This window comes from Rattus norvegicus, assembly GCF_036323735.1.
Source record: "Rattus norvegicus strain BN/NHsdMcwi chromosome Y unlocalized genomic scaffold, GRCr8 chrY_unlocalized_8, whole genome shotgun sequence".
NCBI lineage: Eukaryota > Metazoa > Chordata > Mammalia > Rodentia > Muridae > Rattus > Rattus norvegicus.
The window spans coordinates 867,355-939,443 of record NW_026947411.1 but is presented as its reverse complement, the minus strand read 5'-3'; the positions used below and the strand labels follow the sequence as shown (position 1 = coordinate 939,443).

Below are 72,089 nucleotides of genomic sequence, written 5' to 3'. Positions count from 1 at the left end.
AGTGCCCTTACTAGGTATGTCTCCGGTAACACAGTGGAAACCTGTATGTACTACATCACTCTAACGTAGAGACTTCTCTCTGTTTCACTAGTGGTTACATGCTCTGAATGGAGAAAGTTAGACAGGGGCTTGGCATGGGTAGAGAAGATGTAGGAACATGGAGTGTAGGAGATTCTTCAAGACAATATTTTATTCCCAGGATCATTCCTGTGACAATGAGTTCAATTTTCTGGGTTTTCTTTATTTCCCGAAGGCCAGTATTTTCTCAACTACCTTTAATTGAATGAATATTGTATTTCAATTTCTTACTGTAAATTCCTTGATAGGGGACTATGTAAATGTTCCTCAATGTGTAACCAAAAATTCTGTTTCCAATTAAAATTTCTGAAATGATTTTGGTCACAAAGGGGGCCCAGCCATAGAGTGAGTACAACAGTATAAATACTGTGTGCCTATTTCAAATGATGAATTCCCAAATCCTTATTTTATCAAAAAATTACCAGACATCAGGAAAGCAAAGGACAACATGGACTATTGAATTTGGTTCTCTACTCCCATTTGATGCCAGTACTACCCTATCTATCTTACAGTGTTACCATGGCCAGACTTGAGTGTTTAGGATGTTTTACCATGATTCTTTCTTAAGGCCTAATGTAATCTTCCAGATGATGGGCAGGGTTGAAGAATGGCTTGAGGACCAGTTAAATGTCTACTTCAATAGGTTCATAAAAACAGCAGGGGTTGGGGATTTAGCTTAGCAGTAGAGTGTTTGCCTAGCGAACGCAAGGTCCTGGGTTCTGTCCCCAGCTCTGAAGAAAAGAAAAAAAAAAGCAGGAGGGAGTCTATTTGCATTGTCATTTGTGAATTCTACATTCTTGACATAGTTTGGGAGAGTCCATGATAACAGTCCACTTAACAACATAAGTGTAGAAGCCACCAAAATTATTTATGTACATCAGCCACCAAAACTAGATAAGATTGATAATGCTAATAAGTGCATTCTTCCAGGAACTGGATATAGATATTTACCTAGAGACACAGATACAGCATGTCTAATACGGAAGTGAATGCTAGTAGCAAACCAGTGAACTGAAAACGGCCCTCTTGTTGGTAAATTTTAAAAAAGGATTAGAAGAGCTAAAGGTGCTTTCAACCCCATAAGAACAACAATGACAATAAACCAGAGCCTTCTCATACCAGACCAATAAACAAAGAACGTACATGGACTGATCTATGTCTCCAAATGGATATGTGGCAGAGAATTACCTTTTTGGGCAATAATGGTGATGATGCCCTTGGTCCTCCCTAATTTGTCTCACAGTACAAGGGAATGTCAATGGACAGAAAGACTGGTTATAGAAGTAAGAAAAAAGAACAGGTAGGGATCATAAAGGAAGAAACTGGGAAAGGAAATAATATTTTAAATGTAAATAGAGAAAACATCCAGTTAAAAAAAGCAATAAAATTTTCTTAAAAATATGAATGACATAAAAGAAAAGAAAGATGCCAAGTAATCACACATATTGTCTAGGAAAACTGAAGTGGTAGTCTGAGTAATGCTAGTGGAAAGACTGAGATGATCATGTCTCAACTAGAAGCACTTCTGTCTCCCAAATATCAGTGTCAGACACAAAGTGCACAATAGATATCCAAAGCATGGAGTTTACTCAGAGATAAGCGCACAGTACTTGTTTTTTCCTTCTTCCTTAGTTCCTTTTTTTCTTGACAAAGTATAAAGGTCATGACTTTTCAGTAAAACAAATATGCCTTTCAAACACTTGGCTTTTTTAATAAAGAAATGAATGATATAAACCCACTGTCTTCCAGGAACCATAAGAAGAGAAAAGTCCAGTGTGTAGGAAGTTCTTCTAGACAATATTTTTATTCACAGGTCATTCCTGTACACTATATCTAGTTTCCAGTGTTTGCATGCCCAGACTTGAGGGTAGGATGATTTACCATGATTCTTTCTTAAGGCCAAACATAAGATACTGGACGAGGGGCAGGGAGAAAAATGTCTCGAGGACCAGTTAAACATCTACTTCAAAAGGTTCATAAAAACAGGAGAGAGTCTATTTGAAATTGTCATTTGTGAATTCTACATTCTTGACATAGTTGGGCAGATTCCATGTTAACTTTCCACGTAAACACTTAGGTGTAGGAGCCACCAAATGTATATATGTATACATCAGCCAACAAAGCTAGATAAAATTGATGAAGGTAAGAAGTGCATTCTGCCAGGAACTGGATATAAATATTTACTGAGAGACACAGATACAGCATGTCGAATACAGAAGTGAATGCTGGTAGCAAACCAGTGAACTGAAAACGGACCTCTTGTTGGTAAATTTTCAAAAAGGATTAGAAGTGCTGAGGGTGCTTTAAACCACATAAGAACTATGCCAGTGAACCAGAGCGTTTGGTTACTAGACCAATATACAAGGAAAGTACATGGACTGACCTATGGCTCCAAATGCATATGTTGCTGAGGATGGCCTTTTTGGGCAACAATGGAAATGAAGCCCTTGGTCCTCCCTAATTTGTCTCCCAGTTCAATGGAATGTCAACAGAAAGAAAGACTGGTTAAAGAAGTAGGAAAAGGGAACAATTAGGGATCTGAAGGGCAAGAAACTTGGAAAAAAATAATATTTTAAAGGTAAATATAGAAACATCCAGTTATTAAAAGCAATAAAATTTGCTAAAAAGAGAAACATATAAAAGAGAAGAAAGCTGCCAAGTAATCACACATTATGATTCAGAAATCTGAAGTGGTATTCAGAGTAATATTAGTGGAGAGACTGAGATGATGAAGTCTCAACTACAAGAACTTCTCTCTCTGTGATATCAGTGTCAGGCACAAACTGTACTATTGATATCCAAAGCATGGAGTAGATTACTCGGAGCTAGGGACTCAATACTTCTTTTTCACTTCTTCCTTAGGACCTTTTCTTCTTGACAAAAAGAGTAAAGGTCATAACCTCTCAAGGAAACATATATGCCCTTCACAACACTTGGATTTGGAATAAAAAAATGAATGATATAATCCCACTGACTAGGGAAACCATAACCACAGGGAAGTACAGATGTTTCTGATAGGATCCCAGTTCTGATTCTCATATGTGAAAGGCTCAGATCAAGGCTATCTCTTCAGTGATCCCACTCAACACCTACCAAGGACTCACTAAGGTTTCCCAAAAACCACATGTTTCTTCCTTGTTTTATATGCCAAGACAGAAGGACAGCTTCCTTCTCTTCATTTCCAATCTCTTCATCGTCTTTGTTATCTCTCCCCAATTTGCTCTGAATTTGAGGCCAATTAGTAAACCCTACAGGTACTGAAGGACTTCTGAGAGGCAGTTTCAGTCAAAACAGCAGTTGTGACATCACAGAAGAGGGTCTAATGGTGATGTCGGTGAGAAATGCCATGGCCTACCTGCTGAACAGTTATCCTTACACTGATATGATTCCAGGGTGCCCTTTCTAGTTCTATCTCCTGTGGCACAGTGGAAACCTTTATTTACTCCATCTCTCAACAGTTAGAGACTTCATTTGCTTCATTAGTGGTTACATGGTGTGAATGGAGAAACTTAGTCAGGGGCATAGCATGGGTAGAAAACATCTAGGAACATAAAATGGAGGAGATTCTTCTGGATAATAATTTTATTACCAGGTTCATCCCTGTGACATATATTTCAATTTCCTAGGTTTTCTCTGTTTCCCAAAGACCTGTATTTACCCTACAGATCTTTAATTGAGTGAATATTGTATTTCATTTTCTAATTGAACATTCCATGAGAGGGGACTTTATATATATTCCTGAATATCATATCAAAAATCTGTTTTCATTTCTATATTTTTCAGTGATTTTGTCAACAAAGTGGGTCCAGTAGTAGAATGAATATAACAGTGAAAATATTGTGTACCTACTTCAAATGATAAACTCCAAAATGCTTATTTTATCCAAAAATTAGCAGATATCAATAAAACAAAGGGCAACATAGAGTATAGAATGTGGTTCTCTTTCCATTTAAGTATCAGTTCTCTCATATCTACCTACCTGTGTTCCCAGTGTCAGTCTTGGGGGTTTTGGATGTTTTAGCATGATTATTTCTTCAGGCCATACATAATACTTATGGCAGTGAGAGGAATGACTTGAGGTCCAGTTAAACCTCAACTTCAATAGGTTCCTAAGAACAGGAGTAAGATTATTTGGCATTGTCATTTGTGGATTCAACATTCTTGAGCTAGTAGCACAGAATCCATACTAAAATTCTACCTAACATCATTGGTGTAGGAGAATATATATATCACCAAAACTAGATATGATTAATGAAGCTATGTAGTGCATGCTGCCAGGTACCAGATATATATCTTTCCTGAGAGACACACCTAGAACATATCAAATACAGAAGTGAATGCTAGTGGCAAACGAGTTTACTGAAAACTGATCTGTTGTTGGTAGATTTTTGAGAAGGGATTACAAATGCTCTGTAAGTGAGTGTTCTGAGGGTACCTGGAAGAGAATGTGGGACAAAGGACGCAAAGAAGGATGCCAAAACAAGAGTCTGAACAAGGTGTCAATTTTATTTTTCTCCAAGGCTGAATTTATACCATAACAGGGGTAACAGAGGGAGGGAGGAAACTAAGAAACATTTACGCAGGGCAAGATCACAGGATTCGTTTGGTCACAGAACTGATGTTGAAAGGATGTCAGAGAGTTCACAGGTGTGTCGTATTATTAATCATCAGGACAACATTATCATATTATTATTTTTCTTGACCACCAAATTTGTATTAGTCTTCTACGGCTGCCTGGGGATTTTCCATGAACCTAGTCAACCATAACCTTACTTATATTTAAAAGTAAAAGTGACCAATGGCCATGTATGTCCTGGAATGAACCCCTTGGAAACTGCGTCTGTCTTAGGTTGGGGTGTTATTTATCACATGGCCAAGAGAATCTTGTAACCAGGGCCCATCATGGGATAAGGCAGCATCTAATGTCGGCCCTCCTGTCTTAGGCCGCTTATTCATGAACATATCACTCTATTATCCATCATTGACTGTCCAGCTCAGCATGCAGTGGTGACAATTTTTTGGTTTTTCAGCAAACGCATCAGGACAGTAGGTAAAAAAGAATGTTGGCCCCATTTGACTGAAGGACAAAAATGTCCTTGCCTGAACTGAGATGCAGATTTGTGTTTGAGTTTGACCCTCATCAAAGCATCATCGAGAGTTAGCCTATGATGATATAAGTGAATAGGTTTTGTTGCTATATTGTCTCCCTGTTATTTAACAAGGCTGGTTAAATGATTAAATGTCCAAGGTCCAAAATATATAAGTAAAAGACAAAGAGATAAACAGGTATCCCATGCATGGCAAATAAGAAATAAGCAAACCACACGTCATTAAATACAGCATCAATAACTGAGAAATAAATAATGTGTTGATACATAGAAGGAAAAATAACATTCTGATTGACATTTTTATATATTTCAAAATAAATCATGTTTTGAATAAATCATAAATTTGTGTTCCTGCAACAATCATAATTGCATTATCCAAAAAGTCAAATCCTATGAAAGTTATTGCATTGTTGAAGAATACATATTTTAGTTGTGCTAGAGTGGGTGGTAGGATACTGATTCTTCTTGGGCGATGGCAGTGGACTTGAATCAGTGCAGATCTTTGAGGAAGCAGGTCCTCTCAGTGGAGTGCAGGCTGAAGATGAAGTCATGTGTACCTTGCGGCATGTTCAGTGCCTCCCTGGGCTCCTTCTTTGGATCAGTGCCCAAAAGCGAAGCAGTAAGAATGCACTGTCACTTTTAACAATTTTATAGTAAATATAATCTCCATATCAGCACCTGATTGAAGCATTGTAAGACCCCAACTATATCCATCTGTCCAATCCTGGTTCAGACCGTGGAGTTAAAGTTAATATTTAGGGGGGTTCACCATCCCCTTGCTTTAGAATTAGGACCTTCAGAATGTGAATCTCGGACATGCATTAAGCAGGTTGGGATATACTTTAAGTCAAAGTACACAGTGTCTTAGGTCATAAAATTCTTAAGAAGAGCTGCAAGGGGCCTGGCAAGAAAGCTATGGAGTGGCCTGATGAGAGCAGGTGTAACAACCTTATCAGGTGACAAATAGCATTCAGTCACACAGCTAAATGAGCCAGCTTTCTTGGGGCGAAAAGGCCAGCCCATAATTGAGCAGAAGCCTTGTGCCTGTGAAACAAAAATGAGAGCAGAGGGGCAGCTGGTCTGTTACTGGCTGTCCTTCTGGACTCAGCTCAGCTCCTTAGAGTCAGCTCAGTGGCTCTGCCTCTCAAGAGACCCAGCCTCTGAAGGACACTAGGCTTCCAGTAAGAATTAATAACAAAAGGATGGGGAGATGGTTAGGATCTGAGTAGTAAATGCCAAGTGGTTGACAAAATCATTTTATGGTTCATCTGCTTTAGGGGGGAATTTTCTTCCAGCATGTCAGACATGCCTGATGACCTTCCCCCAAAAGACCAGGAGAAAGTAGCATTTGAGTATTGAAGAGGGTTTGCCCAAGGTGTTGTTATCCGACTGAAGCCTCAGGTATCAGAGAGTAAGCTATAGTTAGAGGCAATTGGTTTTAAGGACACTTTCTGCTGCCATTCCTGAGGCAGGGTCACAATTGAATTGGGTTTCCTGCCTCTCACAACCAATAAATATATGACTAACAGTGGAGTACTGATCTTTAATAGAAGTATAGCCCTCCCAGTACTGCAGGAGTAGCCCTTCACTAAGCCATCTCACTTAGTTAGAGGGCCATGGGAAAAAAAACATTGACCATGACCTTGGCCACAGCCTCCAATTAGTGTAAGATGAAGAGCCGGTGCCAACACTTTCTCCTCATGTCATCCTAGAGTAAAGCCTGTTTTGTCTGGCAAAACAAAGTTCCGCGCAGTCTGGTGCAGAGTCTTTCTTAAACTATTTTAGGGACTACCCTGACTCCTAACCTGGGGCATTTTGACCATGGGACAAGAACTGACTGCTGCAGTGATAGGATCAGAGGCAGTGTTTTTGTTAATGATGACTAACAAGTAAGGGACTTAATGATGAAGATCAACTCCTCACTTGCAATAGGGCCAGCAGATAAGGCAGGCTCCCTGGCAGAAAGCAATTTCTCTCAAGCAAATTATTTCCAAGTTAAGCACCAAGAGGACCAAGTAAAACTTTTTGAGAAACACAGCAAACAGTTCCATGATTTCAAACACTATCATCAGCCCAAGCCCAAAAATTAAACAAAAGCCAAAAAAGGACACTCAACAATACCAAAGAAAACAAAATAGAAAAACAGGACCAAGAAAAATCATTCTATAAGTGAATTCCACAGATGCCTGTTACCTTCAGTACCTGGCCCAAAATGAAGCTTAACCTTAGCTGCTTCTGGGAAGAGGAAGACCATCTGATCCCACCTCCCAATGGGATTCTAGAGTGTCCCCTAGATTCCTTTTTCCTCCTAGAGCATCCTCTAGGCCCTATGGCTTGTGAAAACTAGCAAGTCACCCTGTCACAACCGTAAGCCCCTTACAGGACCAATAGTGACAACCGAGTGGACTCTAAACCTTTTCCAGTGGGGACTCAAACCCTGCAGACATCAGAGGCAGACAACACAAGTCAACATGAAACAAAGACGAGACATGACATGGAGATAAAACAGAAAGTAACACAGAACAGAAAAGACTGACTTGTTTGAGATTACGTGTGATCTCTTCACCAATTGTGGTTTGGAGGGAGTACAGTTCCCTGTGATGCACCAAAACCCCATAGTGAACCACTTCTGGAGTGCAACCACGGAGCATAGATTGACAAAGTGACCGGAGCAGTAGCATGAGTGTATAAGGTTTCTAATCCACATATGTGGGGTTGCTCATCCACACAAGGAGAGGCAACCTTGTACCCAAAATGCACATAAATTTTATTCCCTCCAGATTGTAGACTTCAGTAAAAGTGTTAGCTCATTCATTAAACTATCACAAACTCTATACTATCTTTTGAATCAATTGCTCCTTCCTGGGGGAACTATGGACAATATTTTTACAAAATCTAAGATTTTTTTTTTAAATTTTTAACCATATTCATTGTGTCCTGAGTGACTCCCTGAGTCATGTCACAAAAGATTACTGTAGAATGCTTGTGCCATCTCTCAGCAGAAGCTCTGGGAGGTGGTGGTGGGTGGGAGCAAAAACTCCAAGGGGGAGCAAAGGCTTTCAAAAACAAAGAAGACAGACCAGCCTATTTACAGGGAATGACTTTCTCCTCTAGGACACCTTCAAAGAGCCTCTCCTTGGGTGCCATTTGTAAGTGAGAGGTCTGAGGGTGCCTGGAATAGAACTGGGTACCAGGGTAACAACGTAGGTTGTTAAGATAAGACTCTGATCAAGGTGACAATTTTATTTTCCTCCAAGGCTGAATTTATACCATAACAGTGGTAACATAGGGTGGGGAGAAGTAAGAAACATTTTCTCAGTCCAAAGATACAATATTGGTGTCGTCATGGAATCAGCTGATGTTGACATAATATCAGAAATGTAAAAGGTTTGTCATATTATTAGTCAGCAGGACAACTTTAAAATGTTATTATTTTTCTTGACCACCAGATTTGTATTAGTATTATAAAGCTGGCTGGGGATTTTCCATGAAAATAATCCTACTTAATTTTAACCATAATAATAACATCAACAATGGAGGGCGTCAAGGGCATTGCTCCAAAAGAACTGAAGGGGCTTTCATCTTCACAAGAAAAGCAATGCCAAAGAACCAGAGATTTCTGGTACTAAGCCAATATTCTGTGCATCGAAAGAACTATGGCTCCAACTGCATATGTAACATAGGATGGCCCTGTTGGGCACTAATGGAAGGAGAAGCCACTGGTCCTTCCCAGGTCTGACTCCCAGTTTAAGGGAATGTCAAGGTGAAGTAAGGGAGGTTATAGAAGTAGAGTAGGGGGATCAGTTAGGGTTCTTATTGACAGGAAACTTTGAAAGAAGATAACATTTGAAATGTAAACATAGAAATATCCAGTTAAGAAAGCAATAAAATTTGGTAAAAAATAAAAAAAAAATGGAAGAAATAAAAGAAAAGAAACTGCTAGCTAATCTCAACTATTTACTCAGAAATCTCAAGGGTCACAGTCAGGGAATGGTAGTTAGAGTAATACTTGTGAAAGACTGAGATGATGAAATCTCAACTAGAAGTACTTCTCTCTCCCAGATGTCAGTGTCAGACTCAAACTGCCCTATAGGGATCATAATCCTGGAGGAGTTTACTCTGAGCTGAAGACAAGATACTTGCCCATCCCTTCTTCCTTAGGACATTTTTCTTCTTGACAAAAAGAATAAAGGCCATGGGCTCTCAGGAAACAACTGTGTCCTTTCCAACACTTTGCTTTTGGAATAATGAAATGAATGATATAAACTCTCTGATTTCCAGGAGCCATAAGAACAGGGAAGTCCAGATGCTTCTGAGAGGCTCCCAGCTCCTGATTCCCATATTTGGAAGACTCAGATCAAGGCTGTCTCTTCAAGGAACCCACTAAAAACCTACCCAGGACTAATTTAGCTCTCCAATGAACCACGTATTTCTTCCTTTTTTTACACCAAGATAGAAGGGCATCTTCCTTCTCTCCATCTCTGACCTCTTCATCCTCCTTTTCTCCCTCAAAAATGGCTGTTCACTCTGAATTAAAGGCCAATTAGTAAGCCTTAGAGGTACTGAAGGAATATCTGAGAGGCAGATGCAGTTACAACAACACTTGTGACCTCACAGAAGGAGCTAGGGCTCTCCAGGATACAAGAGATTTTACAGCCAGGGCCTAATGATGATGACTGAGAAATGCCATGGCCTACCTGCTGAACAGCCTTCCTTACATTGACCAGATTTGAGAGGGCCTTATCCAGGAGTGTCTCTTGTGACACAGTGGTAACCTTCACATACTCCATCTCTCTAAATCTAGAGACTTCTCTTTGCTTCATTAGTGGTTACATGCTCTGAATGGACAAAGATGGTCAGGGGCTCGGCATGGGTAGAAAGATTTAGAAACATGGAGTATATGAGATTCTTCTAGATAATATTTTTCTTCCCAGGTTCATTGCTGTGACATATAGTTCAATTTTCGAGGTTTTCTCTGTTTCCCAACAGGCAATATTTTCCTTCTAGACCATTAATTTATTGAATATTGTATTACACAAATGTGGTCATGTTCTTGTTTTCTTCTCTAGCTTAGTGCTGAAATAAGGTGATACCCAATAATGTATTAGAACAAATATTTTATAGTACACCTAAAGAAAAGAAATTATTCTCAAGGCCAACGTAACTTCAAAAGTAAGCAATTTGAATTTACAGAGAAATGGCTAAGTATTGTATTATTTATCTTTAAGAGTACTCTTATAATAGTCTTAAAAAATAGAAATCTAAACATCTGCATAAAAATGTCATATCTGCTTTTAATGATCAGAATGCACATCTGTGGCAATCTATTAAATCAATCAGGAAGCTGAGGGTAAAACTCAATCAGAAATCAGTTATCAACAGTCCAGCCTTTGTGACAGTCACACCATTAGCCTATCCCGCCATTGTTCTTGATCCCTGACCTTAAAAGGTCCCAGTCTTTCCAAACATCAAATTGTTACATAAATTGTGTTTTACATCAGAGTCAGTAGGGACAACATCTTAACCAGCTTCACAAACTATTTACTTTTCCAAATGCGTTTTAAGGTTGGTGGTCGTCGCTGACCATTCTACATTTCCTTGGGCAATGATGGAAGCACTGATCTGCCCCAGAGGCAATTCCTAAAAGACCTTGACCACTGTTATTGCAAATTCCAATGGCGCTGCCCTCTGAGTGGTGGGAAACTACATGAGGATTTTCATGCACTTCTTAGATTAAGAGAGATATGAGTGCAATAACCGACCGACACTCTGCATGAAGTCCTCCTTGGTTCCTGCCTCACCAAGGTCCAACGAGACTGTGCTGAAGAGTGTGCCATACCCCAGGAGTTCTAAAGCTCTGTGTCATTCCTCCTTCACAGGCCTTGGCCATACTCCATGTCAGAACAAAATTTGAACCATGCTTTCACCCTGGATAGAATTTCAAGTACTATACAGAGTAGGGAGTGTGGGCATCCTTACATGGTCCTTGACTTTAATGGAATTGCTTTACATTTCTTTCCATTAAGGTTGATGTTGGGTACCGGCTTGCTGTCCGTTGCCTCTATTATGTTTCTGCATAGAACTGGTATCCCTGATCGCTCTCATTTTTTAACATGAAGGGGGGTTAGAATATTTTTGCAAGCTTTTTCAGCATCTAATGAGATTATTATGTGATTTTTTTTCTTTCAGTTTCATTATATCCTGGATTATATTGATGCATTTTCAGAAATTGAACCATCACTGCCTCCCACTAGATATTAATAATTACACAGCATAACCTACAGAAGGGATCTCATATTCACATGAATACTCTAACATCTACCAAAAAACAAAACAAAAAACAAAAAACATGCAAACAAAAAACATGCAAACAAAAAAACCATGCACCCTACAGAACATATCTAATACTCACATACACACTCAAACATCCCAATCAAGAAAACAAAAATAAAAAGGATGCAAGCAAAAAAACCCTGCTTCCACAACATCAAAATTGCATGAAATAAATATCACTTCTCATTAACACCTTTAAGCATTAATGGCCTCTACTCAACAGTAAAAGGACACAGGCTAACACAATAGATTTAAAAACAGGACCATCCTTCTGTTGCACTCAAGAAACACAATCCAACAACCGAGATAGACTCAACCTCAGACTAAGTAGTTGGAAAAAGTTTTCCAAGCAAATGGACATAAGAAAAAAGATGATGTAACCATTCTAACATGCAGCAAATCAGACTTTCAACCAAAAGTTATCAAAAGAGATGTGGAAGGACACTTCATATGCATCAGAGGAATAATCCACCAAAATGGCATCTCGATTTTAGACATCTATATGCCAAAGAAAAAGCAGCAATATTGGTGAGAGAAATATTGCTGAAACTTAAATATCACATCGAACCTCACATATTAATAGTGGGGAACATCAATGTCCCACTCTCACCAAGGGCAGGCCTTTGAAACAGAAATTTAAAAAAATAAATAATATAACTAACACGGGGTTCAATTAAACTGACCTCACTGATATCTACAGAATAGTTCACACGAACACAAAAGTACACACTCTCTTTTCAGTACCTCATGGAACTTTATCCTAAACTGACCTAAACTCTCCCTCGCTAAACAACCCATAACAGATACAGAAAGACTGTGCTAACCATTGGATCTTCTCAGATCACCATGGATTAAAACTGGACTTCAACAATAAGAAAAAATGTATAAACTCATTGAAATTCAATAGCTCGCAACTGAAGAATCCCCAGGTCAGAGAAGACATGAAAAACAAAAAGGGTTCCTAGAATTTAATGAAAATGAAGGCACAGCTTCTCCAAACTTAAGGGACATAAAAGCAGTGCTAAGAGGAACATGCATATGCAGCACAGGGCACTTTCATAAAGAAACCAGAGATTTGACACAAGCAACTTCTCAGCACACACTAAATCTCTAAAATAAAAGTAGCAAATACATATTAAAGAAGGAGACAGCAAGAAATGATCAGACTCGGGGTGAAAGTGATCCATCAGAAACAAAGTGAATACAAAGATCAAAAAAAATTAGAGCTTGTTCCTTGGGAACATCGACCCGGCAGACAAATCCTCAGACAGATAATGTAATAGGTGGAGAGACAGCATCCAAATAACAAAATCAGAAATGAACAGGGAGCTGTATCAATGGACACTGATGAATGTCACAGAATCATTAGGTCTCACTTCAAAAACCCTCTGTAATTAGAAGCTCTGAATGAAGTAGATGATTGTGTAGACTGATTACCCTGACCACAGGTAAATTCAGGTAAGATAAACTATGCAAATAGCTCTACAACACCTAAAGAGACACAAACATTAAGTTCCCCCCCCCCCCCAAGCAAGAGCCCCAGGTCCCGATTGCTTGAGTGCAGACTCCTACAAGATTTTCAAAGAATTCTCAACCTACTCCAAAAAAACAGAAAAAGGAGGAAAATGCCAAACTGATTCCATGACACCACTGTCGCCCTGACACCTAAATCGACTCAACAAAGATAGAATTTCAGACGAATTGCCCTTATGAACATTGGTGGAAAAAATACTAGGGAAAATGCTCGAAAATAATATGCAAGGGCATATCAAAACCGCCATTTACTGCGATCATGTAGGCTTTCTCCTGAGGCTTCAGGAGTGGATCAATCTATGAAAACCCATCAAAGTGATCTACCATATAAGCAAACCAAACTGAAAAAAAATATTCTGCCCTTAGCATTACCCATTAATGTGTGAGGTCCACTTGGAGTTAACTTAGTGGAAGTTACAGATCATTCAATATATATATATATATATATATATATATATATATATGTGTGTGTGTGTGTGTGTGTATGTGTGTGTATGTACATATATAAAATATTCTAATAAGTTAATATTAAATTATTATATACTAACATTATAATAATATAATTAATATTAATATACTATATTAACATATTAAATTGTTATGTATCAACATTATGATAATATAAAATAAATATTAATATATTATATTAATATATCAAATTATTATATATAAATATCATAATAAAATATAAATAACATTAATATATTAGGTTAGTATATTATATTATTATATGGTAATAATACTATGCCTCTCTTATCCTCTTCTGCCTCTCTACCCAACCCCATCCTCAACCCTCTAGTATCAACTTTCCCCTCTTGCCCCCGTTATAGGCTCTAGCATTTACGGAACAATTAAAATGTACAGAAGGTTCATATGTGATCTCCTTATTCCATGACAGAGGTCTAGTCAGGGGCAACATCCTTTTAGGAAGCAGATAAAAATCAGGATACAAATAACATTTGCTGTGGGAAGATCAAATCCGAATAATGTCTTTGCAAATCTGTCCAGTGGATTCTGAGAAAATGAGTGATATTCTTTCTAAAGACCCAGCTATACTACTCCTGGCCTTATATCTGAAAAGACATCTGTCATACCGCAAGGTCATGTGCTCCATAAGATTTCTAACCGCTTTCTTCATAATGAGCAGAAAATAGAAATAACCCAGAAGCACCTCAACCAAAGAATGGCTACGGAAAATGTGGTTCAATTACACTATGGAATACTATGAATCTTTGAAAATAAGGACATTGTGAAGATGTGGTCAAATACATGGAATTAGAAAGTATTGTTCTGAATGAGGTAACTGAGACCCAAAATAACATGTACATGCTCACTTAAAAGAGGGTATTAGCCATAAAGAACAGAATTCACACACTACAATCTATGGAACCAAAAAAGGCTAAACATGAAGAAAAAACCAAGAAAAATGCTTGAATTTCACTCAGATGGAGGAATAAAATAATGAGAGGAGGCAGATGGAAGGAAAGGATTGGGTGGCTGTGGGGATGGGAAGGGAAATGGGGTTTGAGAATCATTTCTTGGGAGAGACGGGCAAGAGGGACAGAGGGCCAAGAGAATAAACTGAAATCAGTGACTGTCCAGGGTGGGTGCTATGTCTTTGATTTGCCTGCAATCTGGGATCGGTGAGGCTACCCTGGGGTCCATGAGGTTGACTTTAGCTGAGACTTGTAGCAGTGGGGATACGGATACTGAAATGGTCTCTTTCCGTAGCCACGGAGGACCCAAGGTGGAAGGATAAGGACACAAACCCTCCCCCAAAATTTTGACCCAGAAATTGCCCTCTCTATTATAGTCACAGGGACAGATATGTAAGAGGAAATGAGCGAATAGCCAAAGGATAAGTGGCCGGATCAGAGACTTATCCTACGGGCAAACGGGAAACACTTACATTATTAATGGTTCTTTCTTGTGTCTGCAGACGGGAGGTAGCATTATTGTTCTCTGCAAGGCTCCACCGAGCAGCCGACTGACACAGAAGCAGAGGCTCATGGACAAATATCAGATGGAGCTCAGTGAGTCTCACTGAAGAGCTGAGGGAAGGACTGAGAGAGGCAGAGGAGCACAATGGTCTTCACGTGGGTTCACTAAACCCGTCGCCTGTCTGTGGATCCTGTCCTCCTACCCGGGCTGGGTTTTCAGGACCTGGTGGGAGATGATGAACCATGTCGTGCAGAGACTTGATGTGCCAGGGGAGAGGGTGCACTGAGAGGGGTCCTCCACTCTCTCAGAGAAGAAGGGGAGAGGATAGAAAGAGGGACTGTAAATGCTGGGAGCGGGGAGGAGTGTGGTGAAAGGGCAGCATTCAGAATGTTACCTGGTGAATAGATTCAACCATTCTAGCAAGGGGCGCAGGCATGACATCATGGAGGTGGGGCATGACATCGTACGGGTGGGGCATGATATCATGGAGTGGGGCATGACATCATGGGGGTGGGGGAATGATGTCATAGGGATGGGGCATGATATCATCATGCTTCAGGGAAAATAGATGAAACTAGAAAAAAAAAAAAAAAAAAGCCCGAGACGGAGCTGAGACATAGAGACACAAACATGGCTGGCGTTTACCTACGGATGGTATCAGTATCAGCTGTGAGTTAAATCGTATTTTATCTACAATCCTCAAATGGAGAGAGGACATAGGAAAGGAGAAGGCCGGTGAGGGGGAAAGCATCGACCTCTCTGAAAGGAAAACTCGAACAGATTCTGTGGGTGAGTGAGGGCATCTGAGGACAGAAGCAGAGGTTCGGTGGGGAAGATGGAGGGATAGCGCTGTGCAGAGAGAACCTGCCAAAATTAGGGGACATACGGGTTAATGCAGAAACTCGATGCACTGGTTAATTCATGGCATCTAGAAAGCCACCTTCCTGAGGATTTAATCTGATGGAGAATGCAGAGTCGGAACCTGAAATCCTTTGATATCGAGCAAGCAAGACGTCAGGGGTGGGGATGGGGCACATTCAGTGGAGTCTCTGTCTGAGGAGGTCAAATGGAGATCCCTGAACAACAGACTGAGGATGGGACAGAGATTAAAAAGCTCAACCAAATGAGGCCTCCATCAATGTAAATGCACCCGAATACCCCTTCATGCTCTCAAAGTTTTGTGTAGCCCTTGTTCACCCTGAGTAAAATATATGCACACAGCGCTTCCCCGAATAACTTCTAAAAGAGTTCCTGAATTCCTTGGAGGAACCCTAACTTACTTGCAGGCAGACCAAGATTCTGCTGACCGACTGGTTCCTGGGTCCACTTCATCCTTACACACCTGGTGTGCACCTGGACACTCTAAGAAGCTTACATCAGAGATGTGTGTGTGTGTATGTGTGTGTGTGTGTGTGTGTGCTGTGTGTGTGTGTGTGTGTGTGTGTTAGTCATGCATAAGTTAACCATCCTGGGTCCACTTCATCCTTACACACCTGGTGTGCACCTGGACACTCTAAGAAGCATACATCAGAGATGTGTGTGTGTGTATGTGTGTGTGTGTGTGTGTGTGTGCTGTGTGTGTGTGTGTTTGTGAGCATGTGTGTGTGTGCATGTGTGTGTGTGTGGGATGTGTGTGTGTGTGTGTGTGTGCTGTGTGTGTGTGTGTGTGTGTGTGTGTGTGTTAGTCATGCATAAGTTAACCATCCTCACACAGACTGTCTGGATTGGTTTTCCATTTGGAAGGTTGGCGAAGATTCTCTTGTCCTAAGAAAAGACCACTCTGGTTCCCAACTCTCTCTGTGAAGCCGTGACAGGGTGAGTGATTTTCATGTGTGAGGAAATTTGCTTTCATGGATACAATATCCCTAGAAAAACACGGCTCAACATGTTATTTCCTTAGTCCGTGATCCCTCAGGGCATTATTCCGTTGTTGTTATTATTATTATTATTATTATTATTATTACTATTATTATTATTATTACAGGATTATTCCTTTATATTATTGTCTACATTGTTACTAGTGTGCTAAAGTTCACTGATGGCAGAAAGAAAGATTTTGGTTAACGGGGGTCCCATTGGATGGCCATGTTTTGTTCTTGGAACTGAAAGTTTTATTTACATGCTCCCAAGAGCAAATACATGCAAGTACAGACAGTTTATTGGTCTTCTACATGAGAGTGACATCCTCACGTAGTCCTCTGATCTACATGATTTACAGAGAATTTAGATGGGCAATGAAAAGGATGGTGACCAAAGACCCACGGTAGGGAGAAATACGAAACTTTTTCACGTTTCAGGCTTTGGGGATTGATAGACATTTTACAACCATATTTTCATTCATAGCACGAATAGTCAGAATTAATAGATAACAGAAGGGAGAAAATTTTAACAACATATTTATGCCGGCTAATTTAAATTCCCCTATTTTATCTCTGGAACATTATATATTCTCTTTCAGGTTCTTCTTGAAATTATGAAGAACTGAAAACCGGTATCTGTTTATCTGTTCACATTAATTTTTTTTTATCTTTATTAACTTGAGTATTTCTTATTTACATTTTGAATGTTATTCCCCTACCTGGTTTCCATGCCAACATCCCCCTAATCCCCCTCTTCTATATGGGTGTTCCCCGCCCCATCCCCCCCAATTTCAGCCCCCGCCCCAACAATCATGTTCACTGGGGTTTCAACCTTGACGGGACCAAGCGCTTCCCCTTATACTAGTGCTCTTAATAGGATATTCATTGCTACCTATGAGGTCAGAGTCCAGGGTCAGTCCATGTATAGTCCTTAGGGGTAGTGGCTTAGTCCCTGGAAGCTCTGGTTGCTTGACATTGTTGTTCATATGTGGTCTCGAGCCCCTTCAAGCTCTTCCAGTTCTTTCTCTGATTCCTTCATCGTGGGTCCTGATCTCAGGTCAGTGGTTTGCTGCTGGCATTCACCTCTCTATTTGCTGTATTCTGGCTCTGTCAATCTGGAGAGATCTACATCCAGCTCCTGTCAGCCTGCACTTCTTTGCTTCATCCATCTTGTCTAAATAGGTGGCTGTATATGTATGGGCCACATGTGGGGTAGGCTCTGATTGGGTGTTCCATCTGTCTCTGTTTTAATCTTAGCCTCTATTCCCTGCCAAGGGTATTCTTGTACCCAATTAAAGAAGGAGTGGAACATTCGCATTTTGGTCATCCTTCTTGACTTTTATGTGTTCTGTGCATCTAGGGTAATTCAAGCATTTGGGCTAATAGCCACTTATCTATGAGTGCATACATTATGTGTATTTCTGTGATTGGTTTACCTCACTCAGGATGATATTTTCCAGTCCATCCATTTGCTTAAGAACTTCATAAAGTCATTGCTTTTGGTAGCTGAGTAATATTCCATTGTGTAGATGTACCACATTTTCTGCATCCATTCCTCAGTTGAAGGGCATTTGGTTCTTTCAAGCTTCTGGCTATTATAAATAAGGAATTCTTCACTAAACACATCTCTACCCAGACTCTTTTCGGTTGGGAGACCTTTAATGACTGCTTGTATTTCCTTAGGAGTTATGGGGTTGTTTAAATAGTTTACCTGTTCCTGATTTAACTTTGTCAACTAGTATCTGTCTAGAAATTGTCATTTCCTGCAGATTGTTAAGTATTGTTGAATATAGACTTTTGTAGTAGGATCTGAGGGTTTTTTGAATTTCCTCTGATTTTGTAGTTATGTCTCCCTTTTCATTTCTGAGTTTGTTAATTTGGACACACTCCCTGTGTCCTCTCGTTATCCTGCCCAAGGGTTTATCTATCTTGTTGATTTTTCAAAGAACCACCTTTTGGTTCTTTTGATTCTTTCTATGGTCCTCTTTGATTCTACTTGGTTGATTTCAGTTCTGAGTTTGATCATTTCTTGCCTTCTACTCTTCCTGGGTGTATTACCTTCCTTTTTGTTGTAGAACTTTTAAGTGTGCTCTCAAGCTCCTGATTTATGCTCTCTCCTGTTTCTTTCTGCAGGCACTCAGAGCTATGTGTTTTCCTATAAGCACAGCTTTCATTGTGTCCCATAAGTTTGGGTATGTTGTAACTTCATTTTCATTAAATTCTAAGAAGTCTTTCATTTCTTTCCTTATTTCTTCCTTGACCCGGTTATCATTGAGTAAAGCATTGTTTAACTTCACGTATATGTGGGCATTCTTTCCTTATTGTCATTAAAGACAAGCTTTAGCCAGTGGTGGACTGATATGATGCATGGAATTATTTCTACCTCTCTGATCTGTTGAGGCCTTTTATATGACCAATTATGGTCAATTTTGGAGAAAGTGCAATGAGGTGGTGAGTACCTTTTGCTTTAGGATAAAATTTTCTGTAATTATCTGTTAAGTCCATTTGATTCATGACTTCTCTTAGTTTGTCTATGTCTCTGTTTAATTTCTGTTTCCATGATCTGTCCATTGATGACAGTGGGCTGTAGAAATCTCCTACTCTTATTGTGTGAGGTGCAATGTATGCTTTGAGATTTAGTAAGGTTTCTTTTATTTATGCTGATGCCCTTTTATTTGGAGCATAGATATTTATGATTTAGAGTTCATCTTGGTGAATTATTGCTTTGATGAATATGAGGTCTCCTTCCTTATCTTTTTAGATCACTTTTGGCTGAAAGTCGATTTTATTTGATATTAGAAAGACTACTCCAGTATGCTTATTCACACAATTTGCTTGGAAAGTTGTTTTCCAGCTTTTCACTCTGAGGTAATGTCTGTCTTTTTCTCTGAGCAGTGTTCCCTGTAGTGCAAAATGCTGGGTCCTCATTCAATATCCAGTTTGTTATCTGTGTCCTTTTATTGGGGAATAGAGTTCCTTGATATTTAGAGTTATTTAGGAATAGTGATGGTTGCTTTCTGTTATTTTCGTAATTTGAGGTTAGTTTGTGTTTGTGTGCTTCTCTTCTCTGTTTTGGTGCGAAAAGTTTAATTTCTTTCCTTATCTATGGTTTTACTTGCCCCCATGTGTTGGACTTTGCCATTTATTATCCTTTGTAGGACTGGATATGTAGAACAATATTGTATATATTTGGTTTTGTCTTGGAATATCTTGGTTTCTCTATCTATGTTAATTGACAGTTTTTCAGGACACATTAACATGGGCTGGCATTTGTTTCTTTTAGGATATGTGTGACATCTGTCAAGGCTGTTCTAGCTTTCATAGACTCTGATGAGAAGTCTGGTGTAATTCTGATAGGTTTGCCTTTATATGTTATTTGACCTTTTCCCTTACTGCTTTTAATATTTTTGTTTGTTTTTTGCATTTGGTTTTTTTTTCTCAATTATGTGAGGGGAGGATTTTATTTTCTGGTCCAATCTATTTAGAGTTCTTTAGGCTTCTTATCTGTTCATGGGCATCTCTTTCTTTAGGTTAGGGAGTTTTCTACTATGATTTTGTTAAAGATATTACTGTCCCTAGATGCTAGCAGTCTTCACTCTCTTCTATACCTGTGATCCTTAGCTTTGAGCTTCTTATTGTTTAATGGATTTCCTGTATGTTTTGGGCTAGGAGCTTTTTCTGTTTTACATTTTCTTTGACAGTTGTGTGTATGTTTTCTATGGAATCTTCTGCTCCTGAGATTCTGTCCTCTATCTCTTGTATCCTGTTTGTGATTCATGCATCTATGACTACTGGTCTCTACCCTTGGTTTTCATTCTCAGGGTTGTCTCCCTTCCTGCTTTCTTTATTGTTTCTATTTCGATTTTTACTCCTGGATGGTTTTATTTAATTCCTTCTCCTGTTTTGTTGTTTTTCCAGTAGTTCTTTAAGGTATTTTTGTATTTCCTCTTTAAGGGATTCTAGTCGTTTACTTCTGTTGTCCTGTATTTTATTAAAGGATTTATTTATGACCTTCTTAACATCCTAAATTTTCATGATAAAATGTGATTTTATCTAGATCTTCATTTTCTGGTGTGTTTGAATATCCAGTGTTTGCTTTGGTGGGAGAATTGGTCTCTGATGAGCCAAAGTTTTCTTCATTTCTGTTGCTTGCTTTCCTGTGCTCTCCTCTCACCATCATTTTCTCTCTGTAGTTAGCTTGACTAATTCTTTCTGACAGGGGCTTGACCATCCTGTAGTCTCATTTGTCAGGACTGCTGTAGACTTGTTTTCCTGTTTTCTTTTAGCCAGTTACGGGAACAGAGTATTCTGCTCTCAGTCGAGTAGTTTCTCCTGTCCACTGGCTTTCAGTCCTGTGGTTAGGAACAAGCAGGACCTTCACCTATTTCTCCTAGATTCCTCTGTGGGAGTGTTGTACAGATGGCCCAAGGGGTTTTCCTGTTGAGTCAGGAATCTGGGCAGAGAATAGTCTCCTCTGGTTTCCCAGGAGTGTCTGCTCCTCTGAAATTCTAGTTCCCCCACCCTCAGGATTTGGATGAAAGAGCTGTTTGAACAGTTCAGTTCAGATCCAGGCACAGTCTGTAACATGGTGGTCCTGCAGCTTTACTCCTCCTATATTCCGGTGTCCAGGTGTCCAGAGGCACTATGAAGGATCCTCTTGGGCCAGAGATGTGGGCAACGTTGGTCAAAAGTTTCAGTCTCTCCTGCCCTGTAGTATCAGTATAGCCTGCAGTCCTGGGTGATCAGCTCTCTCTCCCACAGCATCTAGGAGCAGGGAGTTCTGGGTTAGGATCAACAAGGTTCAGGTGCAAACTGGAAACTGAACTGCTTGGTCCCAATGGAAATACAGTCTTTTTGTGTCCTGAGTCCATCAGGCAGGACAGTTGGAGCACAAATGTTGGTTTCTCCTCTCGTCTCAGGCCTGAAGTCACTCCTAGGGCATTTTCAGCTCTCCATGAGGGCAGCAACCATAACTGTCCTGGCCCTACTACTACTAGGTCCCTATGCACAGGAGGCCCAGATGGAGCTTGGTGGTTTTATTTCTTGAGTCAGGAATGTGAGCAGAGTTCTCAGGGGTTTATGTTCCTCTGATGGTCTAAGTATTTCCCACCCCACAGGAGATTTGGGTGTAAGATGAGGTTTGGACCAGTTCAGGTCAAAGTGCAGTTTGGACTGCAGGGCTCCTGCAGCATGACTGCTCCTATATTCATGTGTCCAAAGACACTCTGCAGTATTCCTCTTTGGCTAGGAATGTGGGCACAATTGGGCAGAAGTGGCAGTCTCTGCTTCACTGAGGTGTCATATTGCCCACAATTCTGGGTGATCAGCTCTCTGTCCAAAAGTGTTTCCAAATGATTTTCAAATGTTCATTCCCTATCCTACAGGTCTCCAATCTTTCCAATTCTCCTCCAAAGTGTATCTTTGGAGGCCCTCCTGGTCAAGGGGAGGTACAACAGGAACCATCAGACAAAGAGGGCTGTAAAACTTCTTCTCTTAAAGGTAATCTCAGTGATTTCTCATATTCCACAAATGGAATAAGTCCTGCCCCCTCTCCACGGGAGACTTAAATACCTTCCACAGCTTCTAAAGCAGGGCAGAGAGCTATGTCCACTCATAACGACAGTCAAAGATGTCCCCCATCTCCAAGGAAGTTCTTTATGATCTGCTTCGGGTAAAGAGAGTTTGAAACCTGATCCTGCTGACAAAGGGGATTTCACTACTTCCCTATTAAACAAAGAGGATCTTTAAAATCCTCCACTATTAAAAAAATGGGCTTAAATCAGCTCTTATGTTCCAAGGGCGACAAAATGCAGTCACAATTCCCCAAGTGAACCTCATAATAAACATACCAGCCCAAGCAGAGACAAAGCATTCTGCATGTACACCATTAGATCAAGGATCATTGCCAGTTTCAGAAGGGACTTTTGAGAGTTCCACACCCACGCAAGATGTGGTAAAAATTTTTGAGTCCACCCAAGGGACTCGAATGCCTTTGGCATATAAAAAATGTGACCTAGCACCCTCACCATCTCCCCCAGAACTTCCAATGTCCCTATACAACAGAGAATTATTCAAATACCGTTTACCACCCAAAACAAGCCTACTGACTTTTCATCAGGCACAAAAGAGCCAAGTTTATCACAACACACAGTCAATGAGCCATGCAAACTCCATATTAATACAATGTGCAGAGGAGATAAATAATCTCCTACCTACGCAAGGTACTCTAGGTCATTCTTTCAAAAAAGGAGAGGCTCCAAAATTTTCCAGATATACATCAGAGAAGCTAGAATTTCCCAAAACTGAGCAGGATTCTCTGAGTAGTACTCTATCTCATAAAGAGTCTGTGGAATGAAAATATCTACTAAAGGAGTTCTACCCACAGCCTCATCTAGAGAAACGTCTTGTGGATGTGACACATGTACAAAAGATGTTCTAGGACATATTCCTTCTGTAGAGAAGGTTATGGATCCAAGCGTATGTGAACGTGTAGTAGGGGAACATGATATGCAAACACCAGTGTCTGTACCATCCTCGGCATCTGAGGAAAGTGATTCCTTGGATTCCATTTGTGTAAAAGAATGCATACGACCTCCGCAAATTTCACAGGAGGCTATGGGAACTTCCTTATCGCCTCAAGATCAGCCATCTTCCCCAACTACAGAAGATGGTACACTCTTCCAAGTATGCACAAAGGGTTTCCAGTCCTACTTTATACCCACAATCAGTCCCAGGCTCTGATTTTACCTAATACCTCAAAGGCTCTGGATTTTACCTAAACTTCTAAAGGGGCCTTCGAACCTGTTTTGCCTATCAAGGAGGCTAGGGAACCTCACACTTCTATATGAAAGTCTGTTTCTTCTTCTCCAGCAGAAGAAATTTTTCTTGGAACTTCCTCAATTACACAACTATATCTAGAAACATCCTTATCTGTTCATGAGGCTCTCAGCCATCTCACATATGTCCATGATGCTCTAGGAGAGGTCACATCTTCAGAGGTAGCTCTAATACCTAAGCCCCATTCTGACGTCAGTCAGGATTTCTAAACATATACATGGTACATTAAGACCTTCCTCACCTGAGAAGGATATCTTAGGATCTACTACATCTGAACAGCATGCTTTTCAACTATCCCATGTACCCAAGTAGATTTCTTTCACATGTCCTCTCTGGAGAGAAATAGTCGACATTCTCCCTCTACAAAAATGTGCCACAGGCATCCAGTTTCTAGAAACAAAGGGTTAAGATTTGATCCTTCTGATGGAGTCTTGAGAAATTTCTCCTCTAAGGAAGACAGTTTCAACATTCCCCCTTCTGCCAAAAGGGATCTTGTGACTTCTTCTGCAAAAGAGACACCAAAAGCTACAACTACTCCTTAGGTGAGTCCCACACCTTCTCTATCTGTCCAAAGGGCCTTGGAATATTCAAAAAATGACGAAGCAAATGTGTAAAGTTAACAATGCTTTCAAGGGAATGCTGGACATCCCATGTCGTCCAAAGATGCTCAAAGTGATTTTTCATTGTGCAAATTAGACTTAAAAATGCAAAACTATTTTTTTTTATATTTCCAAAGGTCTGAGGGAAAGTCCACATCGAAAAAAAAATCCTTTGGACCTTATGCAATCATTAGGCCAAGTATATCAGAAAAATTCCATGTCTTCTAAAAATCAATCTGGCTCTATCACTCTTCCTGGTAAACATGTACCATAAGACATACAATCCCCAGGACAATTGAATCTAAAAAGGGGTACCTAGAAACTTTACCATCTGCCCAAATTTCTTTAGGATTTTAAGCAACTTCTCCAAGAGCTCGGTACACCTAGAAAACAAAAGAACTAAAGTCATCTTCACAGGGAATTTTCCCAAAAACCACATATTTCTTCTTTTATGTTATACCAAGAAAGAGGGCCAGCTTCCTTCTCCCCATCTCTGATGTCTTCATCCTATTTGTTCTCCCTCCCAAATGGATCTTTACTCTGAATAAGAGGCCAATTAGTAAACCATAGATATAAGGAAGGAATATCTGAGAGGCAGTGGCTGTCAAGACAACACTTGTGACATCACAGAAAAAGCTACGCCTCTCCAGGATACAACAGATTTTTCAGAGAGGGCCTAATGATGATGTCACTGAGAACTGCTATGGCCTACCTGCTGAACAGATCTCCTTACAATGACCAGATTCAGGGGTGCCGTGTCCAGGAGTGTCTCCTGTGATACAGTAGAAATCTTTTTATCCTACATCACTCTAAAGCTACAGACTTCTCTCTGCTTCATTAGTGATTACATGCTCTGAATGAACAAAGTTAGTCAGGGGCTGGGCATGGGTAGAAAAGATCTAGGAACATGGAGAGAAGGAGTTCCTTCTGGAGATTAATTTTATTCCCAGGTACATTCCTCTGACATAAAGTTAAATTCCCTAAGTGTCCTCGTTTTCCAAGTTCCAGTATTTTCCCTACAGACCTTTAATTGAGTGAATATTGTACTACATTTTCTGATTGTACATTCATTGATAGGGGACATTACATATGATCCTGCATGTGTACTAAAACTTTTCATTTTTCCAATTCCATTTTATGCAATAAATTTGGATACAAAAGGGGACCAGCTATAGAGTGAATATAATAGTGTAAATATTGTGTATGTCCTTCAAATGATGAACTCCCAAATCCTTATTTTATCCATAAATAACCAGACATTACTTAAGCAAAGGATAACATGGACTATATAATGCAGTTTGTAGTTCTATTATATATCAGTTCTCTAATATCAACCTTCCTGTGTTCCCAGGGAAAGACTTGAGGTTTTTGGATGTTTTATCATGATTCTTTACCAGGACAAACATCAGTTTCTGGGTGATAGTCAGCTGGAAGAATGGCTTGAGGTCAAGTGAAACCTCAACTTCCATAGGTTATAAGAACAGGAAGGACTCTATTTGGCCTTGTCATTTGTGGATCCTATATTCTTGACCTAGTTACACAGAATACAAGTAAATATTCCATCAAAATTCTTAGTAGTAGGAGCTACCAAAGCATATATATATCAAGCACCAAAACTAGATAGGATTGTTGAAGCTAAGAAGCTCATGCTGCCAGGAACTGGACATAGATCTTTCATGAGAAACACAGCCAGAGCATGTCAAATACAGAAGTGAATGCTAGTGGCAAACCAGGGAACTGAAAATGAACCTCATGTTTGTAGATGTTTAGAAAAGATTACAAGAGCTGAATGGACTTTCAACTCCCATACGAACAACAATTCAACTAAGCAGAGCTTTCTGGTACTAAACCAATATTCAAAGACTGTGTATGAACAGGCCTATGGCTCCAAATGCATAGGTAGAAGAGGATGGCCTTGTTGGGCCCCAATGGAAGGAGAAACCCTTGCTCCTCCTTAGGTTTGCCTCCCAGTTCACGGGAATGTCAAAGGGCAGTAAGAGGGGTTATGGAAGAAGGTTAGTGGGACTGTTTAGGGATCTCATGGACAGGAACCAGGGAAATAATATTTGAAATGTAAATATAAAAATATCCAATTAGAAAAAGCAATAAAAATTGCTAAAAAAATGAGAGAAAAAAAGAAAAGTTAACTGCCTGCTAATCACACCTATTGACTCAGAAATCTAAAGGTGTAATTGTCAGGGAATATTGTCTGAATAATACTAGTGGAAAGACTGAGATGATGAAGACTCAACTGGAAACACTTCTCTCTCCCAGATACCAGTGACGGACCCAAACTGCACTACAGGAATCCAAAAAAGGAGGAGTGTACTCTAAACTGAGGACACCATACTTGTCTTTCCCTTCTTCCTTAGGACCTTTCTCTTCTGAGAAAAATTATAAAACCCATGAGCTCTCAGGAAACAACTGGGCGTTTTCCAATACCTGGCTTTTGGAATAAAGAAATTAATGATTTAAACTCTCTGAATTCAAGGAACCATAGCAAGCAGGGATGTCCAGATGCTTCTGGGAGGCTCTCAGTCCCATGTGTAGAAAGCTCAGATAAAGGCTATTTTTCAGTAAACCCACTCAACCCTAATCAGGGCTCACTCAGTTTTCCAATGGACCAAGTATTTCTTCCTTTTTTATACAAATACAGAAGACCAACTTCTTTCTCCCCATCACTGTTCTTTTTACCCTCTTTCTTCTCACTCCCTAATGGCTATTTGCTCTGTATTAGAGGACATTTAGTAAACCATAGAATTACTGAAGGAATATCTGAGAGTCAGTTGCTGTCAGGACAAAACTTGTGACATCACAGAAGAAGCTAGGGCTCTCCAGGTTACAAGAGATTTTTCAGGCATGGGCTAATGATGATGTAACTGAGAGCTGCCATGGCCTAACTTCTGAGCACCTTTCCTTACATTGACTAGATTCGAGAGTGCCTTTTCCAGGAGTGTCTCCTGTGATACAGTGGAAAAATTTATGTACCCCATTTCTCTAAATCTAGAGACTTCTCTCTGCTTCACTTGTGGTTACATGTTCTGAATGGAGAAATTTAGACAGGGGCTTGGCATGGGTAGTAAAGATTTAGGAACATGGAGTGTAGTAGATTCCTCTAGAGAATATTTTTATTCTCTATGTCACAGGTTTTTTCCTGTGACATACAGTTCAATTTTCTAGGTTTTCTCTGTTTCCCAAACTCTAGTATTTTCCCTACAGACCTTTAATTTAATGAATATTGTATTTCCATTTCATATTGTAAATTCCTTGAAAAGCGACTGTAGGCAGCTGTGATGTGCCCAGGCTCAAAGTTGGCAGTTGTTTCTGCATTCCACCCTCCTAATGGTGAGCTCTCCTTTCACTAAACTATTCCTTATTTGGCTATATGCCTGCCTGGCCTGCTGGCTTCTGCATAGTGACAGCATATCTGCATGACCCACGTGGCTTATTAGGATTGGGCAGTGCTAGCTATTTAAGTGTGGTGTGTGGGTTCCCTGGGGTCAGAAGATTGTATCAAAGTTCCTAAGTAAAACTGCATGAAGAAGATCTTCACTATTTGTGTCTTCCTTGCTGGTCAAGGTTGGACATGGCAAGTGGTGGCCTGTACGGGACCTCCTGATATCAGAACTTCATGCAGTCAGGGCAGCGCTGGAAAGTTCCCAAGGTAAGATGGGACCATAACGACCCTGGGATATAAGTGGCTATAAATATTCAGTGTAGTTACCAAGAAAGTACTCGGTAGCAGCGAACCGAAATTAGGAAGACGCTTGGTGAATTTATCCATAGCAGGGTAGAAAGTTTTTGTCATGAGGACCTCACAGTCTCATCCAATTTTTCTGGCTCTTCAAGAGCTGTTTGAGCATAAGAAACTAAAAATAAAAAGGAGCATTAGTAGAGAGATTTTTGCGTGAATGGGATGTCATCGCCCCCTGGTTCGCAGTCTCTGGTAATCTTACTATGGAAGTTGGGAAAAATTAGGGAAAGACCTTGATTTTGCATGGGAACAGGGGACGCAAAGACCTGGGGTCCATCCAGTGTGGCCCTTAGTGCGTAGTTGTCTTGAGGATCAAAAATGTTGTCAGGCAACTATGGAGAAGGGGCAAGCTGCCCAAGAAATGCATCAAAATGAGAGGACAGAAAAGCAGGGAAGCGTAAAGGAGACCGACTCAGAAAAGACAGATACAGAGGAAGAAACAAACGAAACAGATTCAGAAAAAGAGTTACAAGAGTTGAGAGATCAAATGCGGAAACAGTCTCTAAGGAATAGACAGAACAAGAAAAGGAAAAAGCCTAAAATGGTGGAGGAACTTCCTGTGTGGTTCCCCTCAGGTGCTCCTCCCTGCAATGTTGTAGAGGGAGGAAGTAGAGTTTCGCGTGCAGGGAGCCCTCCTGTGGTGAACAACAGTACTGTGCATGTGCAGGCTTTGCACCTGGCATCAGTTGGCCAGTAATATGCTAATGAGGGAGCAGCACCATGCTAATGAGGTATTCATGCTCCGCCAATCCCCGAAGTACAATTAGCAAAGTCTCAGCTGCTGTCTATATAAGGCGAGCATTCTTGCTGCTTGAGGTCTCCCTGTCCCTGTTCAAGAGAGCTGTACAGTAAAGGCTTGTTCGCAGAAGAATCCTGTTGCCACACGTCGTTCTTGCTGGTGAGAAATTGGGCGCGTGACAAATGGGTAGTAAATTCTGCCCAGAAGAGTGGAAGCCAATCCACACAGAACTGCATCTGGTCTATCCAGTTTATGTGGATGATAATCAACAAAGGTATCATGAGCCTTTAGACTTTAAGGTGATCAAGTCCCTGTAAAATCAGTCAGGACATATCGCATTATGGCCTCATTTACCATAACTCAGGTTGAGGCCTTACACAGATTTTGCATGACTCCTAGTGATTGGAGTAAACTTCCTCTGGCCTGTCTTAGTCTGGGACAGTATTTGGACTGGAGAGCTTTTCTTATTGAGTTTGCCAATGAACAGGCTGCCGCTAACTTGGTATCGAGGGGGTGGGGGGAGGCTGCCTGGGATAGAGATATGCTGCTAGGTCAGGGACACTCTGCCAATGCTTAGACAGGGTATCCAGGACAGGTTTACCAGCAGATTAATGAGGTTTCAACAAATGCATGGAAATCCTTACCTAGAAAGGGAGAAGTGAGTAGAAACCTCATCAAGATCCTTCAAGGACCTATGGAGCCATTCTCTGACTTTGTAGCCCAATTAGTGGTAGCAGCAGGCAGAGACTTTGGCGACCCCATTATGATTATGCCCTTAATTAAACACTTGGCCTATGAGCTTTGCACAAAGGAATGTCGAGCCGCTATCACTCCTTACAAGAATAAGGGACTTGAAGCTTGGATCAAGGTCTGTAGAGATATAGGGGGATCTTTGACTAATGCTGGACTTGGAGCTGCTGTTATGCAGATGATGCAGAGAAAAGGAGGAAGCTCAGGAATGTGTGTTAAGTGTGATCAACAGGGGCACCTCAAAAGGCAATGTCCAGAAAGGAGAAGTCTCTTCAGTAAAAGAAGTGGCCAACGACCAAGGCAAAAAGGGTCGTGCCCCAAGTGCAAAAAGGGGAACCATTGCACTCATGAGTGCCACTCGGTAAAAGACATCAATGGGCAGCCTCTTAGCTCGGGTTTTGGTGGAGCAGGTCCAAAAAATGGAGAGCCACGTCCAAGACCCTAGGGCCCACAAATATATGTGCCAGTCGAGAATTAGGATGTAGAACCGAGTCACGAGAGATGGTCATCCCTTCGCCATCTGAGGGGCCAAGGAGAGCCACTAAAGGCTCTGCAGGACTGGACATCTGGTCCACTGCCAGACTCGTTTAACTCCTTGGATGGGTGTACAGTTGATAGAAACTGATTTAAACGTCCCCTTGAACTTGGCACAGTATGGTTACTTATAGGGAAATCATCTACGGCTTTAACAGGACTACATGTCCATCCAGGAGTTATTGACCCAGATTATACTGGGGTAGTCAAGAACATGGTAGAATCACTGAAAGAGATTACTGCCATTTCCCCTGGGGACAGAATAGCCAAACTATTACTTTGCCTAGGCTTCATGGAAGTTTTGCAGCCCAGTCTAGAGGGAGAGGAGAGAATGGTTTCAGCTCCGACCTTACATTTCTAGCCTTGGGTTTAAACCAACGCCCAGTAATGGAGCTAAGGGTAGAAGGAAAAAGGATCCTAGGACTGTTGGATACAGTGCCCAATAGAAGTATAATAGCTAAGAAAGATTGGCCCTCTGGATGGCCAGTACAGGTCTCATATCAAACATTACAATGTCTCCATTAAGCATGAGCTCCTGATATGAGTGCAAGACAATTGAGTTGGAGAGATCAGGAAGGGCATTCGGGAGTTATGCAACCCTGTATGTTGGATTTGCCCATTTCCCTTTGAGGGAGAGATTTGCTGAAATATATGGGTTTCAAATTGAACACTGAGTATTCTGAAACTTCACAAAAAATTATGAAACATATGGGTTATATTCCCAGTAAGGGAATAGGGAAATACCTGCAGGGTGGGACTAACCCTATAACTGCCCAAAAGAGAGAAAAGGATCAGGACTTGGGTTTTTCCTTGGGGCTGCTGAGGAAGGGTTCCCATTACCTGGAAAACAGAGGAGCCAGTGTGGGTTCTTCAGTGACTGCTTTCTTCTGAGAAGCTTGCCACAGCTAAAGCTGACTATGAAGCACATAAAACCATCAGTATCATATTGGAATACCCCAATATATGTGATATAAGAAGTCAGGGAATGATGATGCATAATTTACAATTTAATAATCAACAGTTGCAAATCATGAGCCCAGTGCAACGTGGGCTTCCTCTTTTATCCTCTCTGCCAGCCTGTTGACCTGCTGTACTGATTGATATAAAAGATTGCTTTTTCTTCATACCTCTTTGTCCAAGGGATAGTGAAAGATTTGCTTTTACTGTTCCATCATGCAAACATGAAGAACCTGATCAAAAATATGAGTGGGTAGTTATTCTACAGGGTATGCCAAATAGCCCTTCTATATGTCAACTTTTTGTTGGCAACACCATCACCCCAATAAGACAGAAGTTTCATGCACCTCATATTATGGATGATATCCTTTTAACTGCAAAGAATGAAGAGATTTTAGATTTATCATGTGGAAATTTAGTTAAATTGCTAGAAGGTAGGGGATTATTGCCCCAGAAAAGGTACAAAAGGGCAATCTTGTAAATTATTTAAGAGCAAAATTAAGTCATTTATCATTATTCCCCAGGGGGATGAATGGAGGAAAGATAATCTTAAGACTTAATGATTTTAGAAAATTATTAGGAGATATTAATTGGGTCAGATGTTATTTAAATTTACCAAATTATGAATTAAAACCATTTTATAATACTTTAGTTGGGGATTCGGCCTTGGATTCTCATAGACAATTGACAAATGAAGCAAGGAGAGCTTTAAAGAAGGTTGAAAAAGGATTACAAGGCGCAATTTTACATCGATGGAAGGAGGGTGCAGACATTGTGCTATGAATTCTAGCCACCTACATGCAGCCCACAGAATTGTTGTGCGAAGATGGCCCTCTGCTTTGTTTTTATCCCAAGGCTTCTCCAGCTAGATCAGTAGATTATTATCCTACAGCAGTTACAGAATTAGCCCTGTATGGGATCCAAAAGTGCATACAATTTTTTGGTGTTTCCCTAATCTCGATCATAGTGCCCTATACAGGTCAGCAGATGAAGATCTTGTGTGGCACTGTGGGTTATTGGGCTATATTATGCTGTGGATTCCATGGAGAGATAGATAATCATTATCCAAAACATTCTTTGCTATCCTTCTTTAAAGAACATCCCATATTCTTTCTAAGGTTACTTCCAGTACTTCTATACAGGGGGCGCCAAACATTTTTACAGATGGATCCAAAAATGGCTGTGGAGCTTATATGATTAACCATCAAGAGCCAATTTTGTGTCAATATCATCCCAGCTCTCCACAAATAATTGAACTCAAGATTGTGCAGGAAGTGTATAAAAATTGTTCCTTTGCCTTTAATTTGCTCTCTGATTCATCATATTTGTTAATGCAGTTAAGATTTTAGAAGTGGTTAGCCCTATTAAAATTAGCAGCACGGTATGCCAGCTGCTGAGGGAACTTCAGGAATTGATCTGAAAAGAGGTCAAGATTTTTGTCTAACAATGAAATGATCTTGTGGATAGATGGACCCAAATGGAGTTCATCTTCTTAAGCTCATCATTGGATCAAGCTGGACAGTTTCATCAACAATTTCATGTGCCTACTAAGACCTTAGAACAGAAGTTTCATCTGTCTTGAGCAGATGCTCGACAGATAGTTTTAGGATGTCAACAGTGTATCACTTTTCACGATTCCCCAGGTGTAGGGGTTAATCCTAGAGGCCTTTTGCCCCTAAAGATTTGGCAAATGGATGTAACTCACATATCTGGATTTGGGACTCTAAAATGCATTCATGTTTCTGTGGATACTTGTTCAGGTGTCATTCATGCTACCCCTATGAGTAGAGAAAAGCCACGCAATGTTATTGGACACTTACTATAAGCCTGGGCTGTTTGGAAAAAGCCTTAACACTTAAAAACTGATAATGACCCAGCTTAAACTGCTATATCTTTCAAATCCTTTTGTAAACATATGGATATGCAGTTGACCCATGGCCTGCCTTATAATCTCCAATGTCATGGTATTGTTGAGCAAGCATATCGTACCTTGAAGGAATGCGTGATTAAACAAATAGGGGGAATAGGCCATGGTAGAACCACCAGGGAACAGATATCCTTAGCCCCTTTTACTCTTAATTTTTTAATATTGGATTATGATGGCCTATCTGCCACTGACAGACATCAGTGTCGGGTGGGCATGTTGAAAGGTTACGTGAAATGGAAAGACGTGATCACTGGCTTATGACATTGGCCAGATCCCGTGTTGTCATGGGCAAGAGGGTCTCTTTGTGTGTTTCCTCAGGACCGGCAAGATCCGTTGTGGGTCGCTGAAAGATTGACCAGGAGGTACAACAAGAATGAAGATCCTGCTGCTGCTGACACTTCTTGGTGTGACCCAAATGGTGGTCCAAATGGAACCCCTGTGGGGGATACTATTGGTGTTCCGGAGACTCATGCCGATACGTCATGACTTTTAAATCCACTCATCTAATTTTTCTAAAAAGTTGTCAAGTTATCTTCTAGGAAATTGGACAGGAGAATTCGATTTCTTAATGGTTCAGCTATGTGCAGCCATCGTGACGGTGAACTCCACACGTGCATATGCTAGACTGGCTACGGGATTGTCATTTTGGATTGAGGCTGCTATGAATCATCTGAGGGAGTGGGAGGGTATGGGAACCCTAGTTGGATTCTTGCTGCTGGTCTGCCTAGTGTGTCTGTGTTGTCTCTGTAGAATGAGGTTTGTTCAGAGGCGGAACGCTGTTATGGTGGTACAGGTATTTGCAGCAATTGAAGCAGGACAGTCCCCTCAAGCCTGGCTTAAGGTTATTCAGAAGACCTTGTTGTACCTCAGGCATGAGTATGTGTGAGTGACCCTCCCCAGTTATGGGCAACCTCTCTTCTAGCTAAGGAACTTGGTGGGCAAAGAGGTGTCATAAGACTGGTTTAATGAAGGGATGATCCTAAGACAGTGGGGGTCACCACACTCAGTGGTGCCTTTGCCTGCTTGGTTAATTAAACAAAAAGGTGGAACTATAGGCGGCTGTGACGTGACAGGCGTCAAAGATCGTGCTGGTTCCACTTTCCACCCTCCGAACAGTGTGCGCTCCTTGTAGTAAGCAAGTCCTTATTTGGCTATACCTGCCTGGCTTGCTAGCTTCCGCATAGTGATAGCCTGTCTGCATGACCCAGATAGCTTGCTGGGATTAGCCAGCACTAGCTATTTAAGTGTTCTCCGGGGGTTCCCCGGGGTCAGAAGATTGTTTCAAGGTTCCTGAGTAAAACTGCTTGAAGAAGATCTTCATTGGTCATATCTTTTTTGCTGGTCGAGGTTGGGCATGACAAGGGACTTGGTAAATATTCCTCAATGTGTACTCAAAAATTTTGTTTTCCAATTCCATTCTCTGCAATGATTTTGGTCACAAAGTGGGCCCAGGTATAGAGTGAGTATAAAAAGTGTAAAACTGTGTACCTACTTCAAGTGATAAATTCCCAAATTCTTATTTTATTGAAAAATTACCAGACATCAGGAAAGCAAAGGACAACATGGACTATTGATTTCGGTTTCTTGTACAATTTGATATCAGAACTACACTATTGAGCTTCCAATATTCCAATGGCCAGACTTGAGGTTTTAGGATGTTTTAACGTGATTCTATCTTAAGGCCAAACATAAGATACTGGATGATGGGAAAGGAGAAGAATGGCTTGAGGACCAGTTAAACATCTACTTCATTAGGTTTATAAAAATAGGAAGGAGTATTTTTGAAATGGTCATTTGTGAGTTCTACATTCTTGACATAGTTGGGTAAAATCCATGTTATCATTCCACTTCACCACATAAGTGTAGGAGCCACCAAAAGTATATATGTATACATCAGCCAACAAAACTATATAAGATTGATGAAGGTAAGAAATGCATTTTGCCAGGAACCGGATATCAATATTACCTGAGATACTCAGATACAGCATGTCAAATACAGAAGTGAATGCTAGTAGTAAACCATTGAACTGAAAACGGACCTATTGTTCGTAAATTTTGAAAAAGGATAGAGGAGCTGAGGGTGTTTTCAAACCCATACAAACAACAATGCCAATGAACCAGAACTTTCTCATACTATACCAACATACAAAATAGTACAAGGACAGACCTATGGCTCCAAATGCATATGTGGCAGAGGATGGCCTTTTTTAGGCAACATTGGAAAGAGAGGCCTTGTCCTCCACAGTTTGTCTCTCAGTTCAAGGGAATGTCATGCAGCAGAAAGGCTGGTTAGAGAAGAAGGAAATGAAACTGGTAGGGATCTTATGGGCAGGAAACTGGGAAAGGAAATCATATTTTCAATGTATATATAGAAACATGTAGTTTGAAAAGAAAACAAATTGCTAAAAAATAAAAAAAAATATGATATAAAAGAGAAGAAAGCTGCCAAGTAATCTAACATATTGACTCAGAAATCTGAAGTGGTAGTCAGGTTAATATTAGTATAAAGACTGAGATGATGAAGTCTCGACTAGAAGCAGTTCTCTCTCCTAGATATCAGTGTCAGACACAAACTGCACTATAGGGATTCAAAGCCTTGAGGAGTTTAACTTGAGTTAGGGACACAATACTTGTTTTTCCCTTCTTCCTTAGGACCTTTTCTTCTTGACAAAAAGAGTAAAGGTCATGAGCTCTCAGGAAATCAACTGTGCCGTTCATAACCCTTGGTATTGGAATAAAGAAATAAATGATATAAACCCTCTGACATCCAGGAACCAGAAGAACAGGGAAGTCCAGATGCTCCAGCTCTTGATTCCCATATGTGGAAGGCTCAGATCAAGTCTATTTCTTCATCAATACCACTCAACCCCTACCAAGGGCTCTCTGAGCTTTTCCAAATACCACTTATTTTTTTCTTTTTTTTAATACTAAGACAGAAGGCCAGCTTACTTCTGCCCATTTCTGATCTCTTCATCCTGTTTGTTCTCACTCCCACATGGCTGTTTACTCTGAATTAGTGGCCAATTAGTAAACCAGAGAGGTACTGAAGAAATATCGGAGTGGCAGTTCCTGTCAGGACAATACTTGTTACATCACAGAAGAAGCTGGGGATCTCCAGGATACAAAAGATTTTTCAGGGAGGCCTAATGATGATGTCACTGAGAACTGCCATGTCCTTAGCTGCTGAGCAGCGTTCCTTTCATTGACCAGATTCGAGGGTGTCCTTTCCAGGAGAGTCTCCTAATGCACAGTTGAAACCTTTACATACTCCATCTCTCTAAACCTAGAGACTTCTCTCTGCTTCACTAGTAGTTAAAAGCTCTGAATGGAGAAAGTTAGTCAGGGTCTTGGCATGGGTAGAAAACATTTAGGAACATGGAATATAGGAGATCTTCTAGATAATACTTATATCCCCAGGTTCATACCTGTGACTCAGTTCAACATTCTAAGTATTCTGTTTCCCAAAGGCAAGTATTTTCCCTACAGACGTTTAATTGAATTAATATTGTATTTCAATTTCTTATTGAAAATTCGTTGATAGGGGACTTTGAAAATATTCCTCAATGTGTACTCAAAAGTTCTGTTTTCCAATTCCATTTTCTGCAAAGATTTTGGCAACAAAGGGGGCCCAACTATAGAGTAAGCATAACAGTGTAAATAGTGTATACCTAATTCAAATTATAAATTCCCAAATCCTTATTTTAACAAAAAATTACCAGATATCAGAAAAGCAAAGCACAACATGGACTATTGAATTCGGTTCTCTAGTCCCATTTGATATCAGTTCTGCAATATCTACCTTCCTGAGTTTCATTCCCATACTTGAGGGTTTTGAGTATTTTACCATGATTAGTTATTAAGGCCAAACATAAGATATAGGAGGCTGGGCATCTAGAGGAATGACTTGAGGACCAGTGACGCCTCAATTTCAGAAGTTTCAAAAAACAGGATGGAGTCTATTTGGTGTTGCCATTTGTGGATTCTACAGTCTTGACCTAGATATGCAGAACCCATGTCAAAATTCCAGCTAAACTCAGAGCTGTAGGAGCCACCAAAAGTACATACATATACATCAGCCACCAAAACTAGACAAGATTGATGAAGGTAAGTGCATTCTTCCAGGAATCAGATATAGATATTTCCTGAGAGACACAACTAGATTATGCCAAATACAGAAGTGAATGCTAGTGGCAAACCAGTGAACTGAAAATGGACTTCTTGTTTGTAGATTTTCAGGAAAGATTACAAGAGCTGAAGGGGCTTTAACACCATAAGAACGACAATGCTAATGAACCAGAGCTTTCTGATACTAGACCTATGTTCAAGAATGTACATGGACAGAGTTATGGCTCCAACTGCATATGTGGAAGAGGATGGACTTGGTGAGTACTAATGGAAGGAGAAGTCCTTGGTCCTCCCTAGGTTTAACTCCAAGTTCCAGGGAATGTTAAGGGGTAGTAAGAAGGGTTATAGAAGACGGGCAGGGGGACCAGATAGGGATGTTATGGGCCAGAAAATGGGAAAGGACATAACAATTTAAATGTAAATAAAGGAACATCCAGTTAAAAAAACCAATAAAATTTGCTAAAAATTGAGAGATATAAAAGAAAAAAAAACCTGCCAACTAATCATAAGTATTGACTTGGAAATCTAAAATGATAGACAGAGTAATACTAGTGGAAAGACTGAGATGATGAAGTCTGAAATAGAGCACTTCTCTCTCCAAGATAGAAGTCTCAGACAGAGAGAAACTGGACAATAGGTATCCAAAACACTGTAGAGTTTACTCTGAGCTGAGGACACAATACTTGTCCATCCCATCTTCCTTAGTAACTTTCTCTTTTTGACAAAATGTATAAAGTCCATGATCTGTCAGGAATACAACTGTGTCCTTTACAACACATGACTTTTGGAATATAGAAATGAATGATATAAAGTCTCTGACTACCAGGAAGCAAAAGATCAGGGAAGTGCAGATGCATCTGAGAGTCTCCCAGTTCCTGTTTCCCTTATGTGGAAGGCACAGAAAAAGGCTATCTCTTCAGTGATATCACTCAACACCTAACAAGGACACACTAAGCTTTCCCAAGCACCTCATATTTCGTCCTTGTTTTTTATACCAAGACATAAGTCCAGCTTCCTTCTCCCCATATCATATCTCTTCATCCTCTTTGTTCTAACTCCCAAATTGTCTCTGAATTAGAGGCCAATTAGTAAACCCTAGAGTTATTGAAGGAAAATCTGAGAGGCAGTTGCAGTCATGACAACAGAAGGAGGTAGGGCTCACCAGGTTATAAGAGAGTTTTCATGGAGGTCCTAATGATGCTGTCACTGAGAACTACCTTGGTCTACTTGCTGAACACTTTTCCTTACATTGACCAGATTCGAGAGTGCCCTTACCAGGTATGTCTCATGTGGCACAGGACACCTGTATGTACTACATCACTCTAAAGTAGAGACTTCTCTATGCTTCACCAGTGGTTACATGCTCATAATGCAGAAAGTTATTAAGGGGCATAGCATGGGTAAAAACGGTTTAGGAACATGGAGTGTAGGAGATTCTTGCAGATATTAGTTTTATTGACAGGTAATTCCTGTGACATACAGTTCAATTTTCTGGGTTTTCTCTCTTTCCCAAAGGCCATATTTTCTCTAAAACCTTTAATTGAATGAATATTGTATTTCAATTTCTTACTGTAATTCCTTGATAGGGGATTTTGTAAATGTTCCTCAATGTGGAATCAAAAATTCCATTTGCCAATTACATTTTCTGAAATGATTTTGGTCAGAGAGGGGGCCCAGCTATAGAGTGAGTATAAGAGTGTGAATACTGTGTACCTACTTCAAATGATGAATTCCCAAATCCTTATTTTATCAAAAAATTACCAGTCATCAGGAAAGCAAAGGACAATATGAAGTTTGAATTCAGTCCTCTAGTCCCATTTGATATCAGTACAACCCTTTGTACCTTCCAGTGTTCCCATGGCCAGACTTGATTGTTCAGGACTTTTTACCATAATTCTTTCTTAAGGACAAATGTAATCTACCAGATGATGGGCGGGGAGAAGAATGTCTTGAGGACCAATGAAACATCTTCTTCAATAGGTTCATAAAAACAGGAAGGAGTCTATTTGCATTGTCATTTGTGAATTCTACATTCTTGACATAGTTGGGCAGAATCCATGTTAACTTTCCATTGAACCATTTAGGTGTAGGAGCCACCAAATGTATATATGTATACATCAGCCAACAAAACTCGATAAAATTGATGAAGGTAAGAAATACATCCTGCCAGTAATTGGATATAGATATTTAGTGAGAGACACAGATACAGCATGTCGAATACAGAAGTGAATGCTGGTAGCAAACCATTGAACTGAAAACGTACCTCTTTTTGGTAAATTTAGAAAAAGGATTAGAAGATCTGAGGGTGCTTTCAACCCCATAGGAACAACTAAGCCAGTGAACCAGAGCTTTTGCTTACAAGACCAATATACAAAGAAAGTACATGGACTGACCTATGGTTCCAAATGCATACGTTGCTGAGGACGGCCTTTTTGGGCAACAATGGACATGAAGCCCTTGGTCCTCCCTAGTTTGTCTCCCAGTTCAAGGGAATGTCAACAAACAGAAAGACTGGTTAGAGAAGTAGGAAAAGAGAACAAGTGGGATCTGAAGGGCAAGAAACTTGGAAAGAAAATTATATTTTAAATGTAAATATAGAAACATCCAGTTATTAAAAGCAATAAAATTTGCTAAAATGAGAAACATATAAAAGAGAAGAAAGTTGCCAAGTAATCGCACATATTGACTCAGAAATCTGAAGTGGTATTCAGAGTAATATTATTGGAGAGACTGAGATGATGAAGTCTCAACTACAAGTAATTTTTCTCTCTCCGAGATATCAGTGTCAGACACTAACTGCAGTATAGATATGCAAAACATGGAGGAGTTTACTCGGAGCTCAGTACTCAATACTTGTTTTTCACTACTTCCTTAGGACCTTTTCTTCTGACAAAAAGAGTAAAGGTCATAACCTCTCAGGAAAACAAATATGCCCTTCACAACACTTGCCTTTTGGAATAGAGAAATGAATGATATAATCCTACTGATTTCCAGAAACCATAAGAACAGGGAAGCACAGATGTATCTGACAGGCTCCCAGCTTCTGATTCCCATATCTGAAAGGCTCAGATAAGGCTATCTCTTCAGTGATATCACTCAACACCTACCAAAGACTCACTGAGCTTTCCTAAAAACCACATATTTCTTCCTTGTTTTTTATACCAAGACAGAAGACCAGCTTCCTTCTCTCCATTTCCAATCTCTTCATCCTCTTTGTTTTCACTCCCCTATTTGCTCTAAATTAGAGGCCAATTAGTAAACCCTAGAAATACTGAAGTATTTCTGAGAGGCAGTTGCAGTCAGGACAACAGTTGTGACATCACAGAAGAAGTTATGTCTCTCCAGGTTACAAGAGAATTTTCAGGGAGGGCCTAATGGTGATGTTAGTGAGAAATGCCATGGCCTACCTGCTAAACAATTTTCCTTACACTGACCAAATTCGAGGGTACCCTTTCCAGGTCCATCTCCTGTAACACAGTGGTATCCTTTAGGTACTCCATCTCTCTGAAGCTCGAGACTTCTCTCTGCTTGACTAGTGGTTACATGCTCTGAATGGAGAAAGTTAGTCAGGGTATTGGCATGGGTGGAAAATATTTATGAGCATGGAGTGTAGGGGATACTTCTAGATAATATTTTTATTGACAGGTCATTCCTGTGACATACAGTTCAATTTTTTAGGTTTTCTATGTTTCCCAAAGACCAGTATTTTCACTACACACATTTAATTGAATGAATACTGTATTTCAATTTCTTATTGTAAATTCCTTGATAGCGGATTTTGTAAATATTCCTCAATGTGTACTCAATAATTCGGTTTTCCAATTCCATTTTCTGCAATGATTTTGGTCACAAACCGTGCCCAGCTGCAGAGTGAGTATAACAGTGTAAATACTGTAATCCTACTTCAAATGATAAACTCCCAAATCCTTATTTAACAAAAAATTATGAGACATCAGGAAAGCAAAAAACAACACGGACTATTGAATTAAGTTCACTAGTCCCATTTGATAACAATACACTCTATCTAACATCCAGTGTTTGCATGCCCAGACTTGAGTATAGGATAATTTACCATGATTATTCTTAAGGCCAAACATAAAATACCTGATGATCGGTAGGGCAAAAAAGGTCTTGAGGACCAGTTAAACATCTACTTCAATAGGTTCATAAAAACAGGAGAGTCTATTTGAAATAGTCATTTGTGAATTCTACATTATTGACATATTTAGGCAGAATCCATGATAACATTCCACTTAACCACTTAGGTGTAGGAGACACCAAATGTATATATGTATACATCTGTCAAAAAAACTAGATAAAATTGATGAAGGTAAGAGGTGCATTCTGCCAGGAACCAGATATAAATATTTACTGAGAGACACAGATATAGCATGTCTAATACAGAAGTGAGTGCTGGTAACAAACCAGTGAACTTAAAATGGACCTCTTGTTGGTAAATTTTGAAAAAAGAATTAGAAGAGCTGTAGGTGCTAACAAACCCATAAGAACAACGTTGCCAATGACCCAGAGACTTTTTATACTAGACCAATATAAAACGAAAGTACATGGACTGACCTATGGCTCCAAATGCATATGTTGCTGAGGATGGCCTTTTTGGGCAACATTGGAAAGAGAAGCCCTTGTCTTCCCTAGTTTGTCTCCCAGTTCAAGGGAATGTCATGCGGCAGAAAGGCTGGTTAGAAAAGAAGGAAATGGAACTGGTAGGGAACTTATGGTCAGGAAACTGGGAAAGGAAATAATATTTTAAATGTATATATAAAACATCTAGTAAAATAGAAAAAAATTGCTAAAAAATAAAAAAAAAAAACATGAATGATATAAAAGAGAAGAAAGCTGCCAAATATTCTAACATATTGACTCAGAAGTGGAAGTCAGGTTAATACTAGTATAAAGACTGAGATGTTGAGGTCTCAACTAGAAGCACTTCTCTCTCCCATATATCAGTGTCAGACACAAGGTGCACTATAAGTTTCCAAAGCATTGAGGAGTTTAACTTGAGTTAGGGACACAATACTTGTTTTTTCTTCTTCCGTAGGTCCTTTTCTTCTTGACAAAAATAGTAAAGGTCATGAGCTCTCAGGAAATCTACTGTGCACTTCATAAAACTTGGTTTTGGAATAAAAAAATGAATGATATAATCCCTCTGTCATCCACGAACCATAAAACCAGGGAAGTCAAGATGTTTCTGAGAGTCTCCCAGCTCTTGATTTCCTTATGTGGAAGGCTCAGATCAAGGCTATCTCTTCAGCGATACCACTCAACCACCACCCAGAACTCACTGAGCTTTCCAAACGACCTTGTTTTTATACCAAGACAGAAGGCCAGTTTCCTTTCCCCTATTTCCAATCTCATCATCCACTTTGTTATCACTCTCCAATTTTCTCTGAAATAGGGGCCAATTATTAAACCCTAGAGTTACTGAAGGATATCTGAGAAGCAGTTGCAGTTATGAGAACAGTTGTGAAATCAGAGAAGAAGGTATGACTCTCCAGGTTACAAGAGTGTTTTAAGGGAAGGCCTAATGGTGATGTCACTGAGAACTGCCATAGCCTACATCCTGAACAACTTTCCTTACATTGACAGGATCGAGGGTGCCCTTTCCAGGTCCGTCTCCATTGATGCGGAGGAAACCTTTACGTACACCATCTCTCTAAAGCTAGAGATTTCTGTCTACTTCAATAGAGGTTACATGTTCTGTATGGAGAAAGTTAGTCAGGGTCTTGGCATGGGTAGAAAAGATTTAGGAACATGGAGTGTCGGAGATTCTTCTAGATAGTACTTATATTCCCAGGTTTATTCCTGTGACTCACTTCAATATTCTAGGCATTCTCTGTTTCCCAAAGGCCAGTATTTTCCCTACAGATGTTTAATTGAATGAATATTGTATTTCAATTTCTTATTGAAAATTCGTTGATAGGGGACTTTGTAAATATTCCTTAATGTGTACTCAAAAATTCTGTTTTCCAATTCCATTTTCTGCAATGATTTTGGTCACAAAGGGGGCCCAACTAAAGGGTGAATATAAAAGTGTAAATACTGTGTACCTACTTCAAATGGTAAACTCCCAAATTTTTATTTTCTTGAAAAATTACCAGACATCAGGAAAGCAAAGGACAACATGGACTATTAAGTTTCTTGTCCCATTTGATATCAGTACTACACTCTCTAGCTTCCTGTGTTGTGAAGGCCAAAAGTAAGATACCGGATGATGTGCAGGGAGAAGAATGGTTTGAGGACCTGTTAAAGGTCTACTTCAATAGATTATAAAAACAGGAGGGATTCTTTTAAAAATTGTCATTTGTGAATTCTCCATTCTTGAACTAGTTGTGCAGAATCCATGTTAACATTCCTCTTAACTACATAGGTGTAGGATCCACCAAAAGTATATATGTTTACATCAGCCAACAAAACTAGATAAGATTGAAGAAGGTAAGAAGTGCGTTCTTCCATGAACTGGATATAGATATTTCCTGAGAGACAGAGATACAGCAAGTCAAGTACAGAAGTGAATGCTAGTAGCAAACTAGTGAACTGAAAACGGACCACTTGTTAGTAATTTTTGAAAAAAAAATATTAGAAGAGCTGAAGGTGCTTTCAACCCCATAGGAACAACAATGCCAATGAACCACCACTTTCTCATACTAGACCAATATACAAAGAACGTACATTGAACCTATGGCTCCAAATGCATATGTGGCAGAAGATGAGATTTTGAGCAACATTGGAAAGGAAGCACTTGTCTTCCCTAGCTTGTCTCCCAGTTTAAGGGAATGTCATGCAGCAGAAAGGCTGGTTAGGGAAGAAAGAAATGGAGTGGTTAGGGATTTTATGGGCAGAAAACTGGGATAGGAAAGAATATTTTAAATGTAAATATAGAGAATTCCAATTAAAAAATCAATAATTTTCTCAAAAAATAAAAAAAAAATTAATGATATAAAGGAAAAGAAACCTGCCAAGTAATCACACATATTAACTCAGAAATCCGAAGTGTAATAGTAAAGTAAAATAGTGAAGTAATTAAATAGTGAAGTAGACAGAGTAGTACTCGTGGAAAGTCTGGGATGATGAAATCTCAACTAGTAGCACTTCTTTCTTCCAAATATCAGTGTCAGACAGAAACTGCACTATAGATATCCAAAGCATGGAGGAGTTTACTCAGACCTAGGGACACAATACTTGTTTTCACTTCTTCCTTATGACCTTCTCTTCTTGACAAATTGAGTAAAGGCCATGAGCTCTTAGGAAAACAACTGTGCCCTTCACAACACTTGGCTTTTGGAAGTTAGAAATGAAGGATATAAACTCTCCAGGAACCATAAGAACAGGGAAGTCCAGATTCTTCTGAGGGTCTCCCAGCTCCTGATTCCCTCATGTGGGAGGCTCAGATCAAGGCTATCTCTTCACCCATAGCACTCAACCCCTATATATGTCTCACTGAGCTTTCCGTAGGACCATATATTTGTTCCTTGTATTTTGTACCAAGACAGAGGACCAGCTTCTTTCTCCCTATTTCTGATCTCTTCATCCTCTTTGTTATCACTCCCCAATTTGCTCTGAATTTAGAGGCCAATTAGTAAAACCTAGAGTTACTGAAGGAATATCTGAGAGACAGTTGCAGTCACGACAACTCATGTGACATCACAGAAGAAGCTAATGCTCTCCAGGATACAAGAGATTTTTCATGAATGAACTAACTATGATGTCTCTAAGACCTGCCATGGCCTATCTGCTAAAGAGCTTTCCTTAAATTGACCAGATTTGAGGGTGCCCTTTCCACATATATCTCCTATTACACAGTGGAAATGTTTACGTACTCCGTCTCTCTAAACTAGTGACTTCTCTTTGCTTCATTAGTGGTTAAATGCTCTGAATGGACAAAGGTAGTCAGGGTCTTGGCACGAGTCGATAAGATTTAGGAATTTGAGTTTAGAAGATTCTTCTAGATAATATTTTCTTTTTCAGGTTCATTCCTGTGACACACAGTTCAATTTTCTTCATTTTCTCTGTTTCCCAAAGGCCAGTAATTTCCCTACAGACCTTTAATTGAATGCATGTGTATTTCAATTTTTATTGAATATTCCTTGATAGGTGACTTTATATATATTCCTGAATTTGTACTCAAAAATTTGCTTTTCCACTTCCATTTTCTGCAATGACTTTAGCAACAAAGGCGCCCAGCTATAGAGTGATTATAACAGTGTAAATAGGGTGTACCTACTTCAAATGGCAATCTCCAAATTCCTATTTCATCCAAAAATTTCCAGATATCAGTAAACCATAGGACCACATGGAGTATAGAATTTGGATCTCAGGTCCCGTTTGATCTCGGTTCTTCAATATCTCTTTTCCAGTGTCTCAGGGTTAGATTTGAGGTTTTTGGATGTTTTACCATGATTCTTTCTTGAGGCCAAACATAAGATAGAGAAGGATGGGAAGTGATAAGAATGGCTTCAGGACCAGGGAAACCTCAACTTCAATAGTTTCATAAGAACAGGAGGGAATCTATTTGCCAATTCCATTTGTGGATTCTACATTCTTGACCCAGTTGCATTGAATCTATGATAAAATTCCCCCTAACTTCATACAGTAGGATCCACCAAAAGTATATATATATATATAAAATCAGCCACCAAAACTAGATAAGATTTAGGAAGCTAAGTGCATTCTACCAGGAACTGGATATAGGTCTTGCCTGAGAGAGAGCTGGAGCATATCAAATACAGAAGTGAATGTTAGTGGCAAACCAGTGAACTGAAAACAGACCTCTTGTTGGTAGGTTTTGAGAAAGGATTACAAGAGTTGAAGGTGCTGTTAACCCCAAAAGAAAAACAATGTCAATGAAACAGAGCTTTCTGGAAATAGACCAATATTCAAAGAATGAACACGGACAGACCTATGGCTCCAAATGTATATTTGGCAGAGGATGGCTTTGCTGGCACCAATGGAAGGAGAAGTCCTTGGTCCTACGTTGGTTTGTCACCCAGTTCAAGGAAATGTCAAGGGGTAGAAGTATGGTTAGATAAGAAAGGATTGTGAACAGGTAGTGATCTTATGGGCAGGAAACTAAGAAAGGAAATAACATTTTAAATGTAAATATAGACTCATCCACTTTAAAAACACTAAAATTTTATAAAAAATAAGAAAGAAAGATATAAAAATAAAGAAAACTGCCAACTAATCACAGTTATTCACTCAGAAATCTATAGTGGTATTCAGAGTAATACTAGTGGAAAGACAAAGATGATGGAAGTCTCAATTAGAAGAACTTCTCTCTCCCAGATATCAATGTCAGACACAAACTGCACTATAGGTATCCAAATCTTGGAGGAGTTTCCTCTGAGCTGTGGACATAATACTTGTCCATCCTTCTTCTTTAGGACCTTTTTCTTAGGACAAAAATAATAAAGGCCATAGCTCTCAGAGAAACAACTGTGCCATCTCAAACTCTTGGCTTTGCAATAAAGAAATGAATGAGATAAATCCTCTGACATCCAGGAACCATTAGAACAGGGAAGTCCAGATGCTTCACTGAAGCTTCCAGCTCTTGATTCCCATATGAGTAAGGCTCAGATCAAGTCTATCTCTTCAGTGATACCACTCAACCCCTACCAAGGGCTCTCTGAACTTTCCCAGTACCACTTATTTCTTCATTTTTTTAATACTAAGACAGAAGGCAAGCTTCCTTCTCCTCTTCTCTGATCTCTTCATCCTGTTTGTACTCCCTCCCAAATGGCTGTTTACTCTGAATAAGTGGCCTATTAGTAAACTGGAGAGGTACTGAAGGAATATCTGAGAGGCAGTTCCTGTCAGGACAATACTTGTTACATCACAGAAGAAGCTAGGGCTCTCCAGTTACAACAGATTTTTCAGGTGGTGCCTATTTATTATGTCACTGATAACTGGCAGGGCCTACCTACTGAACAGCTTTCCTTACATTGACCAGATTCGAGGGTGTCCTTTCTAGGTCCGTCTCCTTTGGCACAGTGGAAACCTTTACGTACTCCTTCTCTCTAAAGCTACAGAATTCTCTCTGCATCACTCGTGGTTACATGCTCTGATGGAGAAAGTTAGTCAGGGCATTGGCATGTGTCCCAAAGATCTAAGAATATGGAGTGCAGGAGATTCTACTGGATAATAATTTTATCCCTAGTTCCATTCCTCTGGCTTATAGTACAATTTCCTCAGATATCTCTCTTTTCTAAAGGCCAGTATTTTCCCTACAGACCTTTTGTTTAGTGAATATTTTATTAAATTTTTTTGTACATTTCTTGATAGTGGAATATATATATATATATATATATATATACACATATATATATATATATATTGCTGAATGTGTACTCAAATGTTCTATTATCCTATTCCATTTTTTTGCTATGATTTTGAAACAAAGGGGGCCCAGCTCTATAGTTCTAAATATCTTTTATTTACTTAAATGATAAACTCCCAAATCCTTATTTTATCCAAAAATTACCAGATATTAGTAAAACAAAGGACAGCATAGACTATATGATACATTTCTGTAGTCGCATTAGATAGCAGTTCTCTAATATCTATCTTCCTGTGTTTCAAGGGCCAGACTTGAGGGTTTTGGATGTTTTACCATGATTCTTTCTGAAGTCCAAACATAAGGTTCATGTCATGGGCTGAGGGATGAGGGGCTTGAGGTGCAGTGAATCTTCTACTTCAATAGGTTCATAAGAATAGGATGGAGTCTCTTTGGCTTAGTCATTTGTGGATTCTAAATTCTTGACCTAGTTTCACAGAATCCTTGTTAAAAATCAACAAAACACCCTAGCTGTATGAGGCACCAAATAAATCTTAGCCATTCTGATTGGTGTGCTGTGGAACCTCAGGATTTTTTTTTTTTTATTTCCATTTACCTAATGGCTAAGGATGTTGATATTCCTCAGTTGAGAATTCATTGTTCAGCTCTACACACACACACACACACACACACACACACACACACACACACACAGACAGACACACACACACACACACACACACTCAGCAACCAAATGTAGATAAGATTGATGAAGCTAAGTAGTCTATGCTGCCAGTGAACTGAAAACGGACATCTTTTTTGTAGAGTTTGAGAAAGGATTAAAAGAGCTAAAGGTGCTTTCAACCCTATAAGAACAACAATGATAATGAACCAGAGATTTCTGGTACTAAACCAATATTCAAAGACTATACATGGATAGAACTATGGCTCCAACGGCATAAGTGGCAAAGGATAGCGTTGTTGGTCACCAATGGAAGGAGAAGTCCAATGGAAGGAGAAGTCCTTGGTACTGCCTGGGTTTGACTCCAAGTTCAAGGCAAAGTCAGCGGGCAGTAAGGTGGGTTATATAAGAAGGTTAGCGGATTTAGATAGGGCAATTGTGGAAAAGAAACTGGGAAAGGAAATAACATTTGAAATGCAAATGTAGAAATATCCAAATAAAAAAGCAATAAAATTGTATTAAAAAATAAAAAAATTGAAAGAAAGAAAAGAAACCTGCCAGATAATCAAACCTATTGACAGAGAAATCTAAACAGTCACTGTCTGGAAATGGTATTCAGTGTAATACTAATGGAAAGACTGAGATGATGAAGTCTCAACTAGATCCCTTCCAGATATCAGTGTCAGACACAAATTGCACTACAGGTATACAAAGCTTGGAGGCATTTACACTGAGTTGAGGACACAATACTTGTCTTTTCTTTGTTTCTTTGGACCTTTTTCTTCAGGGCAGAAAGAGTAAAAGCCATGAGCTCTGAGGAGAACAACTGTGCCCTTCCCAACAACTAGTTTTGGAATGAAGAAATTGATTATATAAACTCTCTGATTTACAGGAACCATAAGAACAGAGAAGTCCAGATGCTTCTGAGAGGGTCCCAGCTCCTGATTTGCATATGTGGAAGGCTCAGATCAAGGCTATCTGTTCAGCAATACCAGTCATCCCCTACCAAGGAGTCACTGAGTTTTCCCAAGCACACATATTACTTCCCTTTTTTAGACAAAGACAGAATGGCAGTTTCCTTCTACCCATTTCTGATCTTTTCATCCTCTTTGTTCTTACTCCCAAATGGATGTTTATTCTGAATTAGATGCCTATTACTGAACCCTAGAGGTACTGAAGGAATACCTGAGATGCAGATGAAGTCATGACAACAATTGTGACATCACAGAAGAAAAATCTCTCCAGGTTACAAGAGATTTTTCAGGCAAGGCCTAATGATGATATCACTGAGAACTGCCATGGCCTACCTGCTGAACAGCTTTCCTTACATTGACCAGATTTGAGGGTGTCCTTTCCTGGTATGTCTCCTGTGACACAGTGGAAACCTTTATATCCTCCATCTCTGTAAAACTATAGATTTCGCTTTGCTTTATATGAGATTACATGCTCTGAACAGAAAAAGTTAGTCAAGGGCTTGGAATGGGTAGAAAAGGTCTTTTAACATAGAATGGATGGGATTCTTTTGGATATTAATGTTATTCCCAGGTACATTTCGTGAAATACAGTTCAATTTTGTTTCTCTTCTCTGCTTCCCAAAGGCCAGTATTTTCACTACGGACGTTCAATTGAATTAATATTGTGTTTCACTTTCTTACTGTACATTCCTCGATATGGGACTTTATAAATATTTCTGAATGTGTACTCAAAAATTCCGTATTCCAATTCCTTTTTCTGCAATGATTTTGTAAACAAATGTGGCCCAGCTCTAGAATGAGTATAACAGTGTACATATTGTGTACCTACTTGAAATGATAAACTCACAAATCCTAATTTTATCCCAAAATTACCAGACATCAGTACAGCAAAAAACAACATGGACTGTAGAATTCGGTTCTCTAGTCCCATTTGATACCAGTTCTGCATTATCTACCTTACTGTGTTCCCGTGGCAAGACTAGAGTGTTGTGGATGCTTGACTATGATTCTTTCTTCAGGCCAAACATAAGATTCACGAGGTTTGGCAGGGTGAGGAATGGCTTGAGGTCCTCAGTTTCATTAGGTTCATAAGAACAAGAGAGAATCTATTTTGCACTGTCCTTTTTAGATTCTACTTTCTTGACATTGTTCCCCAGAATCCATGTTAAAATTCCATCTCTGTAGACGGAGATGCAGGTGTAGATGTAGATATAGATATAGATATACAGATATATATATATATATATATATATATGTGTGTGTGTGTGTGTGTGTGTGTGTGTGTGTGTGTGTGTATATATATATATCAGCCACCAAAACTAAATAAGATTGATGAAACTTAGAATTGCATGATCAGAAGATATGGATATAGGTCTTTCCTGAGAGACACAGCTAGAACATGTCAAATACAAAAGTGAATGGTAGTAACAAAAAAGTGAACTGAAAGCACATCTCTTGTTGGTAGATTTTTGAGGAAGGATTACACGAGCTGAAGGAGCTTTCAGTCCAATAAAAAAGACAATGCCAACGAACCGGAGTTTTCTTGTACTATATGAATATTCAAATATAGTACATGGATAGACCTATGGCTCCAACTTCATATGTAGCAGAGAATGTCCTTGCTGGGCACCAATAGAAGGAGATGCCCTTGGTCTAAACTAGGTTTTATTACCAATTCAAGGGAATGTCAAAGGGCATAAAGGGAAATTATATAAGAAGTGTGGGGGGACGGGGAGGGATCTTATGGACAGGAAACTGGGAAAGGCAAAAATATTTGAAATGTAAATATGGAAAAATCAAATTAAAAAGCAAAAAAATTGCTAAAAAATAAAAAGAATTAAATATGTTAAAGATATGAAAACTGCCATCTAATCAGACATATTGACTGAGAAATCTGAAGGGTCACAACCAGGCAATGGGAGACAGAGTAATATTAGTGGAAAAATGATATGATGAACTATAAACATGTCTCTCTCCCAAATACCAGTAACAGAGACAAACTGCACTATAGGTATCCAAATAATCGAGGAGTTTACTGTGAGCTGAAGAGACAATACTTGTCTTTCACTTCTTCCTTAGGACCTTTTTCTTCTGGGCAAAAAAAAAAAATAAAAGCCATCAGCTCTAAGGAAAAGAACAGTGCCCTTCGCAACGCCTGGTTTTGGGGATAAAGATATTAATGATATAAACTCTCTGACTAACAGGAACCACTTGAAGCAGGGAAGTCCAGATGCTTCTGACACGCTCCGAGCTCCGAGCTCCTGATCCCATGTGTGGAAGGCTCAGATCAATTCTATCTCTTCAAGGTAACTACTCAACTCCTACCAAGGACTGAGTGAGATTTCTCTGGGTGGACATATTTCTTCCTTTTTTTTATACCAAGACAGAAGTCCATCTTCATTCTCCCCATCTCTGAGCTTTTCATCCTCTTTGTTCTCACTCCCAAATTGATGTTTCCTCTGAAATAGAGGCCAATTAGTAAAACCTATAGGTACTGAAGGAATATACGAGAGGCGTTGCAGACATGACAACATGATATCACAGGAGAAACTAGGGATCTCCAGGATACAAGAGATTTTTTCATGGAGGGCCTAATGATGATGTAACTGAGAATTTCCATGGCCTACCTCTAAACAGCTTTCTTTACATTGAGCAGTTTCGAGAGTGCCGTTTCCAGGTATGTGCCCTGTAACACAGGGGAATCCTTTATGTACTCCGTCTCTCTAAAGCTAGAGACTTCCCTTTGCTTCATTACTGTTTACATGTTCTGAATGGACAAAGTTAGTCAGGGTCTTGGCAGGGGTAGAAATGATCTAGACACACAGAGTAGAGGAGATACTTCTGGATAATAATTTTATTCCCAGTTCAATTCCTGTGACATACAGTGCAATTTCCTAGGTTTTCTCTGTTTCCTAAAGGACAGAATTTGCCCTACAGTATTTTGACTGAATATTGTATTACACTTTCTTATTGTACTTCTTTTATTGGAGACTTTGTATATATTCCTTTGTGTATATATATATATATATATATATATATATATATATATATTTGTGTACTCAAAAACTGTATTTTTCAATTCATTTTTTGCACTGATTTTGGCAACAAAGAGGGTCGAGCTATAGAGTAAATCTAAGACTTTAAATATAGTGTACCTAATTCAAATGATAAACTCCCAAATCATAATTTTATCCCAATATTACCAGACATCAGTAAAGCAAAGGACAAAGTGAAGTACAGATTATGTTTCTTGTAGTCCCATTAGATATCAGTACTCTAATATCTGAATTCCTGAGTTCACAGGGACAGACTTGAGGGTTTTAAATAAATTACCCCGATTCTTTCTTCTGGTAAAACATAAGATTCAGGAGGATGGGCAGGGAGAAAAATCACTTGAGGTCAAGATAAACCTCAACTTCAATAGTTTCATAAGAACAGGAGGGAGTCTATTTGACATTGTCATTTGGTGATTCTACATTCATGACCTAGTTTCCCAGAAAACATGTTAAAATTCCACCCAACATCCTAGCTGTAGGAGCCAGCAAAATGTGTGTGTGTGTGTGTGTGTGTGTGTGTGTGTGCATACATTTTCTATATATATTTCAGACACCAAAATTAGATAAGATTGATGATGCTAAGAAGTGCATGCTGTGTGGAAAACAAGGGCACTGGAGAAAACTTCCTGAAGAAACTATGGCCTATGATCTAAGATCAAGAATCAACAAATGGGATCTCATAAAACTGAAAAGCTTTTGAAGGCAAAGGATACTGTGGTTAGGAAAAAACAGCAACCAACATATTGGGAAAAGATTTTTACCGATCCTACAACAGATAGAGGGCATATATATATATATATATATATATATATATATATATATATATATATATCCAAATTATACAAAGAACTCAAGAAGTTAGAACGCCGCAGGGAGTCAAATAACCCTATTAAAAAATGGGGTTCAGATCTAAACAAAGAATTCACAGCTGATGAACACGGAATGGCAGAGAAACACCTAAAGAAATGTTCAACATCTTTAGTCATAAGGGAAATAAAAATCAAAGCAACCCTGAGATTTCACCTCACACCAGTGAGAATGGCTAAGATCAAAAAGTCAGGTGACAGCAGATGCTGGCGAGGATGTGGAGAAAGAGGAACATTCCTCCATTGTTGGTGGGATTGCAGACTTGTACAACCATTCTGGAAATCAGTCTGGAGGTTCCTCAGAAAATTGGACATTGAACTACCTGAGGATCCAGCTATACCTCTCTTGGGCATATACCCAAAAGATGCCCAAACATATAAAAAGACACGTGTTCTACTATGTTCATAGCAGCCTTATTTATACTTTCCAGAAGCTGGAAAGAACCCAGATGCCCTTTAACAGAGGAATGGATAAAGAAAATGTGGTACATCTACACAATGGAATGTTACACAGCTATCAAAAACAATGCCTTCATGAAATTCATAGGCAAATTGATCGAACTGCAAAATATCCTGAGTGACGTAACCCAATCACAGAAAAACACACATGGTGTGCACTCATTGATAAGTGTCTATTAACCCAAATGCATGAAATATCCTAGATGCAAAGAACACGTGATACTCAAGACGGATGATCAAAATGCGAATGCTTCACTCCTTCTTTAAAAGTGGAACCAGAATACACTTGGCATGGAATAGGGAGGCAAAGATCAAATGAGTGGCAGAAGGAACACCCATTCAGAGCCTGCCCCACATAGGGCCTATACATATACAGTCACCCAATTAGAAAAGATCGATGAAGCAAAGAAATTCAGACTGACAGTTACCACATGTAAATCTCTCCTGAGAGTCACAGTCAGAATACAGCAAATACACAGGCGAATGCCAGCAGCAAACCAATGATCTGAGAAAGGGAACTGCGTTGTAAGAATCAAAAAAAGGACTGGATGACCTTGAAGGGGCTCGAGACCCCATATGAACAACAATACCAACCAACCAGTGCTTCCAGGGAGTAAGCCACTACCCAAAGACTATACATGGACTGACCCTGGACTCTGACCTCATAGGCATCTATGAATATCCTAGTAAGAGCACCAGTGGAAGGGGAAGCCCTTTGTCCTTCTAAGACTGAATCCCCAGTGAACATGATTTTTGGGGGGCTGGAGGTAATGGGGGGAGGATGGGAAGGGGATCACCCATATAGAATTGGTTATACAATGGACACCTTTACATACTACATCTCCCTAAAGTTAGAAACTACTTCTTGCTTCATTAGTGTATACATGCTGTAAATGTAGAAGGTCAGGCACTGGGCATACAGAGAAAGGATCTAGGAACATGGGGTGAAGTAGATTCTTCTGGACAATCATTTTATTCCCAATTCCATTCCTCTGACATACAATTCAATTTCCTAGGTTTTCTATGTTTTCCACAAGCCAATATTTTTTCTACAGACCTTAATTGAATGAATTTCACATTACATTTTCTTATTTTACATTCCTTGATAGGGGACTTTATAAATATATTCCTGAATGTGTACTCAAAACTTCTGTTTTCCAATTCCAATTTTTTAAATGATTTTTTCAACAAAGGGGACTCAGCTATAGAGTATAATAATTTATTTTTTTTTTGGTTCTTTTTTTTTTTTCGGAGCTGGGGACCGAACCCAGGGCCTTGCGCTTCCTAGGTAAGCGCTCTACCACTGAGCTAAATCCCTAGCCTGAGTATAATAATTTAAATATTATGTACCTACTTCAAAGAATAAACTCCCTAAACCTTATTTTATCCAAAAATTACCAGAAATCAGTAATGCAAAAAACACCATGGAGTATAGAATGCAGTTCTCTAGTCCCATTAGATATCAGTTCTCACATATCTACCTTCCTGTGTTCCCAGTCCCTGACTTGAGGGTTATGGATGTTCTACCATGATTATTTCTACAGGCCAAACAATATTCAGAAGGATCGGCAGTGAGAGGAATGGCTTTAGGTCCAGTAAAACCTCAAAACCAATATGTTCATATGAACAGGAGGGAGTCTATTGGTCATATTCATTTGTGGATTATAAAATCTTGACCTAGTTGTGCAGAATCCATTTTAAAATTGCACCTAACCAGCTGTACGAGCCAACAAATGTATATTTACTAGCCACGAAAACTAGATAATGTTGATAAAGCTAAGCAATGCATTCTGCAAGGAAGCTGATATAGATCTTCCCTGAGAGACACAGGAAGAACCTGTCAAGCAGAGAAGTGAATGCAAGTGGCAAACCAGTGAACTGAAAACAGACCTCTTGTTGGTATATTTTGAGAAAGAATTAAAGGAGCTGAAGTGGTTTTCAACCCCATAAGAACAACAATGCCAATGAACCAGAGCTTTCTGGGTCTAAACCAATATTCAAAGACTAAATGGACAGACCTATGGCTCCAACTGGATATGTAGCAAAGGATGGCTTTTTTGTGCATCAACAGGAGAAGCCCTTCATCCTCCCTGGGTTTGACTCCCAGTTCAAGGGAATGTCAAGGAGCAGTAAGGGACATTGTAGAAATGGGGAGAGGGACAGTTTAGGGATCTTATGGGCCGGAAATTGGGGAGGAAATAACATTTGAATTGTAAATATAGAATTATCCAATTGAAAAAAGGAATAAAATTTGCTAAAAAAATAAAAGAAATTAAAGTAAAGAAATCTGCCACCTAATCACACCTACTGATTCAGAAATCTAAAAGGTCACTGTCAAGGAATGGAACTCAGATTATTACTTTTGAAAAGACTGAGATGATGAAGTCTCAACTAGAAACAATTCTATCTCCCAGATATCAGTGTCAGACACAAACTGCAAAATAAGACCAATTTTTCCCTAAGTTTCAAACCACAGATGAAAATCACCACGTGATTCAGGTAGTCTCTTTACTCTCCTTAAAACAAACTTAAGCACCTTCTATTGTTGTTGTAAAAATTAATAAAAATAAAAAATAAAAAATAAAAATGAAACAGTAAATGTTTTTCTCTGGTTGGTTTACCCTGCTTGGGTTCCACACCTCAGTGCCCCAGATATCTGCTGGATATCTTGGCAGAAACACAGCCCAGCCACACACTTTCTTACAGTGAGACTCTTACATATAAAAACACACCACACAATAATCTTATTTCCAATTGGTAAGATATAATTGCCCACTTAAACATACAAAGCCCGGTACCATCTATCCCTTGCACCTTATATTTACCAAGTCTCCAGCTTCTCCCACAACGACTCCTTGCTTCTCCTCTCTCTCTCTCTTTCTTTACTCACTCTCCCAAATATATCAACCCTTTCATGCTTTAGTTTCTCTTTCTCTTACAAAGACTCCTAGCTTCTCCCCTCTCTCCATCTCCTGTCAATTCTAACTCTTCTCAGTTCCCCATCCTGTCTCTAAACCGTTCCCTTCTCCTCCTAGCTTCCTTCTCCTCCCCTATCTCCATCTCCGGTCTCTTCTAACACTTCTCAGTTCTCCATCCTATCTCTAAACCATTCCCTTCTCCTCCTTGCTTCCTTCTCCTCCCTTCCCACTCCCAACTGTGCCATCCTCTCCCCCTCCTGCTCAGGTTCCACTGGCTCAACTGTCAGCAACTGTCCTCTCTAACCCTATTCTCTGAATCTAATCCCCCTCTTGCTCCTGACATTTCCCTCTGTCCAAATCTCACGCTCTTGCCTTTATTTAACAAATTCAGAGAAAATTTCAAGGCAAACCACAACATTCTATCAATTCTAAAATCAATATGCAACTTAAAACTCAGGGCTTTAGCCCAAAATATATCCATCACTTAAGCTCTCTACCCGGAGCCACAGATTTTTCTTTAACCTTAATAACTTCTACAATATATGTCTGCATTCACTCTGCCTGCTGTTACAGACATTTATCACAACTCTCAACTTGGTGGTAGTGACTAATTTTTCCTTATCTAAGTTCTGAAGCTTTTATGAAAATCCCCCCTGTTTCAGGAAATGTCCCTACACTCTTCTTTCTAAAACCAAATTTTATCACTTTTTAATAATACCTTTAATAATGAAGTACCTTGTGTAGCTAGGATTTAATCCCAAAATTCACTTGGAGCCCACCTTAAAAAGAATATGAGTATCCTGAAAAACTTTCTAAACAACTTTCTTTAAAAAGCAGCTTTAATCTCTTAACTCTCTGAGCTGCCCTTACTTATCACAGAGCAGCGGACCTACAGCCTGTCAGTACAGGCTGCTTCGCTTTTTCATTATTTGAATTCCTGGCCTTAAGTTATCACATGCCTTAACATAGAGCCTGTGTCCTCTTACTTAGAAAATAAAACTTTTCAGTAAACTCTAAGGATTGCTATTGGATTCTTGATCATCACCTTGGTTCATGATCTGTTGTAAAAAGAGAAAAGAAAAAAGTAATGTTGCCTTTTACCCCGCTAGCACTGGCACCATATTGTCCCATGATATCTGGTAGATATCTTTGGGAAAACACATCCCCACTCCTTGGCTGCCCAGTGTCTCTTGCTGCCACACACTTTCCTATCCTCAAACCCTCATGTAAAAGAACACACAACACAATAATTTTGACCCAATTAATAAGATATAATTGCCCACTTAAACAAACAAAGCACTTTACCATCTATCCCTTAGGAACATTAATACCAACCTGTAAATACAGAGAGCAGAATCTTGACTTCACCTTCAATGGCTTCTCACCCTCTCCTCTTGCTGTCTCTCCCTTTTCCTCTAGTCTCCTCCTCTCCTTTCAAACATCTCTCCCGCCCATCCTTCCTTCTCCTCCAATGACAGGATTCCTTCTATCCTGTTCCTGCCCCTCACATGTACTTTACAAATTCAATGGGAGGTGGTTCTTGTGAAGTCACCTGAGTTCTGAGTACAAGACTAGGCAACTATCCTTGGGCCAGTGGATTTAGCATCAAAATACAGATAACTTCAGGGCAAACCACAACAAGTAGCTTTGATATCCTAGTGAAATCTTTCAAGCCATTAAAAATTGCAAATGTGAACATGTACTAATTTTCTTCTCCTGCTTGATGGTGAAAAAAGTGGTACCCAACACTGTATGAGACCTAGTATTACATAATACACGTAGAGAAAACAAATTACTCCCAAGGCCAACGTAACTTCATAAGTAAGCAATTTGTTATAAAGTAACAAAGAACAAACAAAGTACTTTTTTCAGTTGGTTTCCCTTCACTGTAGGCAGCAATTTGAATTTCTAGAGCAATGGTTAAGTATTGTATTATTTATCATTAAAAGTACCCTCATAAGAATCTTAAAAAAAAAAAAAAGAAATCTAAACATCTGTATAAAAACGTCATATCTGCTTTAAATGATCAGAATATACGTCTGTGATTGGAAATCCTTATTAAATCTTATCAGGAAGCTGAGGGTAAAACTGGGTCAGAAATCAGTCATCAACAGTCCAGCTTCTGTGACAGTCACACCATTACCTGTACCACCATTGTTCTTGATCCCTGACCTTAAAAGGTCCCAGCCTTTCCGAACTTCAAATTGTTCCATATATATATATATATATATATATATATATATATATATATATATATATATATATATATATTTTACATCAGAGACAGTAGTGAAAACATCTTAGCCAGCTTCACGAACACTTTTATTTTCCCAAAAGCTTTTTAAGGGTTGTGGTTGTCTCTGACCATTGTACATTTCTTCAGGCAATGATGGAAGCACTGATCTGCCCCAGAGGCAATCCCTGAATGACCTTGACCACTGTTATTGCCAATACCAATGGTGCTGCCTTTTGAGTGGTGGGAATCTCCATGAGGATTTTCATGCACTTCTTAGATTAAGAGAGATATGAGTGGTATAACCGAGCAACACTCTGCATGAAGTCCTCGTTGGGTTCATGACTCACCAATGCCCAATGAGACTGTGCTGAAGAGTGGGCCATAACCCAGGAGTTCTAAATCTCTATGCCATTTCTCCTTCTCAGGCCTTGGCCATACTCCATGTCAAAACCAAATTTGAACCATTCTTTTACCATGGATAGAATTTCAAATACTCTACTGATAGTGGGCATCCTTACATTGTCCTTGACTTTAATGGAATTGCTTTATGTTTCTCTCCATTTAGGTTGATGTTGGGTACCGACTTGCAGCTCATTGCTTCTATTATGTTTCTGCATAGGACTGGTATCCCTGCTCGCTCTTATCCTTTTAACATGAAAAGGGTTTCGAATATTTTTGCAAGCCTTTTCAGCATCTAATCAGATTATCATGTGATTTTTTTCTTTTATTTTCATTAGTTAGTGCATTATATTGATGGATTTTCAGAAATTGAACCATCCCTGCCTCCCACTAGAAATTAATAATTGCACAGCATAACCTACAGAAGTGTTCTCATATTCACACACATACTCTAACAGCTCCTCCAAAAAACAAAAACGAAACATGTTAACAAAAAAAGCCATGCACCCTACAGAACATATCTAATACTCACATACACACTCAAACATCCCAATCGAAAAAACAAAAACCAAAAACATGAAATCAAAAAAAAAAAAAATAACCATGCTTCGACAACATCAAAATAGAATGAACTAAATATCACTTATCATTAATGCCTTTAAGCATTAATGGCCTCTACTCAATAGTAAAAGAACACAGGCTATCACAATGGATTTAAAAACAGGATCTATCCTTCTGTTGCACTCAAGAAACACAATCCAGCAACTGAGATAGACACAACCTCATACAAAGGTGTTTGAAAAGCTTTTCCAAGCAAATAGACACAAGAAACAAATGGCGTAGATATTCTAACATCCAGCAAATCAGACATGCAACCAAAAGTAATCAATAGAGTTGGGGAAGGACAATTCATATGCATCAGAAGAAAAATCCACCAAAATGCCATCTCGATTCTAGATGTCTATATGCCAAAGACAAAGGCAGCAATATTGCTGAAGCTTAAATATCAAATCGAACCTCACAAATGAGTAGTAGGGAATATCAATGTCCTACTCTTACCAAGGGCAGGCCATTGAGACAGAAATTAAAAAAAAATGATGTAACTAACACGGGGTTCAATTAAGTTGACCTCACTGATATCTACATAATAATTCACCTGAATACAAAAGTAAACACTCTCCTTTCAGTACCTCATGGAACCTTATCCTAAACTGACCATGTTCTCACACTCTAAAAAAGCCACAAGGGATACAGAAAGACTGTGCTAACCATTGTATTTTCTCAGATGACAATAGATTAAAACTGGACTTCAGCAATAAGAAAAAGTGTATAAACTCATTGAAATTCAATAACTCGCAACTGAAGAGCCATCCGTTCAGAGAAGACATAAAAAAGAGCATTCCTAGAATTCAAAGAAAATGAAGGCACAGCTTCTCCAAACTTAAGGGAAATAAGGAAAGCATTGCTAAGAGGAACATGCATATGCAGCACAAGGCGCTTTCATAAAGAAACCAGAGAGAACCAACACTAGCAACTTCCCAGCACACCCTAAGTCTCTAAAATAAAAAGAAGCAAATACATATTAAAGGAGGAGACAGCAAGAAATAATCAGACTCGGGGTGAAAGTGGTACATCAGAAACAAAGAATACAAAGATCAACAAAAAAAAAAATAGCTGGTTCCTTGGGAACATCAACAAGACAGACAAACCCTAAGACAGAAAATGTACTAGGAGGAGAAATAGCATCCAAATCAGAAATGATCAGGGAGCCACATCCATGGACACTGATGAAAGTCACAAAATCCTTAGGTCTCACTTCAGAAACCTGGTGGTTACACAATTTGAAGCTCTGAATGAAATGGATGATTTTGTAGATGGATAACACTGACCACATGTAAACTGAGGTAAGATAAACTATGTAAATAGCTCTACAACACCTAAAGAGACAAAAGAGTAATTAAAAGTTTCCCCACTGAAAGAGCCACAAGGCCAGATTGTTTGAGCACAGAGTCCTACCAGATTTTCAAAGAATTCTCAACATACTCCAAAAAACAGAAACAGGAGGAAAATTGCCAAACTTATTCCTTGACAGCACAGTCACCCTGACACCTAAATCACAAAAGGACTTAACACAGCAAGAATTTCAGACGAACTTCCCTTAAGAACATAGGTGGAAAAAATACTAGGTAAAATTATAGAAAACAAAATCCAAGGACACATGAATATTCCATCCAGTGCCATCTAGTAGGCTTCCTCCTGTAGCTGCAGGAGTGGTTCAGTCTATGAAAATCGATCAAAGTGATTCACCATATAAGCAAACTGAAGTATAAAAAATTCTGCCCTCAGCATTTCACATTAACTTGTGAGCTACACATGGAGTTAAACTTTGTTTAAGTTGCATATAAACCAATATATATATATATATATATATATATATATATATATATATACATATATACCTAGCTATACTACTCCTGGCCTTATAACTGAAAAGACCTCTGCCATACCTCAAGGACATGTGCTCCATAAGTTTCCTTACTGCTTTCTTCATAATAAGAAGGAAATAGAAATAACCCAGATGCCCCTCAACCAAAGAATGGCTACAGAAAATGTGGTTCATTTATAGTATGGAATACTATGCAGCTATGAAAATAAGTACATTGTGAGGATGTAGTCAAGTAGATGGAATGAGAAAGTATTGTTCTGAATGAGGTAATTGAGACACAAAATAACATGTACATATTCACTTAAAAGAAGGTATTAGCCATAAAGTACAGAATTCACAAGCTACGATCTACGGAACCAAAGAAGCTAAACAAGAAGAAAGGCCTAAGAAAATGCTTAAATTTCACTCAGAAAGATGAATAAAATAATGAGAGTAGGCAGATGGAAGGAAAGGATTGGGTGGTGAGAGGATGGGAAGGGAAATGGGGTTTGAGAATCATTTCTTGGGAGAGACGGGCAAGAGGGACAGAGGGCCAAGAGAATAAACTGAAATCAGTGACTGTCCAGGGTGGGTGATATCTGTATTATTTGCCTGCAATCTGGGATGTGTGAGGCTACCCCAGCATCCATGAGGGTGACTTTAGCTGAGATTCGTAGCAGTGGGGATACGGGTACTGAAATGGTCACTTTCCATAGCCACAGAGGACCCAAGGTGGAAGGATAATAACCCAAACACACTCCCAAAATTTTGACCCAGAATTTGTCCTCTCTATAAGAAACACAAGTACAGAGATGGAAGAGGAAATGAGGGAATGGCGACAAGGTAAGTGGCCGGATGTGAGACTTATCCTATGGGCAAACGGCAAACCCTGACATTATTAATGGTCCTTTCTTATGTTTGCAGACAGGAGGGTAGCATTATTGTCCTCTGCAAGACTCAACGGAGCAGCCGACTGACACAGGTGCACAGACATACGGCCAAATATCGAATGGAGCTCAGTGAGTCTCACTGAAGGGCTGAGGGAAGGGCAGACAGAGACAGAGGAGCACAATGATCTTCACGTGGGGTCACTAAACCAGTCGCTTGTCTGTGGATCCTGTTCTCCTACCCGGGCTGCGTTTTCAGGACCTGGTGGGAGACGATGAATCTAGTTGAGTAGAGACTTGATGTGCCAGGGGAGAGGGTGAACCCAGAGGGGTCCTCCACTCTCTCAGATAAGAAGGGGAGAGGATAGAAGGAGGGAGTATAAATGGTAGGAGCCTGGAGGAGTGTGGTTCCAGGGCAGCATTCAGAATGCTACCTGGTGAATAGATGCAACCATTCTAGCAAGGGACTCAGGCATGACATCACTGGGAAGGGGGCGGGACATCATGGGTGTGGGACATGACATCATGGTGGTGGGGCATGACATCACGATTATCCATCAGAAGTAATTATCTGGCTAAACATTCATCACGAGTGTCAGCTCCACAGGCTCACTGAAGATCCTAAACCATAGTTGTTAGTGAAGTTATATATTGAAAAACCCAGTCAATATCTTATCTTGTGTCCTTTCACCTGTACCAAATCGTTTGATCTCTTTGTTTGACTCTTGATAACTGTTTTGGAACCTCTTGGAATGTGTTCTGAGTAGGATTAAGTCTGTTTACTCTCTCAGAACAATTAAATGGTGACACCTGGGAGACTGGCAGAGTTGTCACTGGAATTTTGACTAATAGAAAGAGACTTATAGCAGTCCCACTATAAAAGAGCTTAATAACCATTGATATAATTTTAAGAATTATTGTAGGATCGTTATTAAGACTAAAGAATTCATCTACTTGTCTGTATACTAACACTACGGGACAGTACAACTTCATAGGCCTGCAGAGATGTGCTCCAAAGGTGCTATAACTCAATTATTGTTATATATGTCTAATAATAACAACAGGAATAGCATTTTAATAGCAGGAAACTTTCCCAAAATGAATCCATTACAGCCTTGCTTAATAAGGGTGTACCAGTTGTGGATTATAAAGTAATCCGATGCTGTTCATCTGAGGATGATCACCTGCCAGTTATTAGCTTGTCCAGTCATGGCTCCTGACACTTTCTTCTCAGTCCCACATAGTACCTTCTCCAAAACTGACAATATGATCCATCACAAAACAGGCCTCAACAAACACAAGAAGACTGAATTAATCCCTTGCATCCTATGAGATCACTAAACACTAAGAATGGTCTTCAATAACAACAAGAACAACCAAAGACCCACATATACATGGTAGCTCAGGAATGATTTACTCGAGGAGAACTTGTTCAAGGAAGAAATAAAGAAAAAATTAAAGACACTTTTGAATTTAATGAAAATGAAGGCATAACTTGGGAACACAAAAAAGAAATGCTAAGAGGAAAACTCATAGCTCTGAGAGCCTCCACAAAGAAACAATTGCTATGATCCACTAGTAGTTTGACAGAACACCTGAAATCTCAGAACCAATACAAATCCAAATACACCAAGAGGACTATACAGCAGGAAATAATCAAACTCCAGACTGAAATCAACCAAGTAGAAACAAAAGGAATTATATAAAGAATCAACAAAACCAGGAGCTGGTTCTTTGAAAAATCCAGAAACAGGTAAATCCTTAGTATTCAAATTAAAAATAACAAAATCAGAATTGAAATAGAGATATAACCATAGAAAATGAGAAAACTCGAAAAATTATCAGATCCTACTATAAAAGCCTATGCTTAAAAAAACGGGAAAGTAAGGAATAAATGGATAATTTTCTATTCAGATACAAGTTACCAAAGTTGAATCAGGATCAGATAAACCATCTAAATACTCCCATAACTCATAAAGTAGTAGAAGCAGTCATTAAATATCTCCCAACCAAAGATCCCAGGACTGGAAAGGTTTAGTACAGAATTCTCTCAGATCTTCACAGAATACCTAATACCAATATTCTCCAAACTATTCAACAATCTAGAAATAGAAGAAACACTACACAATTCTTTCTCTGATGCCATAGTTATGCTTATAACTAAAGCAAACAAAGACCCATCAAAAAAAGAGAATTTCAGACCAATTTATTCATGAATATCCCTGCAAATATTCTCAGTAAATTTCTTTCAAACCAAATCCAAGAACACATCAAAACAATCATCCATCACGATCAAGTAGGCTTCATCCTGGAGATACTGGGATTGTTTAATATACAGAACCTGATCACTAATCAAACTAATCCCACTATAAAAACAAATTCAAAGAAAAGAAAACAATTAATTATCTCATTAGATGCTGAGAAAGCATTTTACAGTTAAAAGTCTTGGAAATATCTTAAATTCAAGGACCATACTGAAGCACAGTAAAAGCAATATACAGCAAACCAGTAGCCAGCATCAAACTAAATGGAGAGAAATTTAATGCAATCCCACTAAAATCAGGAACTAGACAAGGACACCCACTCTTTCCCTACCTTTTCAATATAGTATTCGAAGTCCTAGCCAGAGTAATTAGACAACAAATGTAGGTAAACAGACTAATATTGCAAATGAAGTATTCAAAATGTCACTATGTGCAGATGATGTGGTAGTATATTTAATTGGCCCCAAAATTTCCACCAGTGAATTTATAAGCCTAATAAAAAACTTTAGCAAAGTGGCAGGGTAAAAAATTGATTCAAACAAATCAGTACTCTACTCAAAAGAGAAATAGACTGAGAAAGAAATTACAGAAATGACACACTTGACAACAGTCAAAAAGCATATGAAATACTTCAGTGTGACTCTAACCAAGCAAGTGAAAGATATATATGACAAGAACATATGTCTCTGAAGAATTAAATTGAAGGTCTCAGAAATTAGAAAGATCTCCCATGCTTGTGTATTGACAGGACAAATGTTGTGAAAATGTCCATTTTGCCAAAAGCAATTTACAGATGCAATTCAATCCCCATCAATATTACAAGTGAATTCTTCACAGACATAAAAATGACAGTTTGCCAATTTATTTGGAATAAAATAAATCCCAGGATAGAGAAAACTATTCTCAAAAATAAAAGCATTTTGGGGAAATCACCATCCCTGAGCTCATGTTGTGTTACAGAGCAATGGTGATGAAAAACTGTAATGTATTGGTATTGAGACAGGCAGGTAAATAAATGGAATAGAATTGAAGATGCAGAAATGAACCCACACAGCTATGGCCACTTGGAAATTGATAAAAGATCTAAAACCATTCAGTGGAAAAAACGATAGCATTTTTTAAAAATATTTTGCTGTTTCACCTGAAGGGCAGAATGTAGAAGAATGCAAATTAATCCATTCTTATCTCCTTGTACAAAGTTTAAGTAAATGTGGATTAAAGTCCTCCACATAAAGATCACCAGTGGAACAGGAAGCACTTGGTCCTGGTAAGACTGAAACCCCAGTGAATGTGATTGTTGGGGGAGGGTGTCAATGGGGGGAGGGTGGGGATGGGAACACCCATAAAGGGGAGGGGGAGGGCTTAGTGGGATGTTTGCCTGGAAAAATGGAAAGGGAATAACACTGGTAATGTAAATAAGAAATACTCAAGTTAATAAAAAAATTTAAAAATAAGACCTCCAAATAAAACCAGATACACTGAAACTAACTGATGAAAAAGCAGGGAAAAGCCTTGAACACTTTAGAATTGGGGAAAATTTCCTGAATACAACACCAAAGTCTTTTGTTCTAAGATCAAAAATTAAAAAATGAAACTTCATAAAATTTCAAAGTTTCTGTAAGGCAAAGGACACTGTCATTACTTCCATACAGCAACTAACATCTTGGGAAAAGATATTTAAAAATCCTATATCCGATGGAGCACTAATCTACAATATATACAAAAAATTCAATAAGCTATCCTTCAGAGAACCAAATAACACTATTTAATAGTGGACTACAGTTCTAAACACAAAAATTCTCAACTGATGAATATTGAATGGCTGAGAAGCACCTAAAGATATTTTCAACATCCTTAGTCCTTGGGGAAAAGCCAATCAAAACAATCCTGAGATTCTACCTCATACCACTCAGAATGGCTAAGATAAAAAAGTCAGGTGACAAAAGAGGCTGGCAAGGATGTGGAGAGAAAGGAACACTCTGTCACTGTTGAAATTGCAAGCTCTTTAAATACTCTGGAAACCGGCTGGAGGTTCCTCAGAAAATTGAACGTAGTATTTACTACTTGAGGACCCAGCTGTACCATTCGATGGCATATATCCAAAACTTGCTCCAACCTACAACAAGTTCACATACACCACTATGTTTATAACAGCCTTGTTTATAAAGGACCGAAGCTGGAAAGAGCCCACATGTCCCTCAAAAGACAAACAGATAAGGTGGTACATTTACACAATGGTGTGGTACTGAGGTATTAAATAGAATGACTTCAGGCAATTCATAGGCAAATGGATGAAACTAGAAAATATCATCCTGAGTGAAGTAACCCTAACACAAATAAAGGCACATGGCATTCACTCACTGGTAAGGGGGTAATCTCTCGAATTTCTCAGATACTAAGGATGTGACAGGTTCCCTGGACCTAACATTGTTGACATTAGCCAACATACACAACAACAGTGATACTGAACCTGAAGACACCACCTGCAGTAGATAGACACGGTCCACAGTGCAAGAATGGGACAAATCACCCATCTCTTATTAAATCACAGTTATCCCTGTCTAGTGGAAATGCAGGGCAAAAATGCAGCAGAGGCTGAAGGAAAGGCCATCCAGAGATCTGCAGACACCAAACTGGACACTGTTGCTGATCTTGAGATCTGCTTGCAAACTGGAGTCTGATATGCCTATCCTCTGAGAGGCTCTGCCAGCACAGCCAACCATTGAACTGAGCCTAGAGATCCCAATGGAAGATGTAGGGGAAGGCCTGAAGGAGCTGAAGGGGATTGTAATTAGAGGTCGAATAACGATATCAATTAAGCAGACACCTCAGAGCTCCCATGGCCCTAACAACCCACCATAGAATGTATATGGTCTGGTACCCTACATATGTAGCTGAGGACTGCCTCATCTCACATCAGTGGAAGGGGAAGCACTTGGCCTTTAGATGCTTGATGTCCCAGAGAAGAGTGATTCTAGAGGGGTGAGGGAAGAATGAGTGGGAGATTTGGGGAGGCACCCTCTTAGAGACAAAGTGGAGGAGTATACTGTGGGGTGGTTTATTAACAGGGACTGGAAAGTGGTTAATATTTGCAATGAAAACAAAAACAATGATTAATAATACTAATAATAAAGGAGTGGCATTTTCCATACATTATTTTACTGCACAGGTTAGCTTGGAACATTTATTGTTGCCTAGATGCATATTTCTTCCTACAGTTTCTGATTTCTTGTTTTCTGAGGAGTGTAGCCTTAGGTCTTTCTCTTCATTCAAAGAAGGCATAACACTTAACTCCTTTCTCCAAGCAAGGGTGATTGTAGATATGTCTGTAAAAGGCAGGAGCCATTTCTACAATCTATTTGGGGGTCACCAAAAGAATTAATTACAAGCAAAATTTGTAACACGAACAGTATGTGTTCAATAAACTTACTAGTATTGAATGCATCCCAGGATTTCTAGCCAGGCAACTGTGTACGATAACAAGAGACATTTAGAATTTCAATATATGTAACTAGAGAAAATACATTCCATTGAGTAGCATACTCAATATTTCAAAAATATCATCATGGAAATAATATTAAGAGCTTTAGGTCAAGAAAAAATAATGAACACCAAGTCACAAGCATCACAGAAACACCTGGAAGTCACATGGAATTCTAATATCAATCACACGCATTCTATGCTCTATTCATATCCTATTACATGTTCATTCCCTAACACAGTCCACCAGTGATTTTCTAGTCCCTGCAGTCTCTGAGGAGCAAGGGTCTGGATCAGCTTTTCACATTCGGTTTTGAGGCTCCAAGACACATGACTGCACCACTGATGGCCTCCAGTTTACAGGGAACTACCCTGTTTTAAGAGTCGCTTGACTGCACAGTGTCTTAAGCACTTCTTGCCCTTTCCGTTCATGTTGATCCTTCCAGAATCCCTGGTCTTGGCCCCTGACAGTGTGCACAAGAGCAGATAGCACTCTGGATTCAAAGGAGGAGAGTCGACAGGGATCCTCCCCATTCAGAAAGCTTGGATGATCGCCCGCTACTACAAGCAGAATTGACAAGTGAGGCAGCTCCTGACTGGGCCGTGAAGACCTCACGACTGCCTCGTGCAGACCTCGCGACTTCCCGGTGCAGACCTCACGACCCCCGTGCAGACCTCGCGACTGCACCATGCAGACCTCGCTACTGCCCCGTGCTAACTCGAGGACAGCCCCTCTCGAGCTTTGGTTGTTTCCTGAGATCAATGGTCACTCGAGATTTCCCTGCTTTGCCTTCCGGACTTGTCCAAAGTTCTCGGGAGAGAGAGCAATACTCAAATGATACAGCTCAACTGATGTTCCTCACCACTGGGAAGTACATTCACTGCCACTTCACGAGTAGTAGCCCATTTGCCATTTCTTGTTCAATTTCCTAACGACTAAAAGGCCAGATGTGTGGAGAGAGGCCAGTGAGCTTCATCCCGGACTTTACCCTCTGACCATGCACCGCCGATTTCCCAGCCTCCTCGGCCTTGGAACGCCTTTAGATTCCCCCAAGATGATTATAACACCGGACTCCAATGGGGGGAGCACTTTAAGGGTTCCCAGTGTTCGCCACCTGAGACCGCCTTCAGTGTCCCCCAACCGGATTATAACTTCCTACACCAGTGTGGGAAGCAATTGAACAGTAGAGACCCGAGCGACTTTGTACCTTCCGGACTACTTAGACGCACTCGGTACAAGTTCAGATGCACAAAACCCTATGAAGACCAGAGATTCAAAAAAACCTGATATTCGTGCTACAGAAAAGCTACGGAAACTCGAAGATAATATGAAGGCTTCAGTCAGTAAGGGGGTCCTAGACCACAGACCGGAACTGACAGAGAAGAAGAAATGGACAGTTCCACTTCCTCTGAGGGTTCCTGAGGGCATGAGTAATTCACTGACCAAGGATAGCAGATCACTGAGTAACCCACTGACCAGGGATACCAGAACATGTGCTTACATCCTGCTACCAGAAAAAGAGTGGCCGCATCTTTAGTGCTCATTCTTGGGAAGATGAAAAAAAAAGTGGGTTATTTCTACTGGGTTTGAAGAAAATATGGACTATGACGAGTTGGTAGCCAGAGTGCCTGCAACATCTACAAAACACAGTAGTGGAGAGAGCACTGAAAGATTCAAAGTAGATCACACTGTGCCTGGGCCACCTTCTGCTGACTCTTCTACTGACAAACTTGGACAGGTAATTTCCCCACACTTTCCAGGTTCCCAACATCCTTCCCTATCTAGACATGGAGAACTTGATCTCCCATTTTACCCCAAGATATTCCTACCCACCCAAGACTTTGCGGAAATAACCAAATGTTTCCAATGTTCTATAGGGTTATTCCACATTTGCCCAAGTGTCCAAAATTCTTCCCACAGATACTGAACGGAAAATGATACATTCTCCTCTTCCAGAAGGAGTGTTTTTTTTTTCTTCAGTCTTTATTAACTTGAGAATTTCTTATTGACATTTCAAATGTTATTTTCTTTCCAGGTTTCCATGTTAACATTTTCCTAGCCCCTCCCACTCCCCTTCTACAGGGGTGTTACTGTCCGATTCTCCCCCACATTACTGCCCTTCTCCCAACAATGCCATTCACTGGGGGTTCAGTCTTGGGAGGACCAAAGACTTCCCCTTCCACTGGTGCCCCTACTAGGCATTCAGTGATTCCTATGATTTTGGAGACCAGGGTCAGTTCATGTAAAGTCTTTGAGTAGTAGCTTAGTCTCTGGAAGCTCTGGTTGGTGGGCATGTTATTTCACATGGGGTCTCAAGCCCCTTCAGTTCTTTTAGGCCTTTCTCTGATTCCTTCAACGGGGATCCGTTTCTCAGTTCAGTGGTTTGCTGCTGGCATTTGCCTAAGTATTTACCATTATCTGGCTTTGTGTCTCAGGAGAGATCTACATCCAGTTCCTGTCAGCCTGCCACTCTTTGCTGCTTCATCCATTTATTTAGTTTGGTGGCTGTATATGTATGGGCCCCAATGACTGTTCCTTCATTCTCTTCTCTAAACATTGACACCCTGTGCCCTACTATGGGTATTCTTGTTCCCCTATTAAGGAAGGAGTGAAGCATCCACATTACAGTTATCCTTCTTGAAATTCCTGTGGTCTGTGCATCTTGGGAAATTAGAGCATTTGGGTTAATATCCGCTTATCATTGACTACATACCATGAGTGTTTTTTCTGTGATTGGGTTACCTCACTCAGGGTGATATTTTCTAGTTCCATCCACTTGCCTATGAATTATATGATGTCATTTTTTGAGAGTTGAGTAGTATTCCTTTGTGTAGATTTATCACATTTTCTGTATCCATTCCTCTCTTGAAGGGCATCTGGGTAATTTCCATCTTCTTCTGTGAATATAGTGGAGCATGAGTCTTTGTTGTATGTTGGAGAATGTTTTGGGTATATGCTCAGGGGAGATATACTTGGGTACATAGATAGTGCAATACCCAGTTTTCTAAAGAAGCTCACAGAATGATTTTTACCAGTCGGCAATCCCACCAAAAATGGAGGAGTGCTCTTTTTTTTCTCTATATCCTTGCCAGAATCTGCTGTCACCTGAGATTTTTTTTTTTGTAGCCATTCAGACTGGTGTGACGTGGAATGTCAGGGTTGTTTTGATTTGCATTTTCCTTATGATTAAACATGTTGAAAATTACTTTTTTTTCTCCATATTTATTAACTTGGTTATTTTGTTTTTTAACATTTCAATTGTTACACCCTTTCCCAGTTTCTGGACCAACATCCCCGTATCCCATACACATCCCCTTCTATATAGGTGCTAGCTCCCCTTCCTCCCTCATTAGTGCCTCCCCAAAACAATCCCATTTAATGGTGAATTCAGTCTTGGCAGGACCAAGGTCTTCCCCTTCCACTCGTGCTCTTCCTAGGATATTCATTGCTACCTATGAAGTTCGAGCCCAGGGTCAGTCCATGTAGAGTTTTTGGGTAGTGGCTTAGTCTATGGAAGCTCTGCTTGGTTGACATTGTTGTTCAGATGGGGTCTCGAGCCCCTTCAAGCTCAACTGTTTCCTGATTCCTTCAACAAGTGTCCCGTTCTCAGTTCAGTGGTTTGTTGCTGACATTTGCCTGTTTATTTGCTGTATTCTGGCTGTGTCTCTCAAGAGAGATCTACATCTGGATCCTGTCAGCCTTCACTTTTTTGCATCATCTCTTATCTCCTTAGGTTTCTGTATATGTATGGGCCACATGTGTGGGAGACTGTGAATGGGTGTTCCTTCTGTCTCTGTTGTAAACTTTACCTCCCCATCCTCTCCCAAGTATATTATTGTTCCCCATTTAAAGAAGGAGCAAAGCATTCACATTTTGGTCAACCTTCTTAAGTTTCACATGTTCTGTGCATCTAGGGTAATTGGTCTAATACCCACTTATCAATAAGTGCATACCATGTGTGATTTTCTGTGATTGGGTTACTCACTCAGGATGATATTTTCCACTTCCATCCATTTGCCTATGAATTTCATAAAGTCATTGTTTTTGATAGCTGAGTAATATTACATTGTGTAGATGTAC

General features: G+C 39.6%; 1 long non-coding RNA gene across 2 annotated transcripts; it reads left to right on the top strand.

Annotated features, from left to right (window-relative positions):
* The first annotated feature begins 36,582 nt into the window (after positions 1-36,582).
* Positions 36,583-62,439, top strand: LOC134484801 (uncharacterized). 2 transcript variants are annotated; one of them, XR_010062608.1, is made up of 3 exons: positions 36,583-37,331; positions 51,223-51,324; positions 62,302-62,439. It is a non-coding gene; the product is annotated as an uncharacterized LOC134484801 (long non-coding RNA). The 2 variants fall into 2 exon arrangements; XR_010062607.1 differs by lacking the exon at positions 36,583-37,331 and adding an exon at positions 48,631-49,402.
* The last annotated feature ends 9,650 nt before the right edge of the window (positions 62,440-72,089 follow it).